A 72,089-nucleotide genomic window follows, 5' to 3' on the forward strand; every position below is an offset into this window, starting at 1 on the left:
AAAAGAAAAATTGCTTCTGTCTGCGGGATTAGATTTTCGGATTAAATATCATTGCTAATTTAACTATAATTGTGGGTGCAAAATACCGCACACTCATTAGTTACGCGAATTAATACATTTAGTATATCGCGAACACGAACACATACAACATATTCAGGATGACGAGTCTGATGAGGTCACCTGATTACACTAAAAGTGTGAAGAGCTACGCGGCAATAAAGAGCACGTGCGGAAAACATCAGTGAGAGCGTGCATCATTGACGCAGATCCGAAAATATGGGCTTTATTAGATGTCCTCCACTATGTAAACTCCTATAAAAAGGACCAATCACCATTGTAAAGGGAGAGATCTTTTTGGTGAGTTGAGATAGATATTTAGGAGAGCGAAAGTTTTTTTTTTCCAAGTTAGGGTTTACTCACATCATTTTTGTATTTGTCTAAGTTTTAGTAAAAGATTTGAAGTATTTCACTATGGTTTCTTAGTGTATCTCGTAGATTATCATAAGGGTGTGGTTGTAGGATTTCCTGCAACTACATTTTGGCGCTAGAAATAGGGATTGAACCTGTGACCTTGTGGTTAACAGCCACACGCTCTAACCAGCTGAGCTATTCCAGCTTTTAGAAAAATCATAATCCGACAGAGGAATCAGAACGCGAAGTGCATCTTTACTCAAGTTGGAAATAGTAACTACTAACTTCCTCTTAAGTCTGCGGAATTTATCATTTCTTGAAGAAAGTGCCGCCTTCAAATTTTCAATCTCTTCAGGATGCTTCCCCTTAGACTCTACAAAAGAAAACAAAAAGATTAAAGCCTCATAAACTAAGAAACCAAAAAGCAATATAAGGGTGAAGACGATGTAGAAGAATTTTAAGCATACTTGTTTTTCAGATATAATAGCCTTAATCAAATCAGCATTGTCAGATTCTAAGCTAACATTCGTAGCTAAACCAGTCCCAGCATTACCAATAACCCTAGCAGCCTATTAAAATTCATCATCTTTCTCTATGAGCAGTTGAGAACGAATAGTATTCTCTAGATCAGTGAAGGAATTCTTTTCGCGTACAACTTGATCTCTTTCCATCTGAATTCGGAGTTCAGTTTCATGAAACTTCTTTAAAGCCCCAGCACCCTCAAGGACTACATTATCCTTCTCAGAAATAACTGCGTTCTTTTTCGCTTCCAAAGTATTAATTGTTTCCTTATCTCTATGAAGACGGTGTTGAAAACCATTATTTACAGATAACAGGGACCTATGTTCACATTTAAGGATCTCATATTTTGACCTTAGTTCCTCCAGACTAAGATTCTGTAACCATCATTGGGGAATTTATTCAAAGAAGAGTTAAGGTGCTCTAGAAGAATCTCATCATCATCAGGGTGATTAGACGCTTCATCAGTCAAATTATAAATTTCTGCGAACAAAAGCATCCAAAAGAAGACGAAGACAATGTGAAGATATCAAAATGAGAAGGAGCGAAAAATTCGTACCCACTAGCTGATTATTTCTATTGCTAAGTTCAACCACTTTATTCGTATACGTGTAAATCTCATCCTTGACTTTTTGATTCTCAGTTTCAATATGGAAAACCTTCATATGCAAATCATTGGTGATTGCATAGGACATACGAGCACTATACATTAACACGGAACAAGAGAAGAAATGAGTAAAACATGAAACCTTAACGAAAGCTCACGCACAAAAAGAAAACTCACCAAAGACCCAAGCGTGAATTGGAAATTTGGAGTTAAGGGAAAGGAAACTCCTCGCAAAGACTCATGACTCAAAGAAGAAGCATCACAAATATTACAACCGCTTCGCACGTACGAGTTAGTTCTTCATCATTGACCGCTGAAAATGATTCAGAGAAGATACTTGATAATTTCTCCATAGGAGATACGGGGACAGAATTATCAGAAGGAAGCAGCGTGTCATCTAAGGAGCAAGTATTTAGAGGAGTTGGAGAAGATAATTTTCTCTTCTTAGCTGAAGATTTGGAGACAACCTTCTTGTCTTTACCCTTTCCCTTTGCCTTTGAAGAAACACCACCTTCAGGTAGAGGAGCTTCATCATTAATACCCCTAGCGTCTCCAGTATCCACTTAGGCACACAATGAAAGATAAGAAACAGAAGCAACAATATTGTTAAAATTTAAATGAGTATTTCTTACTTTATTATCGTGCGAATCTGACACCGGAGACGCATTTTTGTTAGCCTTCTTATTCTTCTTACGGAGAAGATAATAAGAGAAAGCACTAAAGATAAGAGGAAAGGTAAAGTTAAAGATAACACACCACAACATCTTCCTCGGGCCATTTAAAACTCCCAAGGTTTATAAGCGGCAAACTTCGCAGGGAGAGGAAGAATTGAACCATCAGCGCCCTTACCGATAATATAAGGACCCTCCAAAATGATAGGGTACTCCACCCAACAAACGTCTTTTAATTTACGCGCGGTATTATTGGAGGTATCATGAAAATCAACATACTGCATGATCCTCTAGTCTTCTTCGAAACCGTCCTTTCTCGACAAGCGAATGCCCCAACGAAATGACTTATTCTTCATGATAACAACCTCATAGTGGAGGAAGAAATTATCAAATGCGTACTCTGTCGGGACGATTTCCTTTTGTGCGAATTCTGGGTTCCTTACATCTTTTGAATAAGAAGATCCTAATTCGGCCGCACGACGAGCGTATTCCAACATTATCCTAATGAAATGACCACTCAATTGGAATATGCCGCGCGAAAATATCGCATAAGATAAGATCTAATAGAGTAGAGGAATTTGAGGATTGTAAAGGGGAATGGGAAAACCAGATTTCATTTGCCCGAGCGGAATAATGACTTTTTGATCATTTCATTGATCAAGCGAGAACCATTTAGGTTCAAGAGAAGAAGTAGATTCTGATCCAGGAGGAATAGATAATGTAAAACCTCTACGCCAGAATTAAGCCTTTAATCTCTGGAACTCTTTAATATTCTTCCAGCCGGGTTTAGGTGGCATTTTTAGAATGGGAATAGGAGATGCGAGAGAATTAATCAAGATAATCAGTATCAGAATGATCAAAATGAAGAACAGAGTTCACAAGCGAGAAAAAGTAAGGAGAAACAATTAAAGAAAGAAAAAAAGCGCGAAACAGAGTATGATGATCAATCAAACAGAGTATGATGATAAAAACTAAAAAAAGCTGAACGATAAGAGTTGCAGAGAATAGAAAAAAGGGGAGAAAGAATAAAAAGAGGAAGAAGAGAGCATACTGGAGTATATAAAGGATCATTGTCTGGACCATATATATTTGGAATGGGCTTAATAGGGTCATCAACTCATTAGTCTTAAACAGAAATCTTGGTTCACGGGTTAAAGCTTAAGCCCATAAAAATTTAAGAACCAAATCCGTTAGCCTTTATTAAAGGTGACTACATTCATCGTATCTTGAAAGGGGATGAATCTGTTCAACCCAATAAGTTATAATTAATCTAGATATATATTTGGTCCAAGTACATTATTAACCTGGTCACCCTGAAATGAGGGAATGGATAAAGGTTAATTAGTGGGACAAATACATTTCTAAATGTCTAGATACATAATTCTGATTTAAATAAGGATGAACCTGGACGGTATTTGGTCCAGGTGCGTCATCAAAATGAATGCAGACAGGTAATTCACTGGATGCATACCCTCTATTACCTATAAATAGAGGAGTGTTGTGATTTTGAAATGCACACAATACACTTGCAAGTATACAAGGTCAATATTTGTAATAAAAGAGTGAGTAGGGGTTTGTCCACAGGGAGAGGAGCATATGAGAAGTTTTCCTAGCTAAGGTGTGTAATGAGCTAAGGGCAGGCAAGGTTTCAGGCAGAGAAATAAGAACACAAGGTAAAGCAATAGAGAAACAGGCTAAGAACCAAAGCAGGGAAAGATAAGCAAAGAACCAAAAGTGCAGGGTAAAGCAATAAAGAAGCAGTTAAGAAAAGCAACAAACAACCAAGGCTTGGCAGCCAAGGGCAAGAGGCAGGATTGTGCACTGACTTCAGTGCACAGTAGCTACAAGATGCAGGAACATAAAAAGCAAGAAAATATAGCTGAAATGCAAACACACAGGACTTGAAAAAGGGACTGAAATTAAGATTGACTGAAAGAGAAGTGGTGGGTAAGCCAAGGCTTATGATCCACCTTGTATCCTAATCAAGTGACATGGTCTAGGTTATGTTCATTCCTAAGCATACAACTAGAAATGGAAGAACACCAACTTGCTCACTAGTCCACCCCTAGCATTGGCTGTCTTTTGACAGTACAGCCAATCACAGGCTCTATGAGCATTGGCCTCTCTCAAATACACATTCACAACACAGCAACAGGAAGTAACCAACTAGCTCATTCACACTTGACAGTGCACAAGGCTTCACTGAGCCTTGGCCTGAAGATGATTAGCTCATGCTAACCATGAAGTGACAACATGCATACACTAAATGAGATAAGTTAAACACAGATTGCATCATAACAAATAACTACAACAGAAGCAATTTGCAACTGTAAACATACAAGTGCTAAAATTTTTAGTTCATAAAATTTTTCTCCAATTCTCTACTGGCTAGTCCAGAGAGGTAAATAGTCTCTCTAATACTTCCCCCAACACCATTTATACCCATACACAATTTTGGTTTTCCCCAATTTTCCCAAAGTCAGTAAAATTAGGTTTTGAAATTAATTACCTACTGTTGATGAAATTCTCGCTCCATCTCGTCGACCCATCCTTCTATTTCTCTTCCTGAGTCATCTCCCGCTCCAATTGCTGCTCTAACATCAACTTATATCTTCAATTTCTCACCTAGGGTTTCAGTCGGCAGAGATGAGAAATTGAGGAGATTAGTTGATGTAAAACGTGATAGTGATGATGGGTATAGGTAGAGTGATTTGGGGAGAAATATGAGTGAGTGATTTGGGGTGAGGTGGTGGTGATGGAGACGGACATGGTGGTGGTACGGGGCATGGCGGTTCTGCAGAGGGGGTGATGGAGGAGATGGTTCGAGGAGAAAGGGAAGGGTGCGTTTGTTTGAGGTGTAGGTGCTCGGTCGCTAGGGTGTGAGGCGAGTGTATCGAGTTTGATGATCTGCGACGCTGAGCCGTGGGATAGGGAGATGAAAGATCAATCGGACGGTGAGATGAAGTGAAGCTTGTAGCGACCGCTGGATTATATATACAACAAATAACGGCCAGATGGGTTAGGTGTTGTAGTGTAAGGCGGAGATATCAAACGTTGATGAACAGCAAGGGAGCGACCGTTGGATTCAACTACCATCTAATCTGAAGGCTTGGAATTTCAGCGCTGTGGTGCTTGGCAGAGACTTCAGATTTTGATGCTCTATGAAGGAGCGACCATCGGATGCTTCTGGAACTGATCTGACGGCTGAGAACGGAGGCGCTTTTGTGTGTAGAAAATGAGGTTGTGCGCACCATTCTTCGCGGCTTCCTTGCGTAATTTCTCCCGGCTTTTCACTACTTTTCTGCTCTTTTCGCTCCGCGACTCATCCGAACTTTATTTATTACCTAAAAATGCAAAATTAATTAATAAAAATATTTATTCTTGAAAACAATGAAAATACAGAATATGGGATAAAATGTAGAATTAATGCACAAAAGATGAGTTAAATGCCAAAAAAAAAGGGATAAATATATACAATATTTGGCACTCATCAAATACCCCCAAACCTGAATTTTACTTGTCCTCAAGTAAAACAAAACTAAGGAAATCCTAACTATACCACTGTCGCTGGTCTCTCGAATGCATTTAGCGTATGCACTAAGCCTTTTAAACCACTAAGTGTCCCTAGTGGACGAGTTGAAGTCTCGTGAAGGTTTGCTTAGAACGTACCTACAAAGTTCTAGGTCAAAATATAAGCTCAGATTCCATCAAACGTGACATGTGCAAAACAGTTAAGCTCACAGCAAAATGGAGATGTCAATCTAGCTATCGAAGGCACAATCCTAGCACTGATAACAAAAAGGACATGTGATAAGAGTGTAAAGTGTATCTACACATGTGTAAAGAAAGATCTGAAGTCATGACTACTAATCACCAAGAGATAGTTTCTCAGGCTAAGAACTGAGGTCGAAATCTAGCTAGCTGTCCGGACTTTACGAGAATTGTGAATGAGTTGGAGGTATTTCACAATTACTCGCGTTGTACATCAATGGCATACACCCTCCTTGCTTACACACAAAACACAAAAGATGACTATTTACATGACTCTTATTTACATTGACTATCTCTTTTATTTTTGGAACAAGAGATGATGGATAACTTGATTTTTTTTTTTTTTTTTTTTTTCTGATTTTTTTTTTTTTTTTTTTTTTTTTTTTTCTGAATATAACATCGTTTTTTTTTTTTTTTTTTTTTTTTTTTTTTTTTTTTTTTAAGGAAACACTTTTGATACATAACAAAAGAAACAAAAGATTACATGACACTTTGCAAGAGGTAGCCCTTTTTGATGCACCCAGTTAAATTCGATGGTTGTCTTTCTTAATGTAACCTCCATCTTCTATCCCAACCAACCAAAGAACAAGCTAGTCAGTTTCGTTCAGTATTCTAAAGTGATTGGCAATCGTAACTTCCTATCCAACACCTTGAAGATCGAGGCCATACATGTATTGGTAGATCGTGCGCGTGCAAATTTCTTATCACTATGTGAATTGTGCTAGAATCAGGGTGCCTAAATATCTAGACTAAGACTCCTAATAAAAATACATATTTGCACAAGAGTCAACATTTCAAGGTAAATGAGCTCCATTTTTATGATTTTTTCATTTTTTTTTTTTTTTTTTTTTTTTTTTTTTTTTTTTTAAAAAGAAGAAGGAGTTGTTTTCAATTATAGCAAATTATCATGGTATCTACTCTATACCCCCAAACCTAAACTAAACATTGTCCTCAATGTTTCAAAATATGGAAAGAATTATAAAACAATATATGAAGAGGAACATGCTGAGTAGAGTAAAAGGAGAGAGAATACCCGATTGTACGGTGGTAGCTCGATTAAAACTCCGTTATTTCAAGGCAAAAATCCATCATATTAGCAGTCACAATGGATGAGCACAAAATATATACAAAAGGAAATTTAACTAACACATTATCTACAAGAAAATTTGGTTTTGATGGGAAAACGAAAAATTTTGGTTTTTAGGGAAACATTTGGAAAATTTTGGTTATTTAGGGAAAGAGTGGACCAGTTTAGTCCACATAGACTGGGTCCTCCAGGTCGGTTGTTTCAATGTCGGGTGGAAATGGCTCAAGGAATGGCTTTAATCTCTGCCCGTTGACTTTGAAAACGTTCTTGTTGGAGACATCCTCCAACTCTACAGCTCCATGAGGAAAAACTGTGCGTACTAGGTACGGACCCTTCCATCTGGAACGCAGTTTTCCTGGAAAAAGATGTAATCGGGAGTCATACAGCAAGACTTTCTGACCAGGAGTGAAGGATTTGCGCAGAATACGCTTGTCATGAAATATCTTCATCTTCTGCTTGTACAGCTTGGCACTGTCATAAGCCTCATTTCTCAATTCTTCCAACTCGTTGAGTTGAAGTTTCCTTTGAATTCCAGCTTCGTCCAGAGAAAGTTCAGCTCTTTGATTGCCCAGTAGGCACGATGTTCTAATTCCACAGGTAGATGGCACGGCTTTCCATACACTAGACGATAGGGGGACATGCCAATTGGTGTCTTATAAGCTGTTCTATAGGCCCACAAAGCATCATTCAATCTCAATGACCAATCTTTCCTGGACGGGTTGACCGTCTTCTCCAGAATGTGCTTAATTTCCCTATTAGACACTTCCACTTGTCCACTAGTCTGAGGGTGGTACGGAGTAGCAGTAGCCTTGTGAGTTATGCCATACTTGCGTACTAAAGACTCAAAGTACTTGTTACGAAAATGTGAACCGCCGTCACTGATGATAGCTCTAGGGGTACCAAAACGTGAAAATATGTTCCTTTAGAAATGAAAGTACCACCTTGTGGTCATTTGTTCTGGTTGCTATGGCTTCTACCCACTTAGAAACGTAATCAACTGCGACTAGGATGTACAACTTGCTGTCAGACATGGGAAATGGACCCATGAAGTCTATCCCCCAAACATCAAAAATCTCCACAATCAAAATGGGGTTATAACCGGAAAAGCCATCTAGAAAACAGTAGTGACTGTGTCCAGACACACGTTCTAGCATTTGGTCAATGAAAGGGAGCGGGAAGTGATCCTTCCTTGTTACTGTGTTCAACTTCCTGTAGTCGATGCATACTCGCCATCCTGTGTTGTACGAGTAGGGACTAATTCATTCTTGTCGTTCTGAACAACAGTAATGCCTGACTTCTTAGGCACAACTTGAATGGGACTAACCCATTTGCTATCGGGAATTGGGTATATGATACCGCATCAAGTAGTTTCAGGATCTCTCCTTTGACTACATCTCTCATGTTAGGATTAAGTCTCCTTTGCATTTCCCTCGATGGTTTGGCATTCTCTTCAAGGTTAATGTGGTGCATGCAAATGGTGGGACTAATTCCTTTGAGATCTGAGATGGTCCATCCTAAGGCCTCTTTGTGTTCCTTAAGTACTTCTAAAAGCTTACTTTCCTGTTCCGTGTCTAAACATGATGAAATAATGACAGGTAAAGTATCAGAAGAACCTAGGAATGCGTACTTCAACGTACTAGGCAATGGTTTCAATTCAAGCTTGGGTGGCTCAACAATGGATGGAATAAGCTTGGAATCAGAGAATAGGGGTTGTTCCACTTCATATTTCCTTTCAGTGACGTCCATTTGAGGTACAGATTCGAGCAGAGATAGGACGTCACTACAGTATGCATCATCATAGAAATCAGGGTTAAAGTTCTCCATACATGCTTGAAAGGGGTCGACGGATAGAATGTTAGTCAACGAATCTTGCATTAATCCTTCAATCATATTAACTTCATGCACACATCATCATCAAGATTCACAGGTTGTTGACTAATATCGAACACATTCAATTCTACCGTCATGTTACCAAAAGACAGTTTTAACACTCCATTCCGACAGTTGATGATCGCGTTGGACGTAGCCAAGAAAGGACGTCCTAAGATGACAGGAATGTGACAGTCTGGGTTTTGTACAGGTTGAGTGTCTAAGACAATGAAGTCTACGGGAAAATAGAATTTGTCAACCTTGATCAAAACATCTTCCACCACTCCACGAGGAATCTTGACAGATCGGTCTGCCAGTTGTAGAGTGATAGATGTTGGTTTCAACTCCCCAAGACCTAACTGCTCATAAACAGAATATGGCAGTAGGTTAACACTTGCACCTAGGTCTAATAACGCTTTATTGACCGTGTGTTCTCCTATAGTGCAAGAAATTGTTGGACATCCTGGATCCCTAAACTTGGGTGGAGTTTTGTTCAGAATGATGGAACTCACCTGCTCAGCTAAGAAAGCACGTTTTTGCACATTGAGCTTGCGCTTTTGAGTGCACAAGTCTTTGAGGAATTTGGCATAAGCAGGGATTTGCTTGATTGCTTCAAGAAAAGGAATGTTGATGTTGACTCTCTTGAACAGATCTAACATCTCATTGTAATGGGTACTTTTCTGTTGATAGATCAATCTGAGGAAATGGAGCAACAGGAAGATGAGTTGGCAAAGGGACATTCACAGCAGTAGAATTGTCAGATTTTCCAACTTGCTCAGATTCTTTGGTTTTCTGGGGTTGTGGAGACAACGTGGAATTTGTATCAGACTCATTAGGTTCGCCTACGTTGTTCTCGATGACTTTACCACTTCGGAGGGTGGTAATGGCATGGATTTGATCAGGTGAGGTTTCAGTGCAGGATGTTGTGCCTGTTTGAAATATCCTCTTTGGATTTTGTTGGGGTTGGCTCGGAAGTTTACCCTTTTCTCTCTCACATATTTGATCCATCTTTTGATCTAGATTTTTCTGACTTTGCATCAAACTCTGGAACATTTCCTCTAAGGTGGACAATCTCTTGTCGGTATTGTGTTGAGGATATGATTGTTGTTGAGAGTTTGATTGTTGTTGAGGGTTTCTCGGGTGTTGATAACCTTGATTGTTCTGATATCCCTGATTGTTTTGATAGCTCTGATTGGGTTGAGATGGTCCTCCTTGAGTGGGTCCTTTTGACCATGAAAAGTTAGGGTGGTTTCTCCATCCTGGATTGTAGGTCTGTGAATAAGGGTTATGCTCTGGTTTCTGAAACATGGCATGTGCCTGTTCAAGCCTAGACTCCTGGACTGCAAGCAAATCTGGACAATTTTGGAATTGATGGTTGGGGTCGTTACAAGCAGCACAAACAGACGAAGCGACATGTTCTCGGAGAGTAGTGGTGGAAGGTTTTGAATTTTTATGTAGTTCTAACTCTTCTAATCTCCTAACTATTGATGCCATGTTTGCTCTACCCTCAAAATCCGCTTCAATCCTAAAAGCCTTTGCTTCGGATGTAGTCTTTCTGGTTTCACGGATGGATTCCCACTGTTGCGTCTTTTCAGCTACTTCAATAAGAAGTCCCAAGACGCGTCAGCAGTTTTATCTACGAATAGACCATTACACATCGACTCAACCGTTGTTCGGGTGGACACATCTAGACCTTCATACAAAATTTGCACAAGTCTCCATTTTTCAAAACCATGATGGGGACATTGGAGCAATAATTCATTGAATCTCTCCAGGTATCTAGCTAAGGTCTCACCTTCTAATTGCACAAAGCTATTCAGACTTTGACGAATTGTCGCAGTCTTGTGGTTCGGGAAAAACTTTTTGAAAAACTCCTTTGTGAGGTCATCCCATGTCATGATGGATTGAGGCTGTAAAGCATAGAGCCAGGCCTTTGCCTTATCTTTCAGGGAAAAAGGAAAAAGCCTTAACTTCAGGGTTTCGTCGGTCATTTGAGTGAAACGCAGAGTTCCACAAATTTCCTCGAATTCTCTCACGTGGTGGTACGGGTTTTCATTCTCAACACCTCTAAAAATAGGAAGCATCTGTATTGTGCTTGATTTCAGCTCATAATGGCCATTAGCCTCGGGTAGCATACAAGAAGGTTGACTGGCTCTAGTTGGGTACATATAATCCTTGAGGGTACGTGGTTCTCCCATTGTTTCTGGTTGATCTGGACTGTCTCCCTCAGAACTTAGAATTTCGATAGGTTCGTCTGGGTTAATTCTAACAAGTCTGTTTGTCTGGTCTCTGTAGGTCACAATCATGTCCTAGTAGGTACCTTAACTAACATGTTGGTCAGACAGAGCAATCGGAAACAATTTGGCCCAAGGGTTATGAAGATTTGGTTTTGAATGGGTTTTGGTTTAAAGAAGGGATTTGTTTTTTTTTGGTTTAAATTTTGGGCTTTGAAAAAAATTTTGAACTAAACCTAGCATAAATTATCACAACTCATAAAAGAAAATAAAAACAATAATAATAATTAAACAACCCATAAAAGAAAAAAAGAAAAATAAAAGAAAAATAAAGAAAAACAAAAAAAAAATAAAATTATTACAATCCCAAATAAAAAAAAAAGAAAAAGAAAAAAAAATTATTACAATCCCAAAATAAATAATTAAATAAATTATTACAAGCCCAAATTTGAATTTAAATGAGACCCAAGTGGGTTAACTCATGGGTTAGGCTTACTTGTTTTTTGGAGGGAAGCCCAAAAATAGGCTTTTAGTCCCCTTTTAGTTGCAAGGCCCAGTTGGGCTTTATGATCGTCCTAGCAGCTCACGTCCAAGCCCAGCAGCAGCAAGTGTAGCAGAGCCCAGCAGCAGCAGCAACGGAGCCCAGCTGAAGTTGCAAGCCCAGCAGAAGTTGAGGTTACTGAGCCCAGCTCAGTTGGTTCGAGCCCAGTTCAGAGGTTGCAAGCCCAGTAGCAGAGAGTTGGCAGCAGCAGCAACAGCAGCAGCTGCACAGCAACAGCACCAGTAGCAGCACAAGCAGCAGAAACCAACACTTGCACACCAACAGCAGCAGCTGCACAGCAACAGCACCAGCAGAATCTGCAGCTTCTCAGCAGCAGCTTCACAGCAGCTTCAGCAACACTTGCAGTTGCAGCAGCAGCTAGGCAGCTTCAGTTGGCAGCAAGTTGGCAGCAGCTTGGCAGAAGCAACAGCAGCAACAGCAGCTAGGCAGCTTCAGTTGGCAGCAACAGCAGCAACAGCAGCAACTTGGCAGGGCCAACAACAGCAGCAGACTCTGAAAACTTCAAAAATATGGCAGCCAGCTCCCCGGCAGCGGCGCCAAAAACTTGTTGTGATTTTGAAATGCACACAATACACTTGCAAGTATACAAGGTCAATATTTGTAATAAAAGAGTGAGTAGGGGTTTGTCCACAGGGAGAGGAGCATATGAGAAGTTTTCCTAGCTAAGGTGTGTAATGAGCTAAGGGCAGGCAAGGTTTCAGGCAGAGAAATAAGAACACAAGGTAAAGCAATAGAGAAACAGGCTAAGAACCAAAGCAGGGAAAGATAAGCAAAGAACCAAAAGTGCAGGGTAAAGCAATAAAGAAGCAGTTAAGAAAAGCAACAAACAACCAAGGCTTGGCAGCCAAGGGCAAGAGGCAGGATTGTGCACTGACTTCAGTGCACAGTAGCTACAAGATGCAGGAACATAAAAAGCAAGAAAATATAGCTGAAATGCAAACACACAGGACTTGAAAAAGTGACTGAAATTAAGATTGACTGAAAGAGAAGTGGTGGGTAAGCCAAGGCTTATGATCCACCTTGTATCCTAATCAAGTGACATGGTCTAGGTTATGTTCATTCCTAAGCATACAACTAGAAATGGAAGAACACCAACTTGCTCACTAGTCCACCCCTAGCATTGGCTGTCTTTTGACAGTACAGCCAATCACAGGCTCTATGAGCATTGGCCTCTCTCAAATACACATTCACAACACAGCAACAGGAAGTAACCAACTAGCTCATTCACACTTGACAGTGCACAAGGCTTCACTGAGCCTTGGCCTGAAGATGATTAGCTCATGCTAACCATGAAGTGACAACATGCATACACTAAATGAGATAAGTTAAACACAGATTGCATCATAACAAATAACTACAACAGAAGCAATTTGCAACTGTAAACATACAAGTGCTAAAATTTTTAGTTCATAAAATTTTTCTCCAATTCTCTACTGGCTAGTCCAGAGAGGTAAATAGTCTCCCTCTAATACTTCCCCCAACACCCATTTATACCCCATACACATAATTTTGGTTTTCCCCAATTTTTCCCAAAGTCAGTAAAATTAGGTTTTGGTGAAAAATTAATTTACCTACTGTTGATGAAATTCTCGCTCCATCTCGTCGACCCATCCTTCTATTTCTCTTCCTGAGTCATCTCCCGCTCCAATTGCTGCTCTAACATCAACTTATATCTTCAATTTCTCACCTAGGGTTTCAGTCGGCAGAGATGAGAAATTGAGGAGATTAGTTGATGTAAAACGTGATAGTGATGATGGGTATAGGTAGAGTGATTTGGGGAGAAAATAGTGGAGTGATGTGGGGTGAGGTGGTGGTGATGGAGACGGACATGGTGGTGGTACGGGGCATGGCGGTTCTGCAGAGGGGGTGATGGAGGAGATGGTTCGAAGGAGAAAGGGAAGGGTGCGTTTGTTTGAGGTGTAGGTGCTCGGTCGCTAGGGTGTGAGGCGAGTGTATCGAGTTTGATGATCTGCGACGCTGAGCCGTGGGATAGGGAGATGAAAGATCAATCGGACGGTGAGATGAAGTGAAGCTTGTAGCGACCGCTGGATTATATAATACAACAAAATCAACGATGCCAGATGGAGTTAGGTGTTGTAGTGTAAGGCGGAGATATCAAACGTTGATGAACAGCAAGGGAGCGACCGTTGGATTCAACAACCATCTAATCTGAAGGCTTGGAATTTCAGCGCTGTGGTGCTTGGCAGAGACTTCAGATTTTGATGATCTATGAAGGAGCGACCATCGGATGCTTCTGGGAACTGATCTGACGGCTGAGAACGGAGGCGCTTTTGTGTGTAGAAAATGAGGTTGTGCGCACCATTCTTCGCGGCTTCCTTGCGTAATTTCTCCCGGCTTTTCACTACTTTTCTGCTCTTTTCGCTCCGCGACTCATCCGAACTTTATTTATTACCTAAAAATGCAAAATTAATTAATAAAAATATTTATTCTTGAAAACAATGAAAATACAGAATATGGGATAAAATGTAGAATTAATGCACAAAAGATGAGTTAAATGCCAAAGAAAAAGGGATAAATATATACAATATTTGGCACTCATCAAGGAGGGATTTCAACAATAAAGGTACACAATTCAAATCCTTTTCTCTCCACTAAAACCTGTTTAGAGCTCCTTACTCATTAAGGCATCGGAGTGTCTTTGCAGGCACCCACCTCCTTTTCTACATTCATTAAGAGTATTAGAAAGCCAAGAGAATTGAAGAGATGAGGAGGATTTTTCCTATCATCAAGGACGCATCACGAGGAAAAGTTGTGGATCATCTCAATGGTCTACAAATCATCCATCAGGTATTAATCTTCGCCATCCAACGATTAAGATTATATCATTTCTGTACAAATCTCGAGGAGTGTTGTAGGAACATTTTTGCTACAACAATCATATCTTCTTATCCCGATATATCTCTTTTACAGACGCATTAATGGTAATATAGATAGAAATACACGATTGTCAGATCCTACACGGACGTTTTGAACAATGAGTGGTAAAATCAACACGTGTAGTTTACCATACCGAAATTCCGGAAAAATATCAGTTAAAGGAGTATGAAAAGAAGAACTGGTGCGGCAAAAGGAAAATTAGAATTTCTCTCATCGCTCCCTCTTTGAAAGAACGATAAGAGAATAGGAAAAATGTGGGTGCAAAATACCGCACACTTATTAGTAACACGAATTAATACATTTAGTATTACGCGAACACGAACGCATACAACATATCCAGGATGACGATTCTGATGACGTCACCAGATCACACTAAAAGTGTGAAGAGCTACGCGGCAATAAAGAGCAGTTGCGGAAAACATCAGGGTGAGCGTGCATCGTTGACGCGCGTCAGATCCGAAAATAGGGGCTTTATTAGCTGTTCTCCACTATGTAAACCCCTATAAAAGGGACCAATCACCATTGTAAAGGGAGATATCTTTTTTGTGAGATGAGATAAGATATTTAGGAGAGAGAAAGTTATTTATTTTCCAAGTTAGGATTTACTCGCATCATCTTTGTATTTGTCTAAGTTTTAATAAAAGATTTGAAATATTTCACTATGGTTTCTTAGTTTATCTCGTAGATTATCATAAGGGTGTGGTTGTAGGATTTCCTGCAACTACAATAATTTTATAAAAAAAAAAAGAAGGAATTGTTGTACACCGATGAAAATAAATCAAATCCAAAGTAGAAAACAGATTGCTTAACTAGATCTACCATTCGGCAAATATGAAAGTTAGCTTTTTCTTCCGAAATTGTAAGGATTATACAAGTTTTGAATCAAATTAAAAGGGGGAAGAGATGAATTTTTGGTAGACGCGTGAGATAGAATTCAGAAGAAGAAAGTGATGGTCAGACCTATTAATGGTGGTTCTCCAAAATATTTAGTTTTCATCATGGGAGACGATTAGAAAGAAAAGTAGAGGGTATAAAAATAAGATAGTGATTTCCAGAAAGATAACATCGTATCGTATGGTTGAAATGTCCGACCTTATAACTGTTATTATAAGGTCATGCGTGTGATAGCACGAATCAAAATAAAATTAAATATTTTTTGGCTCTACTTAGGGATGTCCATTTGCCCCACCCAAATTCATCTCCGTGGGTACCCGTCCTGTTCGGGTAGTGTTTTACCCGTACAAATGGCGATGGGTCGGGTATGGATAATACCCGAAAACTAAGCTACGGGGATGGGGTGGGGATGGGATTCAAGGTCCCTGCCCCATACCCGCCCTGTATCTTTCACAACTTAGGGGTTTAGACTTTTATGCAACAATGTGTATAATTTTTATACTTCCACCACTTAGTCGAGCTTTCTTTCATTTATCATATTCTCGATCGTTCTTGTACATTCATCAGTTTTTTTTCTTTTTTTTTGTGATCAGACACATTCTCTAAAAGTTAAAATAGAGAAAATGAAGCAGATAATGAAATGGTTAACGTGGACGAAGATAGAACGGGACAGGAAAAAACAGAAAAACTAATAAGTGATTAACAGATTCTTTTGTTCACTTTAAGATAAATTATTGAATTTAAGATTTCAGAATGCGTTGTTCTTATGTTATTATTTTTGTTTGAATCATATCTAAGTTTTGATTATAATCAAATTTATGTATTAATTCAGTGTTACGGGTAACCCAGGAAAAACTCGCCCCATATGGATATTCCCCATACCCACCCTGCCCCAATTCATATAGGTAACGGGGCGGGGATGGGTATTTTTTTTACGAACGGGACAGTGACTGGGATTGACACTACCCGCCCCATACCCGCCCCAGACCATCCCAAGCTCCACATTTGATAGCTAGAGTTTTCACCAAACAGGAACTTTATAGGGCAGGGATTGAATCACCGGGAAAATTCACCGTAACAAACTCGACCCCTCACAGATTCTGGGCCCGCTGTCCATTGGGATTAGTAAGGGCCACTTTTATTGGTGGCGGGCCTTCAAGATATGTAGGAGGAAGGAGGTTTTCGGGATTATGTATTCGATGTGTTTATAAATTTCGGACTTTAAAAGAGGTGAAACTCGGACATTCACTATTCCTTATCAAAGTTTGAACATCAACATTTTTGACTTTTCTGCAAAGTTCTTATACCATTTTTACCCATTATATTAGAGTTTTCATAACATTTTTTAAAAACGAGCCCTCTTGGAGTCCAATTGACTAATCAAGGACCAAGAGAAAACCATCCTTGACAAGTCAAATGAGTCCAGCTGACTAGTTAAGGATGGGAATGCACTCTTGTTGGACTCATATTGCATACTCGAATATAATACTGTTAATTAAGTCAATTTTTAGAGCGCAATCTTAGTGCACTCGGAAAATTATTCATACTACATTTGTTATATAGTCATATACGTCATCATTTCATAGACATAGACGATATTTCGGTGGTTATATCTCGCCCTTTTAATCATATGTTGCTATTTTGAAATTGACAAAACTTCACCCTTTTTCAAGTCCCTTTACGGCTAAAATCTCTTGATATTATAAAGGCGCACCCAAGTCTTGCTAACCAGAAAGCAGAAACCAAGATGGTCAAATGTTGTTGACAAAGGTCAAATACGGATCTGAATATGAGATTAATGGGGATTTTAGAAGAGTCATGAAAATTATAACTTTCTGAAAGTTGTATAAAATTTGGTAAACTCTTGCAGAGTTATGAAGAGTTATATACTGTCTTACAAAGATTTATAGAGTCCTGAAGAGTTGTAAAAAAAATTTTATATAGATATCTGCATAAATCAAAAGACTTATATAGATACGAAGACACGGTTGTCAGATCCTACACGGACGTATTGAACGATGAGTGGTAAAATCAACACGTGTAGTTTACCATGCCGAAATTCCGGAAAAACGTCAGTTAAAGGAGTATGAAAAGAAGAACTGGTGCGGCAAAAGGAAAATTAGAATTTCTCTCATCGCTCCCTCTTTGAAAGAACGATAAGAGAAGAGGCAAAACGTAGATGCAAAATACCACACACTTATTAGTAACGCGAATTAATACATTTAGTATTAAGCGAACACGAACGCATACAACATATCCAGGATGACGAGTTTGATGACGTCACCAGATCACAGTAAAAGTGTGAATAGCTATGCGGCAATAAAGAGCAGTGCGGAAAACATCAGTGTGAGCGTGCGTCGTTGACGCGCGTCAGATCCGAAAATAGGGGCTTTATTAGCTGTCCTCCACTATTTAAACCCCTATAAAAGGGACCAATATTGTAAAGGGAGATATCTTTTTTGTGAGCTAGAAAGTTATTTATTTCCAAGTTAGGGTTTACTCACATCATCTTTGTATTTGTCTAAGTTTTAATAAAAGATTTGAAATATTTCACTATGGTTTCTTAGTTTATCTCGTAGATTATCATAAAGCTGTGGTTGTAGGATTTTCGGGCCCTACAGATATGTGGGAGGCATGAGGTTTTTCGGGATTATATATTCGGTGTGTTTATCAATTTCGGACTTTAAAAGGGGTGAAACTCGGACATTCACTGTTCCTTATCAAAGTTTGAACATCAACATTTTTGACTTTTCTGCAAAGTTCTTATACCATTTTTACCCCACATATTAGAGTTTTCATAACATTTTTTAAAAACGAGTCCTCTTGGAGTCCAATTGACTAATCAAGGACCAGGAGAAAACCATCCTTGACAAGTCAAATGAGTCCAACTGACCAGTTAAGGATGGGAATGCACTCTTATTGGACTCATATTGCATACTCGAATATAATACTGTTAATTAAGTCAATTTTTAGAGCGCAATCTTAGTGCACTCGAAAAATTATTCATACTACATTTGTTATATAGTCATATACGTCATCATTTCATAGACATAGACGATATTTCGGTGGTTATATCTCGCCCTTTTAATCATATGTTGCTATTTTGGAATTGACAAAACTTCACCCTTTTTCAAGTCCCTTTACGACTAAAATCTCTTGATATTATAAAGGCGCACCCAAGTCTTACTAACCAGAAAGCAGAAACCAAGATGGTCAAATGTTGTTGACAAAGGTCAAATACGGATCTGAATATGAGACTAATGGGGATTTTAGAAGAGTCATGAAAATTATAACTTTCTGAAAGTTGTATAAAATTTGGTAAACTCTTGCAGAGTTATGAAGAGTTATATATTGTCTTACAAAGATTTATAGAGTCCTGAAGAGTTGTAAAAAAATTTTTTATATAGATATCTGCATAAATCAAAAGACTTATATAGATACGAAGACACGGTTGTCAGATCCTACACGGACGTATTGAACGATGAGTGGTAAAATCAACACGTGTAGTTTACCATGCCGAAATTCCGGAAAAACGTCAGTTAAAGGAGTATGAAAAGATGAACTGGTGCGGCAAAAGGAAAATTAGAATTTCTCTCATCGCTCCCTCTTTGAAAGAACGATAAGAGAAGAGGCAAAAGGTAGATGCAAAATACCGCACACTTATTAGTAACGCGAATTAATACATTTAGTATTAAGCGAACACGAACGCATACAACATATCCAGGATGACGAGTCTGATGACGTCACCAGATCACAGTAAAAGTGTGAAGAGCTATGCGGCAATAAAGAGCAGTGCAGAAAACATCAGTGTGAGCATGCGTCGTTGACGCGCGTCAGATCCGAAAATAGGGGCTTTATTAGCTGTCCTCCACTATTTAAACCCCTATAAAAGGGACCAATATTGTAAAGGGAGATATCTTTTTTGTGAGCTGAGATAAGATATTTAGGAGAGAGAAAGTTATTTATTTCCAAGTTAGGGTTTACTCACATCATCTTTGTATTTATCTAAGTTTTAATAAAAGATTTGAAGTATTTCACTATGGTTTCTTAGTTTATCTCGTAGATTATCATAAAGCTTTGGTTGTAGGATTTTCGGGCCCTACAGATATGTGGGAGGCATGAGGTTTTTCGGGATTATATATTCGGTGTGTTTATCAATTTCGGACTTTAAAAGGGGTGAAACTCGGACATTCACTGTTCCTTATCAAAGTTTGAACATCAACATTTTTGACTTTTCTGCAAAGTTCTTATACCATTTTTACCCCACATATTAGAGTTTTCATAACATTTTTTAAAAACGAGTCCTCTTGGAGTCCAATTGACTAATCAAGGACCAGGAGAAAACCATCCTTGACAAGTCAAATGAGTCCAACTGACCAGTTAAGGATGGGAATGCACTCTTATTGGACTCATATTGCATACTCAAATATAGGACTGTTAATTAAGTCAATTTTTAGAGCACAATCTTAGTGCACTCGGAAAATTATTCATACTACATTTGTTATATAGTCATATACGTCATCATTTCAAGGACATGGATGATATTTCGGTGGTTATATCTCGCCCTTTTAATCATATGTTGCTATTTTGGAATTGACAAAATTTCACCCATTTTCAAGTCCCTTTACGGCTAAAATCTCTTGTTATTATAAAGGCGTACACAAGTCTTGCTAACCAGAAAGCAGAAACCTCAAGATGGTCAAATGTTGTTGACAAAGGTCAAATACGGATCTGAATATGAAATTAATGGAGATTTTAGAAGAGTCATGAAAATTATAACTTTCTGAAAGTTGTATAAAATTTGGTAAACTCTAGCAGAGTTATGAAGAGTTATATATTGTCTTACAAAGATTTGTAAAAAAAAATTTTATATAGATATCTGCATAAATCTAAATGCTTATATAAAAACTAATATTATAAATATAAATTTAGTCATACCTTATTTATTATACTAGCTTCAACAAAATAAAATTAAAAACTTATGTAGACACCATTTTTCTTTCGTTCGATAAAATGCAATAAATAGTAATAGTACCAATTATTATTATTACACATTTGTACCAAATAAATTGGAAACTTAAAATTTCTATTATCTTTAACAAACAAATAAAGTAAATAAATGTTTAATCATATCATATAATTTATATGCATGTATGATTTTTTTTAGGCATATATGCATTTGCGATATGGGTTTACAAATTGTATATTTTTGAGATAAAATAAAAGAGAATAAGAAATATTTTTAGTTTTAGTTTTTTGGAAGTCTTCTAAAATCTTACATATTTTGCAAGACTTTCATCAAGGAAAATTTATACACAAAAGTCACTCAAAGTCTTGAAAATATGAAAATATACAAAGTCTTTGAATTTTCAAGTTTAGAACGAGTAACACAAACTTTAGAAGACCTTTTAACAATCTATAACCAGTAACATAAACTTTGAAAGAGATTTTAGAAGTAGACAACCAATAACAGAATACTTTAAAATTCCGTTAAAGTCTTTAAAAATCACTAAAAGTATTTATTGAGTAAACCCCTATAAGTAATCTCTTAATAATCATTCTCATTTTGAAATCTAGAATATATAACAGTTCAAATATGTTCAAGAGAACATCCAGAAATTTTACGAAATATTTGGTTGTCTTTCATGGTTTTGGACCGTGAAATATCCAGCTGTCCTTGACGTATTTTCATAGGATATTTGTACCTTTTTTTTTCAAAATAAAAAATCATTCTCTTTCACAAGATCTTATAACTTTTTAACCGAGCAATTTTTGAAATAGATACTTCTGATCAAGAGAAAACAAAGATATATAATTAAATATTAGAATACTTGCATCCAACTCAAAACCAATTGGTAATGAGTGAGAGGCCCTAAGGATTATAAACCGCATGATCTTAGATTAACCCAGACAATGTGGGACTAATAATAATAATATATACACACTTCCTCACGTGTAGCCTCGTTGGATCTAACACGTGGACAATAAATTGGGTGACGCGGTGGAGTAACCTCACGTGTAGCCTCGCTGGATTTAACACCTGGATAATAAATAGGGTGATGCGGAGGAGTAAAGGTGCGGTCAAATGACTCGACACGAATAACCCACTCTGATACTATGTTAGGATGCGAGCATCCAACTCAAAACTAATTGGCAATGATTGGAGAGGCCCTAAGAGAAGTTCATATGGACTCAACAAACTTGAAGTTTGTTGATTTTGATCCCACTATGGACTCAACAAATTTGTTGGTTTGTGAAGTGAGATGGAACATGTAGCGTGCGTGGGAAAACCGGGAGTTGGAAGGAAAATCGCGGGCGTTGGAAGAAAAAACGCTGGCGTTTATTCCTCCCTCGCCCAGTACAATTTCAGATCCCCAACAATATTACTTTACTACTTTTTTATTCCCTTTATCCTTTTTTATCTCACTTTATCCCATTTTATCTCACCAAATATATTATTTTATATTTTATCTTTATCTTAAAAAACATTTTATATTAAAAAGAAATATTAGCGGTGCCCTGGAAAACCAAATCTGTTCATTTTGCTCTAGTTTTCCATAGTGGAAAACACAATTTATTCATCCACGTAGCTCAACAAAAAAAGAAAATTTTGTTCTTTGCCATAAAAATTGCGCCTAAGTATTATAAACCGCAGGATCTTCGATAATTAATCCAGACAATGTGGGATTAATAATATAATAATATCAACATTAAAAGAAAAGAAGAAAGTGAAAAATTGTAAGTAATTCTCTTTAAACTAAGGCAATTCTTTTTTAATAATGTGGATTAAAACAATCTATCATGTGATTCATGTTGTCTTGAGTTATTACCGCCAGGGCGCTTACTGCAAAAACCATAAGGTGGGTATCAAAATTGATCATGTTTTGGAGGATCACTTTTTATTTGGTCGGCTGCTAATTAGTAAAATATGATTCCCTTATTTAACAAAACCCATGTTTTGGAGCATCTCCTAAACCAATTTATTAAGCACGTTTGCAAGCACCAATGTACTAGTACATCACTATCTGTATAAGCACATCTTGAGATCATCTGGCGTTCATATTAATCGACTTGGTCGAAGTCAAGTTTAAGAGAGTTAAAAATAGCTGGTGACGACAGTTGATAAATATATTTGTGTTTGTTCAAACGTCGCTCTAATCTTGCGTACACAACCGAGCGAAAGAAAAGAAAAGAGAAGGAAATTTTAATAAAATGCCACACTTTGGTTTTTCGGTTTAATAAAGTGTCACCATTTTTTTCAGAATTTATAAAAGTTTTCTGTTAAGGCCCACTTGATTAGTCAACTGTCGTTGAAAAGTCTAAAACATGTGGCATTATTACCAAAATAGCCATCTCAATTTCCTAACAACTAGGGCTGCACAGGACTAATCGACCGACTGAGTCGACCCAAAAAACCGGGTATATTATTAACCATTTATCTAATAAAAAAATTAATCCCACTCTATTATAACCTAACCCTAAACTAAGAGACACACTTCTCTTTTCCTTTTCTTCTTCTTCTCTGCTTCACTCTCTCGCCTCTATTTCCTTTTTTTCTTCTTTTTCTTACGGTCACGACCACCAGCAGAATCACCATAAATCACTGATTACTTCAATTTCTTTGGAAAGTGGTAAAGTTATTCCTAATCAGATTGTTTTGGGAATAAATTGGGAAGATGTTGTTAGGGTTTATTACATAAGGGGTTTAATCGGAAGGTTGTAAAATCAGAAAGAGTGGTTTCATGATTTCGTGTAATGGCTAAATTATACTCAATTGTGATTTCTATTTTTTTATAAGAAAATCTATAATTGAAATACATTTGTTTGTTTGTTGGAGCTGTGTGAATTGTGAAGTTTCGGATCGAGAATTGTGAAGGATTGAGTTTATGTAGATTGAATTGCCATGGGGGGTTTTAGAATTGGAAGAAGAGAGAAGAACTGGTTGGATTTGTTTGAGCAGGAGATGAAGAATTGACGTGAGTCTATAATGAAATTTCTGTTGCCCATAGAAGAACATGGGTTTGATACATGATTTTGAATCTAAGATGAAGACATGAGAAATTTATGGTTTGAACTGATTTGTCTGTGGCAGTCGAAGGAGATGGGTACTTGAGCTGAAATTGAGAAGATGGTGGTGCTAGGCTTGTGAGTTTGTTTGGCTTGATGGGTGTTGCAGCTGCAGTATGTATCGAGGAGTTGGTATTTGAATCAGTGGTTTGAGTTGAGAACAAGATGGAGATGTAAAATGGACTAAGGTCTACAGTGCGGTGAAATAGCTGTAGTTGAGAGACATGTTGAGCTGCAGCAAACAATGAAGAGGAGATCGGATAGATGAATGCCTAGGTTTTAGGTACAAATTGCAGTTGTTGTTGTTGCAGTGATGGAGAGAAGTTGGAGCTGAAATGTTTGAGTTACTGTTGTAGAAATGATGTGCTGATGCTCATAGTGCGGAGGTGATGCTCATTGTGTTGAAGTGATGGAGACATGTGTTGTAGCTTATGTATGACAGAGAAGTGTAGGTTTGTTGTTGAGATGACAAGGAAGTGAAGTTGGTGGAAGAACAGAATTTGCAGGGTTGTAACTGATGATGTTGGTAGTGACAGTGAGCTGAGAATGGTGGCTTTACAGAGAAATAGTTTGTTGCGGGTGGTGATGCAAGGAATAGGCTGTAATGCTGAGAGGTAGCAGTTGCAGAAGCTACATGCAGAGTTGAAAAGGAGTTGAGCATCAAGAATACATATGTTGGTGAATGCAGGTGCTACACAGGCTTGATGAAGCACCACTATGGTGCACATCAAATTAGGTCGTGCAATGGAACCAACTTAGACCAGTCAGTTGGCTGACTCCGATACTCATTTCTTATCAATGTTGACTGTGGGATTTCATAGCAATGATAACAATTTGTATTGATTTAACTCAGTTGGTTTAGGGAGATGATTTGAGGGTGTACATGTCTTTTACTAAGATAGATAACTGCCACCTATGCACTAACTGATGTCAACAGTTTTTTTGGATGGAAAAGGTCAAATGTGTGGCATTAAATAAATTTTGAGAAAAACGATGACAATTTCTTAAACATGAAATTGAAAGTGTGGCACTTTATTAAAATCCCCAAAAGAGAATTTTGCTGTTAAAAATGCTCCAGCAACGCCTTTGCTTACATACTGGCCTGCACATCACAAATATTGAGAAACCTGATATCCTATCCTATGTATTTAAAAATACTTACCTTGATAGGAGTCTTTGGGTTGTACTGCACGTAGCAATTTGTTTTTAGACTCATTCGTTGTTTGGTTACCAACACCTTATCCAGAATTCAATTGTAGGTTTGTTAGATGAGAAAACATGTTTTTAAAGGAAGATGAACAAATGCAAAAGATGTTATCAAGTTTGGAAAATGTTACTAACATTTTAGGTCACTTAGCATCCACAGCCAGCCACGACTTAATCTGTGGACTATAACCAAATTTGGTCATGAATTGAAACACGGTGGGTAAGGCTAAACCCAAATATAGTACATTTTTCTAGGGTTTGGGACTAAATTTGATCACTCACACGGACTCTAATCAAAATTGGTGGGGGCGTGAGTACAGCTAGCGCTTGTGAGTAGATGCATTTGGAGCTAGGCGTGAGTTAAATCAACGCCCATCGTTGTATGCGCTCGTGTAATGTCCATCTGAATCTAGGCGCTAGTATAATGCCCGTCCAAAGAAAATGAGCCGTCCTAAATCTACACCTAACCTCCAGACGTTGATAAAGAGTCCGCTCATTATTAGACGTAGACTATACGTTCGCCAGACTAAATTTTAGTCTTCTTCCCCACTGCGCTTCACCTCCAAAAATGCGAAACTTTTTAAGCAATTGGTCTGGTTTTTGGTATTTAGTCTCGTCCCATGACTGTGGTTGCTCTTTGGGAAATGACTATAGGTCACATACATACACAATGTGATCGATTTTTGTGACTAATATGATCATAGAGGAAGGTCTTTAAACGTACAGATAAATTCAATTGTCTGGGATGAGTATACCCAGACCGTTAATTCAAAAAAGCAAGACGGTCATTTTTATTTGGCAGATCTTTAAATTAAGAGAGAGAGTTTTGTCACTCTGATTATATAAAATAAAGCGTTAAATCGAAAACGATAGTAAAGAGATTTGTTTCAAGTAAAGGTAAAATGAAAATGACAGTGAAGAGATTTGGCTACTGATGATTAAAAATCAGTAAGAAACGTCCCTGTTAGACACACCACACGATCACCCCAATGTAAGATTCATTGAGATTTTCTGGGTTATAACATGAAAAAAAAGATGACACAGTGACTAACATGACTTGCAATGGCTACCAAAGTATAACACCCTACGCCTAAGGGATCTATTAAAAACCTATGACTCTAAGTTGAGTACATGGCTAGTTTATTACTTTATGGTACATAAGTTAATCACAGAAAATATTGATTTTGGTTTTTGAATGAGAAAGGATAAGTTGAGTGACATGTAAGACTCATTCTCGATACCTCTACTTTCTGCAATTTTGGTTTGATTTTCTTCGTCCCGCTTGTGGATAGGAGAGAAATGGAAGAACGTAAGTGTGAAAAACTAGAGTTTGCATACCTGCACGGACATTGACATGTGTTATGAAGAGAATAGACGAAGTTGGAGAAACACCATAAGTAGCTAGCCAGAGAGAAAAACAAAATTATACGGATTGGGTAGGGTGCATAAGAAAAGTGATGCAGTAGTATACAAGTAGACAAAAGACTGAAAGAGTATATGTTGCTGGTCATCTGAGAAAAGGAAAGCAAAAATCTAGGACCAAATCTATGATAAATGCTACTACATTCCAAAATTAACCTAATAAAGAAAGTGAAATTTATGGTTCCTTCCAAATAAAGGGGAAAAAAGTTACTACTGTAGCTAGCTTTGTAGCTTTTGCTACCTTGGGCAGATGTTTTTCCAACTTTGGGATGACTTTATTTAAGACATACAAGGTACAACAATATAAATGGGAATCAATTGATTGGACAAATTTTTGATTCTTGGATTGCATATGCTAGTTTGAACGGACAAAGCAATAGTATAGTAGACCAAAAGTAGAATTCCACTTGCGCTATCATCCAAGATGGCATTCAATCATTAGTTATAAATGGGTTTTAAGTTCCGGAAGAGTTCATCAATCCAAAATTTAGGGTTTAGTTTATTGGTGCTTAATAGTATGTGCGTTTGAACTAACCAATTTAGCGTGTTGCGTGCTACATGTGTAAAACGTATCAGTCCGGTATAACCCAGATCACAAAGTAACCTATTTAGCGTGTTGGGATGGAATGTGCGAGCGACTCATACGTGAAGTAATGTGCCGTGTTGTGCTTTGCTAGCATAATTATTTTATGTTTTCCAAATAAATATTTTTCAGATTTTTTAGTTAGTAGATGTGATGATAAAAATAAATCAGCATTAACGAAAATGAAATTGTCAAAAACTAGTTAAAAGTAAATATGTTTTTGTGAAATACTCATGAAGTGTGATGTATTGTTTAGTAGTGTATGTATGAAATGGTGTGTTTTTTTAGCGTGTCGTGTTGCGTTGTGTCGCGTGTTTACACATGCAGTGTCGTGTTGAGATGCTTATTTGTCTAGCACAGCACACTAAATAAACGTGATGTGTCCATGTCATGCCAGTTCACTTAATATGTCGTATTGTGTTTGAATTTTAACATGCCGTGTTGCGCCATAGACTTGCTGGAAGAACATTACACCAGGGAGCTTCCTGTGGTCAAATTAAAGATATCATGAACAAATATTATACCTCCAAGAATATCACATCTATAAATACCTTGTATTTTTAGGGGTCACTCAAAAGGAATTAGGGGCCAATAATAAGATAAAATAGGGTCATCCAAACCTAAATAGAGTCCACCCGTTATCAATTTTTCGTAATGACAAAATTACCCTTGGATAATCGGAAGTTAAACAACAATTCGATAGTTTTTTTTTTTTTTTTTTTTTTTTTTTTTTTCGATTTTTGGTGCAACCATAATCGGTAGTAAATTGTGTTAATTAAACTTCCGAATATATAGTGTCCCTAAAATGAGATTTTTCATAAATCCTTCAATTTTCGAATTTTGGTACTACCATAATCGGTAGTAAATTTAACTTCCGAATGTATATCGATCCCAAAATGAGATTTTTCCAAAATCCTTTAATTTTCTAACTTTACTGCACAATCGATAGTAAATTATGTTAATTTAACCTCCGAATATATTCAATTTTCGATTTTTGGTGCGACCATAATCGGTAGTAAATTGTGTCCCTAAAATGAGATTTTTCAAAAATCCTTCAATTTTCGAATTTTGGTACTACCATAATCGGTAGTAAATTTAACTTGCGAATGTATATCGGCCCCAAAATGAGATTTTGCCAAAATCCTTTAATTTTCTAACTTTGGTACTGCCACAATCGGTAGTAAATTATGTTAATTTAACCTCCGAATATATTCAATTTTTGAATTTTGGTACTACCATAATCGGTAGTAAATTTAACTTCCGAATGTATACTGGCCTCAAAATGAGTTTTTGAAAAAAAAAAACATAATTTTTCGAATTTTGGAATTATAACAATCGGAAGTAGGGTAAGTGAACTTAACTTCCGATTACGTAATGACATTTTGAAATGAGAATTACCATATTCGGTAGTATTTTAAGTTAATAAAACTGCCGGTTATATACTGGCCCCAAAATGAGTTTTTGGATAAAAACCTTAATTTCCAAATTTTGGAATTATAACAATCGGAAGTAAGGTAAGTAAACGTAACTTCCGATTAATAGTGGCATTTTGAAATGAGAATTACCGTATTCGGTAGTATTTTAAGTTAATTAAACTTCCGATTATATACTGGCTCCAAAATGAGTTCTTGAAAAAAATTCTTCAATTTTCGATTTTGGTACTACCATAATCAGTTAATTGTGTTCTTTATCTACCGATTGTGTTTAATTTTTTGTACAGAAAAATTAAATTTTTTGAATCAAAAATAATCGGTAGATAATAATCATTTTATCTACCGATTCTGGTTGATGTTCATCGTTTCTTAAGAACATCATCCATAATCGGTAGGTAAAATAGATTATTATCTACCGATTACGTTTATGCTACTGTAAATCCAAGAACATCAACCATAATCGGTAGGTAAAATAGATTGTTACCTACCGATTATGTTTCTGCTGCTGCAGATCCAGAAAAATTTCGGATCACATTTTTTATTTCAAGTAATCAGATCCTAATTTTGTATCACAACTACCGGTTATGGTCGCACCAAATATCGAAAAAAAAAATAAAATAAAATAAAACTACCGAATTATTGTTTAACTTCCGATTATTAAAGGATAATTTTGTCATTACGAAAAAATTGATAAAGGGTGAATTCTATTTAGGTTTGGGTGACCATATTTTGTCTTATTGTTGGTCTCTAATTCCTTTTGAATGGCCCCTAAAAATGTAAGGTATAAATAAGCGGAAGATTGTTGAAGATTGTCCAATTGTAATTGATATCTATTTGGGTATCTCATCCTCTAGTGTAACGACTTTATAGTAGTTTAATAAAATTCGTGCTCAAAAAAAAAAACAGATTTAACACCCTTTGGTATACTGCAGTGACACTGGAGTTGGAAATGGCCAAATCCCTTATCCAACGGTTGGTTCAACATCACTAGGAGGAGGAGAACAACAGCACAACTTTGTTAATGGTGGTCCTCACTACCAGTGTGACTCTGCTGGTCACCCGTTTCCAGGTATATTTATTTTGTGTTTTCCTTTTATATATATTATGCATTTCATGTATAAGCTAATTATCTAGCAGTTCGTAACCGTGCAGCACTAATTTAAAATTTCTATTATGGTTGGTAGGGGCAGAGATGATGAAGTTGTGGTCTAGTTCTGTGAATGATCATGAGGCTGAAAATGGTGGAGTTCATGAAGTAAACATCGCTAACAACCAAGTGGATATGACTAGAAAGAAGACAAAGTTGACGGCTGAACAAGTAAAGGTGTTGGAGAGGAGTTTCCAGGAGGATATAGAGCTGGAGCAACAACAGCCGTCTAGTAGAACAATGGAGCTAAGAAAGAATAGAGTGAAGTTGGAACCTGAAAGGAAAATGAAGTTGTCTATGGAACTAGGACTTCATCCTCGTCAAGTTGCGACATGGTTCCAAAACCGGCGCGCTAAGCTTAAAGGAAAGCAAATTGAACGACTATACAATGTACTTAAGCAGGATTACGAGATAGTCACGAGGGAAAACAACCATCTTCATCAAGAGGTTAGTTTAGCTATAGATACAGATATGAACACGGAACTTATGTATGTGTATATATATGACTATTAACAGGTATGTATTACATGTATATGCATTAAGGTTATGGAACTGAAAGACAAGCTTGAAGGTCGCCTGTGTATCAGAGATTCTACAGCAAACGTTGAACATGGGTCGCTACTGCAAGTTGGGCGTAACGTTGTCAACGAATATGATTATGTTGCTGTTCAATGCTCAAATAATATAGAATATGGACGAACAAGTAACTCAAACACGAAGATTTTCAGAGCGCAGCAGTTATTTGTGCACTGATGAAGCTGATTATCATTCAACAGCCTCATTTCCCTATTGGGGCGTTCCGACCGAGTATCCCTAAATTATCAGAAGATAAAATGAGTATCCCTAAAGAAAATTTCTACTTTACTTGAGTTGGTTTAGTAAGAGTTCCATGAACGGGTTATGATTTTATCTTTAGGAAAGGCAAGTGGCACATCCGTACATGCACTTCGTTCTGGATATGCACTTGCCGTTCTATCGAGTTTAAAAGCAGACAATTTAATGACAAGAGTAGCTTCTTCTAGTAATCTTTGTTTTCCATGGATCATGATTCGTTCTTAAATGTTGTATAGCATACGTACTCCTTTAACCACTGTCCGTGTCCATTATTGAGACATTTGGGGTTCTAGCTAAAATATGCTTTAGTCACCTTATTTATTTTTAGATGAAAGACAATTATTTAGATAATTATTATCGGCTGGCCGGAAACCTAACTATCATTTTTGTCGACAAAGATCGAACGTCAAGAGTTTTGGGATCTCATAAAAACCTCTCTCATGCTTTAGAGGAAAAAGAAAAAAAGAAATGCAATTTTAGAAAATTACCAAACTTACCAACTAGAAAAGAACTTTATTATTAGGGCTTTGAGGGGGTGAGACTTTGGGGGCTTGAAAGGCTATGTGGAGACTAAGTGGTATAGGAGAGATCAGATTTTTGTAAAAGTTCAAAAACACCCTCAATAATTTTTACTTATGACACTTCTACCCTTTCATTAACTGATTAATCTAATTAAAAAAAAATCATTAAATTAAAAAAAAACTGAAAATCAAAATCATTAAAAGAAAAAGAAACCGTCCCACCACCACCTCTCTCTTTTCCTCCTCCTTCTTCTTCTTCCCTTACTCCCCCCTTTCTGTTTTCATTCTTCTTCATCTATCATTCTTCGTTTGAAACGATTAATCGTCGATTCAAAAAAATTACGTCGTCGATTAAACTCATTGTATAAAAGCATGAAAGCAAAGGAAAAATTAGGTCATTCTTCGTCTAATCAAACTCCTATTGAAGCAGAGAAACCAACTTCAACTAATGAAGTGGTAAGTGAAGATGAAGAGGAATTGAATGAAGGAGATGGACCAGCCTCCCAGACTCCTGAGATGACAGCAATAAGGTATGAATCGAGATACCCACTGTTTATTTAAGCTCTTTCTCGATCTTTCAGTTGGTTTCGAAGATTTTAGGTCTGAAAAACAGTTTCAGAATTTGATTACGGCTGGGAGTTCTTTGATTCCCAGCTGTAAATATGTATCACGGTTGGGATATGTTGAATACCCAACCGTTTAATTGTAACACGGTTGGGAGATATAAGAACTCCCAGCTGTTTTAATTTTCACGGATAGGAAATTGTTAAATGCCCTGCCGTAATTATGGTCGATGCGTACGAGATAAATTATTCCCATCCACAAAGACTGAATCACGGCGTATATGTCTCTGAGTTCGAATGCATGTTTCAGCGGTAGTGGTAACGTCTAGGTTTTGTTTTCCGTAATTGGTTTTCCAAACCGTAAATATTAGTTTCCTAGCTTATTTTATTAGGCGGCTAGGTCTTCGTATCCGTAATATGAGAAAACAATGATAAGAAAAAAATCCCAGCCGTTATGGTTTTTACGGCTTGGTCGATAAATCAACTTCCATCCGTTATTATATTTGCGGCTGGGATTTTCTATTTATCCTAGACGTTTTTTATTTACGTCTTGGACTTTTGATAATTATCCCATCCGTAATTCTGTTTTCGTCTGGAACTTTGTACATATCTTAGCCGTTGTGACTTATCTTCTTTTGCATTTTGGTCTGGTTTGTCTTTAAACAGAAAAGAAAAAAAGAGGAAAAGAAGATCAGTAGAAGTAACACCTTATAGTTAGACGACTCCGCAACCTTGTCACGGAAAACCATTGGGTGCAAATGCAAGTAAAACAAGTGAAGGTGTACTTTCTATTACTGGAGGAAATGATGGTGTTTCTCTTACTGGAGGAAATGAAGGTGGAGGTGAGACTGTAGGAAATGAAGGTGGAGGAAATCAAGGTGAAGTTGTTTGTGGAACAAATGAAGGTGGAGGAAATGATGGTCTTGCTGTTACTGGAGGAAATGAAGATGGAGGAAATGAAGGTGGAGGAAATGATGATGTTGCTGTTACTGGAGGAAATGAAGGTGTAGGAAATCAAGGTGTACTTGCTATTACTGAAGTTGGCACTTCTAATGGTTCTGCTATTGATAAAGGTAAAGCAGTGATTCAGGAGGACAAGAATGATGGAAAAAAGAAGTATCCACCAAAGGAAAATGTAAGAGAAATCATTGATGCCATGGAGTTTATACCTAAGAAGGGTAATGGGAGACCTTGGGGTGAGCCAAGAGATCATTCCGTCTTGATGGGTTACGAGTCTTCATGGGCTGCTAGACTCTGTGCTGCAAAGGTAATAAATCAAACCTAATATATGTTGTTTTCTAGCGACGACGACTCGGATACTCCGCCCCGTCAACAAGCTCCATCAAAGCAAGGGAGAGGCGGTAAAAAAGGAGGAACAAGTGTTAAAGGAACAAGTGCTAAAGGCATAAAAAAAGGAGGAACAAAGGGAGGTCATGCTGGAACAAGTGCTGCTCGTGGTGGAAAAGGTCGAGGTGGAACAAGTACTCGAGGTGGACGTGGTGGAGGTAAAAAGACTCCACCTCAAGGTGCCAAAGGAAAAGGAGGTAAAAAGGCGAGAGTTGTTGAACCGGTGTCGGTTGACGATTTGGATGAGTTTCTGAACAAGTCCACGGGGGAGGACTCAAGTGAATCAAGTGAATGACAATCTACTCGTTTTTTAGTATTTTATTTCATCGATATTTTTTTAGCCTTTGACATTTTAATGTTTTTAGTTGTTTGGTTAAGGATTGAGATGGATGCATTTTTATAACTTTGCATTTATGAATTAATTTTTAGTCTTTCAATGTGTTTAATCTAAGAAAAATGAGGAAAAAAACAACATCTTAGTTTTTTTCAGGCATTTTCGGATAGGTCGATACTTCAAAAAACCTAGCCGAAAATTCCTATAAATCTTGAAAAACAATCTTTCATAACCATAAAAATAACAACGGTTAGGAATTCCCAGCCGTGAAACTCAAAACAGTAAGGAAACCCATCCGTAGGAGGTTCACGGTTGGGAAACACCTAGCCGTTTTTTGGTCTGAATTCTCGGAACTACAATGACTTATGTTTACGGCTAGATATCCAAGCCGTGTTGGAATCAAGGTAGGGAATTATTAAGTCTTGGTCGACCTAGACAATTCCTTGTCGTTAAACTCCACACGGTTAGGAAACCCATCCGTGGTTGGTTACGGTTGGGACATTCCTAGCCGTTTAGTACTATGATAAACCCACCCAAAAAAGGCTCCTAGAAACGACTACATATCCAAGCCGTAATGTTGTTCACGGACAGGAATCCCATCCATTATTCTGCCTAAGTTAAAAAATCAGAATTTCGGCCGGGAATCCCAACTGTAACTCTGACAGACCACCAATTCTGCAAGGAAACAGAATTACGGCTTGGTATACCTAGCATTTCCCAGCCGTAATTCGCTATAATTTCACTTGTACCACTTCAAATCGGCTAGCTTTTTGAATTTTGAAAAATAGATCCGTATGAAGACTAATCTATAGAAGGTTCTAGTTGTTCAACCACCTATTTAAACTTGAAATAACTTGTTCTCCATATAACCGCCCATTCCAAATCAAAATCACACCTACAAGCTCTAGAAAAACTCCTAATAACTCAATGCAATATACTCAAAGGATAAACCCGACTTTAATTTGGATGAAGACTTATCTCTTTGTCAAAATTTTGTGCTATGCTATCCAAAGAAGGGAGAAGAACGAAGGAATGGTGGTGTACCAAGTCAATCTTATTGTAAGACAATTTTTGAAAATTTTTGTAGTGAAACAGGTAACTCTAACAACCGCAATGGGATTGAATTGTATCTTCGATTCTCAAACATACGCAAAAAAGTGGAAGAGTATATGGCTTTACTTCCTATGTGCAAGCAACTTCGACTTAGATGTGAGACTGATGAAGAAGTTGTTGCTCAAGCTAACAAGGAATGGAGAAAATGGAAAGGTTATAATTTCAACTTCGAAGCTCAAATGACCATCATCACAGATTTCTTGATACATCAGAAGGGATGTTACTAAAACCAACTTTGTAATGGGGATATATTAAGCATGTAATGAGTTTTATTGCGGTCTAGTTAATGAAAGTATCAGTAATTTTCAATCGTATTAATAATTCATGTTGAATCCACAAAAAATTTCAACTTTCAAATGAAAGTTTGTATACCCAGCCGTTTTGCAGACTCAGGTCATTCATGGAATAATTACGGCAAGAAGTTCGTAATGTCCCGTCCGATATTTTTAATCATAGATGGGAGTTCCTAATATCCCAGATGTTTTAGTTATTTACTTCTTGGAATTCTTAATATCCCAACCGTTATGTGGTGTTTCGGCCGAGTCGACAAGTTTACCCAGCCGTTACTGCAAAAAATTCCAGATTTTCGACGTATTTGAACTTATAAAATTGATGTCGGGAGTTGATTATAAGGTTATCTTGAGTTTTGTCATGAAGGGTTTCGTCATTTGTATTTAAAATTTGTCAATTTTTTTTCCAAAATCAACATTTATCCTTCTTCAAGACACAATAAGATCAAGTTTTGATTTTCATATGATTAGTGTTTTGACTAGTCTAATCGATTCACTAAGACTGATTAGTTAGCTTAATCAATTTAATTAGCACTAAACAAATGAAGCGTAGATTAGACACTAGAGAAAAATATAGATAAGGGGTCCTATGGGTTGTTATTTCATGACTCCAAAAAGCCTCCAAAAACCCATCTGTTTTAAGCCCCAATAATAGGATTCCTAGAAAAACCATCTAAAATATGAGCGTTTAAAACGAAAATGGTTACCTTCAGAGGAATATATCCTCCAAGATAAATCCTGAGTAAGAGAAATGATAGAACGCTCTCCACCATTCCCATTCTCAATCTCAATGGTAAGCGTAGAATTCCTGTATAAAAAATTGATATTTTTGTGAGTCTCGCACATGTGTATAGTTATAGCCGAGACCATAACAGTTTAGTCCAGTGGAAAAAAAAACGTTGTCTGAGAACCATGTGGTTAGCACAGTGGATTACTCATCCTCTCTCCATATGAGAGATCCGGGATCGATTCCCGTTGTTTGCATCTAATGAGTGCAGCTGCAATAGCAGCAGGGGTTAAGGGATGGGGCAGTGGGGCCCGCATAAAAAAAAAAACATTTTCTGTTTGGTCCATAATTGCTTGAAAATATCAAATGGAATAAAATGACCTTTTATATTGTTTCAGCATTAATTTTCGTAAATCTTCTATTCCCATAATAATTTGAGTACATGCTCTCTGATGAACTCTGAACTTCCTCCTTATTTTCGTACAGGAGTTCATTCTTTCAAATGAACACCTAATCAAATCAAAACTAGAACAGGGTTCATTCTTTAAACTGAACGCCCAACAAAACTTCATTATTATGAACAAAAAACAAAGTCCATTCTTTTAAATGAACATCTAATCAAAGTTCTTCTAAACAAAACTAGAACAGAATTCATTCTTTAAAATGAACACATATCAAAACTTCGTTATTATGAACAAAAAAATATAGTTCATTCTTTCATATGTACACCTAATGAAACCAAAACTAGAACAGAAGTCATTCTTTCAAATGAACACATAATGAAAGTTCATTATTATGAAAGAAAAACAGAGTTCATTATCTCAAATGAACAACTAATCGAAATAAATTAAATCAAAAAATAGAACATAGTTCATTCTTAAAAATGAATACATAACAAAAAACAAAGTTCATTCTTTCGAAAGCACCCCAAATCAAAACCAGAACTAAAACCAAATCTGAAAGAAGTAGACAATCTTCATCTTCTTTGAGAGCAAATCAAATCTTCGTTATCTATAAATCAATCTTCAAATCTTCTGCCCAGTAAATAAATCTTCGTTATTAATCTTCATCTTCTTTAACAGCAACAGAAAAGAACGCAGCAATATAAGAATAAGAAAAACCCTGAAAAAAAACAAGACCCAAAAAAACAAATCTTCATCTTCGTTATCAATCTCTGTAAATATTCATCTTCATAATCTTCAAATCTTCATCTTTGTTATCAATCTCTGTAAATCAAAACCTTAAAAAAGCAAATCTCGTAAATGCAGCAGAAGAAGAAAAAACAGAGAGAGAGAAAGTAGATCCGAAAAACAAATAGGAAAGAGAAAGTAAACCTGAAAATGATTTCTTCTTTAATGATTTAGTATATATGGTCCTAAAAGGGTATTTTAATAATCAAAAAAATAGATTTTGCATGGATATTGTCCACCCTAGGACCAAACAATAATATTAGGACCAAACAATAATATATATTTTAACAAAGGACCAACCAGACATTTGACCGAGTCAACAGGACCAAACTCACTCATTTATATTAGAATCCTATTAGGCAAAGCACTATGGTGCAGGGCATCCCTTCTCTATCCCTCAAATGTAGGGAAGGGATATGGGTCACAAGGAAAGCCTCACTATGGTGTCCTTTTATCCCTTCCCTACATGATACAGAAACTGAGTTTCCGTGTCAATATAGAGTTTCCGTTTTTTTTTTCCCGAAGTTTTTTTTCCGTTGGAATATATTTGTTTGGGTAAATAAAGATAATTAAGAGTAAAAAAAAGGAGATATAATACGTAAAAGATAGATGTAATAGGTACAAAAAGAGTGAAAAAGGAAAGTTTTAGGGTAAAACTAAAAAAACCAAAAACGGATACTTAGTTTCCGTGTAAAAAGTCACAGATACTGAGTATCTGTTTCAACTAAAAAACGGAAATTGAGTATCCGTAAAACAAGATTTCACACGGAAAGTCATTTCCCTTCCCTAGAAGGCGGATCAGATCTGATCCACTTTGCCAAGTAGGGAAGGGATATCCCTCTCAAGTAGGATATGGTAGACCATAGTGGTTGGCAAATCGGATTTTTCCCCTACATTTGAGGGATAGGGAAGGAAAATGGGGTACCATAGTGCTTGGCCTTATACGGGATCTAAGGATTTGGTTTTGAGAGTTCCTATGGATTTAAATGTCCTATGAACCTAATCTATAATAAAAATACCAAAATTTCCTTTGACAACTTACCTAATAACCTAACCTCGACCTAATTAAAACCAAAATCAAAAACACGATTCTCAAAAAAAAAATCCTCTTCATCTATCGCCTCTCCTTCTTCCATTATTTCTTCGTCAACGAAGATTATTTCAGCCAATAATACTTCAACTGGGTAAGAATTTATAAAAACCTTCTTTTTTTTTTGCCTTTTCATTCTGTGAACAAGTTATATTTAATTAAATTATGGATTTCGAAATTAATTACAAAACTAAATACAGTTGGGAAACGGATATTTCCTAACCGTAATTATTTTTTATGGTTGAGAAAATATGAACTCCTTACCATATGTTAAGTATTCAGATAGAAAAAATCAAAAAAATTCCCAACCATTAGTTATTCTGACATTACCTACGGATGCAAAAATATAAACTCTCACCCGTATGTTCTATTTACAGTCAGTTTCCAAACCGTACATTCGGTATTCAAAAAGAAAATCAAAATATTTTTAATTTTGTTTTCCGAACACAAATTTTAAATTTAAATATTAGTTTAATCTAATTATTAACATTACTTAGTTTAGTTAATCTAATTTTTAATACTAATTAGTTGAGGGCATTCTAGCCATTAATAAAATTAATATGATAGGAGTTTTGTTAATTACTATTTCATGATTTGATTTTATCCATTTATGTGCTCTCAAAACCAAAAAATTGGAACCCCTCTAATAGACGTCTTATATCATTAATATCAAGACTATTTGATAGTTTCTAATATAAATAAGTACGCTTTTTGTTTTTCACCAAGAAAACACGAATAATACATGTATAATATTTTTGTAAGCCTTCCTTCCTAACAATCCTAAGTTAATCCAATCCGTTGTTTGACAACTACCATTTACTTAAGAATTCTTCTTATCGGATGCTAACTATACGATGCATGTTCCGAACAAAAACATAAGGAAGCAAAGTTATTGTCCAGCAAGAACAGATACGACGATTTTTTTTTTTGTTAGGTTAAAGCCGGATCCACATCCCTGTCCAAATCCAGCCAGTTGAACTAGCCCCACTGTTAGACCAAACCCCTCTATATATATAACTAATTTAAATACAAACCTCTATTACGGTGGGGATCGAACCCCGAACTTCTTCCTCCTTATTGGAATTGATGGGATACCACTGAGCTATGCTCTTGGACTCAAATGAAAGATCTTTAAATGGTAATATATGGATTAATCCTTTCTCTGCCAGTTCCTGCTATAATACCCTAAGATTGACCGGAGAAAATTAAGATGAAGAATATTAGTTAAACACAAGATGTGTCCTATTATGATCTAGGTTACAGGCAATAAACATTTTAGACCTATTTAAAAAATAAAGAATCATTATATTTCATGATTTACTGAGAGGAAAACCAAATCTTTAAAGGAAAAACCAACTCAAAGTTCTGAAAGTAGATTGTTTTGTTTTATATATAGAATATATATCCCTCTTAATAAATCATGTTTTAGATCCCATGCTGTTACATTATTTAACCCATAAATTTTAAAGCTATAAGCCCACATGAAAATCATACACAATGAATGAGTGATTGATATATAATGTCTTAGAATCCGATGGATGCAAGGTATTTTGAAGAGGTAAAGGTCAGGGGCGGGGCTGGTACAAAATTAAAAGACCAAGAAAAAAAATCATTGAAATAGTGTGTTACAATACCTCATGATTTTTACAACAGGCACCATCAGTACAAATAGATGCAATATGTAGTCTGATACTTTTTAATTTCCTCAAAGAATCGAGGTGCTGATGAATTACCTTGTTATCGTTGATAATGGTTGCAACTATCGTGCCAATTGCTATGAGTAAATATGACATGTACATGAGTGAGAAAAGAAAGGTAAAACTGGAAATTGGGTTTGGCATCTCGAGCTTTCAATTCTAAATTTTTAGGGTGTATCTAAAGACTTAAAGGCTGTGACGCACCTGCTTAGCTAATAGGATTACAATTTAACTGAAACATCAAATCTAGATTACCTATTTTAAGAATCATAATTACATAATGTTAATCCCAAAACAAACCCATACACACTGATATTATACAAAAGAAAAATTCGCAAGTGATATGAATAAGATAATGTGTTTTACAGATTAACAAAAATAATACACAACATCTTCACGCGCACTATTTCTTCTGATTACTGAAACTGAACTAGGAACAAGTGAGCACATCAAGCCAAAGGATGTCCAATGAAAACAAAATAACTTTCAAGCTATCACTAACAAACACTAAAGAAATAAACAATTCAATACAACCATATAAGAAATCAATGAACATGAAATATAAACTCAATACAAACACGACATTGAAAATATAAACTTAAGAGAAATATGACAGAATTGAGAAATCATGTCACAAATACTACGAAACAATTAAGCATAACGTGGACCTGCATAATTTTCTCAGATACCTCGGTTTATAATACTGCACATACCGCTCTACTGAAGACATAAAATAGAGTATAAAATAAAAAGTAATAACATCATACATCTCGCACTACTAAGATAATATTGCACATCTCCCACTACTTAAATTAGAAAGGAGTTGCGGGGATACATAGACACTCCTCGTGGGGAAATTAAACAACACATACCTTATTCCAAGAAAGATATAAGAGTAACTACTAATAATTCCAAGAAAGATATAAGAGTTCCCACTTTATTTTAAGGCAACCACGCCTACCTTATTCAACTATTAATCACAGACGAACTCCAAGAACATCGAAAAATGTCTCATACAATAAACATACTGTGAGAGTAAAATATTAACTCGACACGTGGCTCAAGATCGAGACGGGGGCACCAAAAAATACTACAACTAACTATACAATAATCCCTCCTCTTATTCTTATCCTATCTGGTCATTACCTAGTCAGCCCTAAGGTCAGAAATGTAATTTGATGTACAATACCCCCATATAAGAGAATCACTAGTTGAAAAATGATGATCTATAACAGTTAAAAACTGTTACTGTATTATTTCCGTAACAGTTTTAGTTTTTTCTGCGGTGTTACTAAAGCCCCTGTTACGGAAAGTTTATAAAACCTGTTACGGAAAGGCTATTGAAAAATGACTCATAAATTCTAAAACTATTATTGTTGGTAGTTTTCAGTAACACTTTATAAAAATATATGTTACTGAATAATTTCTATTGTAACTATTTTACATAAAACCGTTACCGTTAGCAGTTTATTGTAACATGTTTGGGAACAAACTGTTGCTATTGTTTGAGTAACCGTAACAGTTTTTATTGAAACTGTCATAAAAACTGACAGTTTTTACTGACTACCATCACCTCCACCACCAGCACTGCCACAACCATCAACACTAGCATCTCCACAACCGTCACCATCATGTCCGCCGCGTCCACTACCATGAGTTGGTCTTCTTGGACATGAAATATAAATTCTATAAAAGTACACTTCACAAGATTCGACCTTGAGACCTATTGCATTAATTATAACTCTTGAACCACTCTTCCATGTTTTCCTTTTGTTTAATGTTATCAAAATAAAATATTTACTCTCATTAGACAGTAAACTATACCTCCACCACCTTCGTCGTCGCACCACGCAACTACAACACAATTTATATTTTAATATTCCTACATATTTTTACAACTTGTTTATTATTTTGTATTATATTCGATTTTTTCTCAAACCTTAGGTAACCATCAGTACGAGCCATGGCTAGCTCTCGTGCTTAGAACTAAATCAAGATGTTAAATTAATGTCAGTCCATAAGTAGTTATTTTTTTGAACCGAATACCCAAAAACTAGTTATACAAATAAATAATTTACAAAAATGTCATGATAATGTCAACTATGGTAACATATTAAACATGTTGCAGTAACATAGATATAGTAACATTTAGTTTAAAAAACGTTACGATAATGCCAACTACGGTGACATATTAAATATGTTACGGTAACATAGGTATATAACAACAGTTGGTTTAAAGAACTGTAATGGTAATGTCGACATACGAAATATGTTATAATAACATGGGTATATAGTAACACTTACTATAAAAACAGTTACAATATACAACCTGGATAACATTATGTAACACTTCTTACGAAAAGTGTTACTGTTATTTAACTATCTAACATTTAGTAACGGGCATTTTACGAACTGTTACTTTATAAAAGTTTGAACTGTTACTAAATGTCACTTTTCTACTAGTGAATGTGATATAGGTTAAAGGGAGCCCTTCTTCTTCTCTCCTGCTTCTCTTCTCCCTCTAAGCCAGCCTCTAGCTCCTCTTCCTTCAAGGATGGAGTTTCAAGTCCCTTGAGGACCTCCATTCATGGATCTTTGTGTAACACCACAAATAATAGTGAAAAAAAAGTGGATGTAAGTCTTTTAATGGCCGAACCACTATAAAATCCTTGTGTTAATCTTTACTTTTATACATTTTTATCTTTTATATTTGATTTTCAATGATTCATGTTCATTAAATCTTGTTGGATGTAGTAATCAGATTTTATGCAACTACATTTTCGCGCTAGAAACCCGGATTTGTGTAAAGATTTATTTTACCTAGTCCTTAAACTTGTTATTTTGAGAATTTTTCTTTAAGTTATTCACTTGTATGAGTAGATCTTAGAACAAAATGAGTTCCTTAAACTCGGAGTTCCAAACGATCCTCTACACCAAAAAGTTCTGAATTTTTCCACTATTTACTTATCTATTCACTGATTTGGTTGAGATTCTATAAATAATTTTTTTTTATCACTTTTAGTGATAGATCTTACTCTTTACAATAGATCCAGTTAATTTCAATGCTTAAATGGAGAAAACGTAATTATTGTTTTCCTCTCCGATGTTTCAAGACATCAGTTGATGTGAAGTCTACAAATCTAAGAGTTTTCAAGCAAAAAGCTTTTAAAAACAAAGCAAAAAACAAATCATGCTAATGAATGAAGCGTATGTCGCTACCATGATCGGAGAAGTAGTTGTATGGATTTCATCACCATATTCTATTGTCATGGTTGAAGGAGAGTGAAACCCCTATCACAGAGAGCTCCAATGGTGCTAACATGAGCTCATCTCATGCTGTCAGTAGCGAAATACCGACGGCATAAAGAGATCATCCGATCTCATGGAGACATGAACCTAATGACGAAAGAGATCACCCGATCTCGTGCAGGCATGATCCTGTAGGTTACAAAGATAATCCTATCTCGTGAAGGAAAAACTCCAATGGAGAAAGAGATCACTCGATATCCTGAAGTCATAAGCCTTGTGACAAAACTGGTGATCTCGCGATGGAAAAACTCCGACGGCGAAAAAGATCATCCGATCTCATGAAGGTGAATTCCAAAGGCGATATGTGTGATCACCCAGTCTAATGAAGGCATAACCACTATGGCGTGAGAGATCGTCCGATCTCGTGCAGGAATGATCCTGTAGGTCAAAGAGGTAACCCCATCTCGTCAAGGAAAAATTCCAATGGTGTGTAAGAGATCATCCGAAGGCATAATCCCTATGAAAATACGAGTAATCTCATTCTCCAAAAATATCATGGCGTAAGAGCTCATCCAATCTCGTAAAAGCATGATCCTGGTGATGACAAGGTCATCTGATCCCGTGAAGGAATAATTCAATTGGCGAAAGGGTTCACCCGATCTCTTGTAGGCACAAGCCTGATGGCGAAACAGGTCATCTCCTGAAGGAAAAAATCCGCAATGGCGTAAAAGAGATTATCTGATCTTGTGAAATTACATAATTCCAAAGGTGATAATCCCACCTCGTGAAGGAAAATTCCACAGACGATATCACCCAATATTGTGAAAACAAATACCCTGGTGGAAAAAGAGATTATACGATCTCGTGAAGGTGTAAACTCAATGACGAAACGAGTCATCCGAGCTCGTGAAGGTAAAATTTGAAGGTGATAAAGATGGAACCATCCGATCTCGTGAAGACGAAGTCCCTAATGGTGCCAAGATGGGTTCAGCTCGTGCTGCCAAAAATGATAAGGGGATTTTAATAAAGTGCCACACTTTTGATTTCATGTTCAATAAAGTGTCACCATTATTTTCAATATTTATAAAATGCCATACATTTGACCTTTTCCATCGCGTTGTTTTGAGAAAACGGTTCAGTGATGTTAGTGCTTATGTGGCATTAAATCATCCCAAGTAAAAGACATTTAAGTCGCTAAATTGTTTAACTAGGATCGGTTCAAATCGTCTGAACAGTGTAAGTCATTGCCGGTCTGAGTTGGCTGGTTGGATCGGTCATCACGCTAACCAGAATATGCCATCGCCGGTACCGAGTTGACTCAACATAACAAAGATTAGATCGAGTTTCAGCTGTTTTCTGCGCTTTTCTCAGGCAAATTTCAGCCATTTTCCCTACAAATTCCTAACATTCATCTATACATCCATCGCTGCTTCATTCTTTTCAGTTCTCTAACATCTAATAAACTTATTGTGTCCCTGCAATGATTCAATCTAACACAAACACATTCAATTTCTATCTTGAGCCATAAATTCTTCTCTGCAACCCATAACTCAAACTCAAACCCATTCACAGCACAATCATCTCACAACACTACTAGGACCATTCCTCTGAATCACTACCTCAACTCAAAACCCCTCTTTATCACAGAACCCATTCATTCCATGGCAGTGAGCTTAATGTCCATTCGATCAATCAACAACAACATGAGCTTCAAATTTGTCTTTCCTTCTGTTAAATCTCAATTCCACCAGGCTTCCATCTGCATAGACAACACCAACAACATATTAAAACATAATTTAAGAACCACATCAGTTGTGTGAATTAAACCTAATTTTGGTAACCCCAAAAGATTTCCCCAATTTCAGAAGTTAAGAAAGCATGATCAACCAGAAACTCTTGATTGATAATAAGAACAAAAGAAGATAAAGATGTTTACAGGTGGTGGTGATGCACGAGAAGATAAAGCAGTTGCGTTGTGCTGAGTCCATCCAAGAAGAATGATATTGCAGCGTCTAATAGCGATTATGAGGATAGTTTAGTAATTGCAGCGTCAAAAATCGACCAGGTCAACCATAAATGACCAATTATGTGTGGCTTGTCTGGGATGAGTATACCCAGACCGTTAATTCAAAAAAGAAAGATGGTCATTTTTATTTGGCAGATCTTTAAATTAAGAGAGAGAGTTTTGTCACTCTGATTATATAAAATAAAACGTTAAATCGAAAACGATAGTAAAGAGATTTGTTTCAAGTAAAGGTAAAATGAAAATGACAGTGCAGAGATTTGGCTACTGATGATTAAAAATCAGTAAGAAACGTCCCTGTTAGACACACCACACGATCACCCCAATGTAAGATTTATTGAGATTTTCTGGGTTAAAACATGAAAAAAAAGATGACACAGTGACTAACATGACTTGCAATGGCTACCAAAGTATAACACCCTACGCCTAAGGGATCTATTAAAAACCTATGACTCTAAGTTGAGTACATGGCTAGTTTATTACTTTATGGTACATAAGTTAATCACAGAAAATATTGATTTTGGTTTTTGAATGAGAAAGGATAAGTTGAGTGACATGTAAGACTCATTCTCGATACCTCTACTTTCTGCAATTTTGGTTTGATTTTCTTCGTCCCGCTTGTGGATAGGAGAGAAATGGAAGAACGTAAGTGTGAAAAACTAGAGTTTGCATACCTGCACGGACATTGACATGTGTTATGAAGAGAATAGACAAAGTTGGAGAAACACCATAAGTAGCTAGCCAGAGAGAAAAACAAAATTATACGGATTGGGTAGGGTGCATAAGAAAAGTGATGCAGTAGTATACAAGTAGACAAAAGACTGAAAGAGTATATGTTGCTGGTCATCTGAGAAAAGGAAAGCAAAAATCTAGGACCAAATCTATGATAAATGCTACTACATTCCAAAATTAACCTAATAAAGAAAGTGAAATTTATGGTTCCTTCCAAATAAAGGGGAAAAAAGTTACTACTGTAGCTAGCTTTGTAGCTTTTGCTACCTTGGGCAGATGTTTTTCCAACTTTGGGATGACTTTATTTAAGACATACAAGGTACAAGAATATAAATGGGAATCAATTGATTGGACAAATTTTTGATCCTTGGATTGCATATGCTAGTTTGAACGGACAAAGCAATAGTATAGTAGACCAAAAGTAGAATTCCACTTGGGCTATCATCCAAGATGGCATTCAATCATTAGTTATAAATGGTTTTTAAGTTCCGGAAAGGGTTCACCGCTCCAAAATTTAGGGTTTAGTTTATTGGTGCTTATTAGTACGTGCGTTTGAACTAACCAATTTAGCGTGTTGCGTGCTACATGTGTAAAACGTATCGGTCCGGTATAACCCAGATCACAAAGTAACCTATTTAGCATGCTGCGTGTTGGGAAGGAATGTGCGAGCGACTCATACGGGAAGTAATATGCCGTGTTGTGCTTTGCTAGCATACTTATTTTATGTTTTCTAAAATAAATATTTTTCAAATTTTTTAGTTAGTAGATGTGATGATAAAAATAAATCAGCAATAACAAAAATGAAATTGTCAAAAACTAGTTAAAAGTAAATATGTTTTTGTGAAATACTCATGAAGTGTGATGTATTGTTTAGTAGTGTATGTATGAAATGGTGTGTTTTTTTAGCGTGTCGTGTTGCGTTGTGTCGCGTGTTTACACATGCAGTGTCGTGTGAGATGCCTATTTGTCTAGCATAGCACACTAAATAAACGTGATGTGTCCATGTCATGCCAGGTCACGTAATATGCCGTATTGTGTTTGAATTTTAACGTGTCGTGTTGAGCCATAGACGTGCTGGAAGAATATTACACCAGGGAGCTTCCTGTGGTCAAATTAAAGATATCATGAACAAATATTATACCTCCAAGAATATCACATCTATAAATACCTTGTATTTTTTGGGGCCACTCAAAAGGAATTAGGGTCCAATAATAAGATAAAATAGGGTCATCCAAAACCTAAATAGAGTCCACCCTTTTTTTCGTAATGACAAAATTACCCTTGAATAATCGGAAGTAAAACAACAATTCGATAGTTTTTTTTTTTTTTTCGATTTTTGGTGCGACCATAATCGGTAGTAATTTGTGTTAATTAAACTTCGGAATATATAGTGTCCCTAAAATGAGATTTTTCAGAAAACCTTCAATTTTTGAATTTTGGTACTACCATAATCGGTAGTAAATTTAACTTCCGAATGTATATCGATCCCAAAATGAGATTTTTCCAAAATCCTTTAATTTTCTAACTTTGGTCACTAGTAGAAAAGTGACATTTAGTAACAGTTCAAACTTTTATAAAGTAACAGTTCGTAAAATGCCTGTTACTAAATGTTAGATATTTAAATAACAGTAACACTTTTCGTAAGAACTGTTACATAATATCATCAGGTTGTATACTGTAACTGTTTTTATAGTAAGTGTTACTATATACCCATGTTACTGTAACATATTTCGTATGTCGACATTACCATTACAGTTCTTTAAACCAACTGTTACTATATACCTATGTTACCGTAACATATTTAATATGTCACCGTAGTTGGCATTATCGTAACGTTTTTTAAACTAAATGTTACTATATATCTATGTTACTGCAACATGTTTAATATGTTACCATAGTTCACATTATCGTGACATTTCTGTAAATTATTTATTTGTATAACTAGTTTTTGGGTATCCGGTTCAAAAAAAATAACTAGTTATGGACTGACATTAATTTAACATCTTGATTTAATTCTAAGCACGGGAGCTAGCCATGGCTCGTACCTAAGGTTTGAGAAAAAATCGAATATAATACAAAATAATAAACAAGTTGTAAAAATATGTAAGAATATTAAAAATATATATTGTGTTGTAGTTGCGTGGTGTGACGACGAAGGTGGTGGATGTGTAGTTTACTGTCTAATGAGAGTAAATATTTTATTTGGATAACATTAAACAAAAGGAAAACATCGAAGAGTGGTTCAAGAGTTATAATGAATGCAATAGGTCTCAAGGTCGAATCTTGTGAAGTGTACTTTTATAGAATTTATATTTCATGTCCAAGAAGACCAAATCATGGTAGTGGACGAGGCGGATATGGTGGTGACGGTTGTGGAGATGCTAGTGTTGATGGTTGTGGCAGTGCTGGTGGTGGAGGTAGTGGTGGCGCTAGTGGTGGAGGTGATGGTAGTCAGTAAAAACTGTTAGTTTTTATGACAGTTTCAATAAAAACTGTTACGGTTACTCAAACAATAGCAACACTTTGTTCCCAAACATGTTACAATAAACTGCTAACAGTAACGGTTTTATGTAAAATAGTTACAGTAGAAATTATTCAGTAACATATATTTTATAAAGTGTTACTGAAAACTACCAACAGTAATAGTTTTAGAATTTATGAGTCATTTTTCAATAGCCTTTCCGTAACAGGTTTTATAAACTTTCCGTAACAGGGGCTTTAGTAACACCGCAGAAAAAATTAAAACTGTTACGGAAATAATACAGTAACAGTTAAAAACTGTTACGGATCATCATTTTTCTACTAGTGGGTACTGCACAATCGATAGTAAATTATGCTAATTTAACCTCCGAATATATTCAATTTTCGATTTTTGGTGCGACCATAATCGGTAGTAAATTGTGTCCCTAAAATGAGATTTTTCAAAAATCCTTCAATTTTCGAATTTTGGTACTACCATAATCGGTAGTAAATTTAACTTACGAATGTATATCGGCCCCAAAATGAGATTTTTCCAAAATTCTTTAATTTTCTAACTTTGGTACTGCCACAATCGGTAGTAAATTATGTTAATTAACCTCCGAATATATTCAATTTTTGAATTTTGGTACTACCATAATCGGTAGTAAATTTAACTTCCGAATGTATACTGGCCTCAAAATGAGTTTTTGAAAAAAAAAACATAATTTTTCGAATTTTGGAATTATAACAATCGGAAGTAGGGTAAGTGAACTTAACTTCCGATTACATAGTGACATTTTGAAATGAGAATTACCATATTCGGTAGTATTTTAAGTTAATAAAACTACCGGTTATATACTGGCCCCAAAATGAGTTTTTGGATAAAAATCTTAATTTCCAAATTTTGGAATTATAACAATCGGAAGTAAGGTAAGTAAACGTAACTTCCGATTAATAGTGGCATTTTGAAATGAGAATTACCATATTCGGTAGTATTTTAAGTTAATTAAACTTCCGATTATATACTGGCTCCAAAATGAGTTCTTGAAATAAATCCTTCAATTTTTGATTTTGGTACTACAATAATCGGTAGTTAATTGTGTTCTTTATCTACCGATTGTGTTTAACTTTTTGTACAGAAAAATTAAATTTTTTGAATCAAAAATAATCGGTAGATAATAATCATGTTATCTACTGATTCTGGTTGATGTTCATCGTTTCTTAAGAACATCATCCATAATCGGTAGGTAAAATAGATTATTATCTACCGATTACGTTTATGCTACTGTAAATCCAAGAACATCAACCATAATCGGTAGGTAAAATAGATTGTTACCTACCGATTATGTTTCTGCTGCTGCAAATCCAGAAAATTTCGGATCACATTTTTTATTTCAAGTAATCAGATCCTAATTTTGTATCACAACTACCGGTTATGGTCGCACCAAAAATCGAAAAAAAATAAAAATAAATAAAACTACCGAATTATTGTTTAACTTCCGATTATTAAAGGGTAATTTTGTCATTACGAAAAAATTGATAAAGGGTGAATTCTATTTAGGTTTGGGTGACCATATTTTATCTTATTATTGGTCTCTAATTTCTTTTGAATGGCCCCTAAAAATGTAAGGTATAAATAAGCCGAAGATTGTTGAAGATTGTCCAATTGTAATTGATATCTATTTGGGTATCTCATCTCCTAGTGTAACGACTTTATAGTAGTTTAATAAAATTCGTGCTCAAAAAAAAAAAAAACAGATTTAACACCCTTTGGTGTCCAGTGTTCACATAGCATTGTTGATTCATAATATTTCTTGATAGCATGTACTTCTAAGATATAATAATCAAGGATCTTGAATGTGGGAGCTTTTCTTTTGTGCCTTGGCTTTGTAATATCAGTAATATCAGCACAGTGTGCAGTCTCTTTCATTTTTCATCTGCTTGTTCTCGTTTCTGGCCTGTTCATTTTTCATATCATTGGAGACTCCAACATACGTGCAGTCTCCTTATCGTACTGTCACTTTCTTTGCGAATCCTTTCTTTTTCTTTGTGGAATAGATGTCTTTTAATACCCGCAGTACACACACATTCATTTCAATATAAAGTAGTAGAAGCATAGCATGCATTGGGCAAGCAAACTAGAGCATATAAGACTATATTTCTCTCTCAAGGACTAAATAGAAGGATAGATTAGCTAGTTTTGGTTAAAAAATAGTTACTTAACTAGCTAGGTTTGAATTAGGCAGTACGCCGATCCATTCCTTATGTTCAATCAGTTTTGATATAGAATGTCTAATCTGAACTATGTATACTGCAGTGACACTGGAGTTGGAAATGGCCAAATCCCTTATCCAACGGTTGGTTCAACATCACTAGGAGGAGGAGAACAACAGCACAACTTTGTTAATGGTGGTCCTCACTACCAGTGTGACTTTGCTGGTCACCCGTTTCCAGGTATTTTTATTTTGTGTTTTCTTTTTATATATATTATGCATTTCATGTATAAGCTCATTATCTAGCAGTTCGTAACCGTGCAGCACTAATTTAAAATTTCTATTAGGGTTGGTAGGGGCAGAGATGATGAAGTTGTGGTCTAGTTCTGTGAATGATCATGAGGCTGAAAATGGTGGAGTTCATGAAGTAAACATCGCTAACAACCAAGTGGATATGACTAGAAAGAAGACAAAGTTGACGGCTGAACAAGTAAAGGTGTTGGAGAGGAGTTTCCAGGAGGATATAGAGCTGGAGCAACAACAGCCGTCTAGTAGAACAATGGAGCTAAGAAAGAATAGAGTGAAGTTGGAACCTGAAAGGAAAATGAAGTTGTCTATGGAACTAGGACTTCATCCTCGTCAAGTTGCGACATGGTTTCAAAACCGGCGCGCTAAGCTTAAAGGAAAGCAGGATTACGAGATAGTCACGAGGGAAAACCAACATCTTCATCAAGAGGTTAGTTTAGCTATAGATACAGATATGAACACGGAACTTATGTATGTGTATATATATGACTATTAACAGGTATGTATTACATGTATATGCATTAAGGTTATGGAACTGAAGGACAAGCTTGAAGGTCGCCTGTGTATCAGAGATTCTACAGCAAACGTTGAACATGGGTCGCTACTGCAAGTTGGGCGTAACGTTGTCAACGAATATGATTATGTTGCTGTTCAATGCTCAAATAATGTAGAGTATGGACGAACAAGTAACTCAAACACGAAGATTTCAGAGCGCAGCAGTTATTTGTGCACTGATGAAGCTGATTATCATTCAACAGCCTCATTTCCCTATTGGGGCGTTCCGACCGAGTATCCCTAAATTATCAGAAGATAAAATGAGTATCCCTAAAGAAAATTTCTACTTTACTTGAGTTGGTTAAGTAAGAGTTCCATGAACGGGTTATGATTTTATCTTTAGGAAAGGCAAGTGGCACATCCGTACATGCACTTCGTTCTGGATATGCACTTGCCGTTCTATCGAGTTTAAAAGCAGACAATTTAATGACAAGAGTAGCTTCTTCTAGTAATCTTTGTTTTCCATGGATCATGATTCGTTCTTAAATGTTGTATAGCATACGTACTCCTTTAACCACTGTCCGTGTCCATTATTGAGACATTTGGGGTTCTAGCTAAAATATGCTTTAGTCACCTTATTTATTTTTAGATGAAAGACAATTATTTAGATAATTATTATCGGCTGGCCGGAAACCTAACTATCATTTTTGTCGACAAAGATCGAATGTCAAGAGTTTTGGGATCTCATAAAAACCTCTCTCATGCTTTAGAGGAAAAAGAAAAAAAGAAATGCAATTTTAGAAAATTACCAAACTTACCAACTAGAAAAGAACTTTATTATTAGGGCTTTGAGGGGGTGAGACTTTGGGGGCTTGAAAGGGTATGTGGAGACTAAGTGGTATAGGAGAGATCAGATTTTTGTAAAAGTTCAAAAACACCCTCAATAATTTTTACTTATGACACTTCTACCCTTTCATTAACTGATTAATCTAATTAAAAAAAAATCATTAAATTAAAAAAAAACTGAAAATCAAAATCATTAAAAGAAAAAGAAACCGTCCCACCACCACCTCTCTCTTTTCCTCCTCCTTCTTCTTCTTCCCTTACTCCCCCCTTTCTGTTTTCATTCTTCTTCATCTATCATTCTTCGTTTGAAACGATTAATCGTCGATTCAAAAAAATTACGTCGTCGATTAAACTCATTGTATAAAAGCATGAAAGCAAAGGAAAAATTAGGTCATTCTTCGTCTAATCAAACTCCTATTGAAGCAGAGAAACCAACTTCAACTAATGAAGTGGTAAGTGAAGATGAAGAGGAATTGAATGAAGGAGATGGACCAGCCTCCCAGACTCCTGAGATGACAGCAATAAGGTATGAATCGAGATACCCACTGTTTATTTAAGCTCTTTCTCGATCTTTCAGTTGGTTTCGAAGATTTTAGGTCTGAAAAACAGTTTCAGAATTTGATTACGGCTGGGAGTTCTTTGATTCCTAGCTGTAAATATGTATCACGGTTGGGATATGTTGAATACCCAACCGTTTAATTGTAACATGGTTGGGAGATATAAGAACTCCCAGCTGTTTTAATTTTCACGGATAGGAAATTGTTAAATACCCTACCGTAATTATGGTCGATGCGTGCGAGATAAATTATTCCCATCCACAAAGACTGAATCACGGCTGAGACTTTCCTAGCCGTATATGTCTCTGAGTTCGAATGCATGTTTCAGCGGTAGTGGTAACGTCTAGGTTTTGTTGTCCGTAATTGGTTTTCCAAACCGTAAATAATAGTTTCCTAGCTTATTTTATTAGGCGGCTAGGTCTTCGTATCCGTAATATGAGAAAACAATGAAAAGAAAAAAATCCCAGCCGTTATTATATTTGCAGCTGGGATTTTCTATTTATCCTAGACGTTTTTTATTTACGTCTTGGAATTTTGATAATTATCCCATCCGTAATTCTGTTTTCGTCTGGAACTTTGTACACATCTTAGCCGTTGTGACTTATCTTCTTTTGCATTTTGGTATGGTTTGTCTTTAAACAGAAAAGAAGAAAAGAGGAAAAGAAGATCAGTAGAAGTAACACCTTATAGTTAGCCGACTCCGCAACTCTGTCACAGAAAACCATTGGATGCAAATGCAAGGAATACAAGTGAAGGTGTACTTGCTATTACTGGAGGAAATGATGGTGTTTTTTTACTGGAGGAAATGAAGGTGGAGGTGAGACTGTAGGAAATGAAGGTCGAGGAAATCAAGGTGAAGTTGTTTCTGGAACAAATGAAGGTGGAGGAAATGATGGTCCTGTTGTTACTGGAGGAAATGAAGGTGGAGGAAATGATGATGTTGTTGTTACTGGAGGAAATCAAGGTGGAGGAAATCAAGGTGTACTTGGTATTACTGAAGATGGCACTTCTAATGGTTCTGCTATTGATAAAGGTAAAGCAGTGATTGAGGAGGACAAGAAGGATGGAAAAAAGAAGTATCCACCAAAGGAAACTGCAAGAGAAATCAATGATGCCATGGAGTTTATACCTAAGAAGGGTAATGGGAGACCTTGGGGTGAGCCAAGAGATCATTCCTTCTTGATGGGTTACGAGTCTTCATGGGCTGCTAGACTCTGTGCCGCAAAGGTAATAAATCAAACCTAATATATGTTGTTTTCTAGCGACGACGACTCGGATACTCCGCCCCGTCAACAAGCTCCATCAAAGCAAGGGAGAGGCGGTAAAAAAGGAGGAACAAGTGTTAAAGGAGGAACAAGTGCTAAAGGCGGAAAAAAAAGGAGGAACAAAGGGAGGTCATGCTGGAACAAGTGCTGCTCGTGGTGGAAAAGGTCGAGGTGAAACAAGTGCTCGAGGTGGACGTGGTGGAGGAAACCCGTCCGTAAGAGGTTCACGGTTGGGAAACACCTAGCCGTTTTTTGGTCTGAATTTCCTGAACTACAATGACTTATGTTTACGTCTAGATATCCAACCCGTGTTGGAATCACGGTAGGGAATTATATCCGTAAATATATTTAAGTCTTGGTCGACCTAGACAATTTCTTGCCGTTAAACTCCACATGGTTAGGAAACCCATCCGTGGTTGGTTACGGTTGGGACATTCCTAGCCGTTTAGTACTCTGATAAACCCACCAAAAAAAGGCTCCTAGAAACGACTACATATCCAAGCCGTAATGTTGTTCACGGACAGGAATCCCATCCATTATTCTGCCTAAGTTAAAAAATCAGAATTTCGGCCGGGAATCCCAACTGTAACTCTGACAGACCACCAACTCTGCAGGGAAACAGAATTACGGCTTGGTATACCTAGCATTTGCCAGCCGTAATTCGCTATAATTTCACTTGTACCACTTCAAATCGGCTAGCTTTTTGAATTTTGAAAAATAGATCCGTATGAAGACTAATCTATAGAAGGTTCTAGTTGTTCAACCACCTAGTTAAACTTGAAATAACTTGTTCTCCATATAACCGCCCATTCCAAATCAAAATCACACCTACAAGCTCTAGAAAAACTCCTAATAACTCAATGCAATGTAATCAAAGGATAAACCCGACTTTAATTTGGATGAAGACTTATCTCTTTGTCAAAATTTTGTGCGATGCTATCCAAAGAAGGGAGAAGAACGAAGTAGTGGTGGTGTACCAAGTCAATCTTATTGGAAGACAATTTTTGAAAATTTTTGTAGTGAAACAGGTAACTCTAACAACCGCTATGGGATTGATTTGTATCTTCTATTCTCAAACATACGCAAAAAAGTGGAAGAGTATATGGCTTTACTTCCTATGTGCAAGCAACTTCGACTTAGATGTGAGACTGATGAAGAAGTCGTTGCTCAAGCTAACAAGGAATGGAAAAAATGGAAAGGTTATAATTTCAACTTCGAAGCTCAAATGACCATCATCAAAGATTTCTTGATACATCGGAAGGGATGTTACTAAAACCAACTTTGTAATGGGGATATATTAAGCATGTAATGAGTTTTATTTTGGTCTAGTTAATGAAAGTATCAGTAATTTTCAATCGTATTAATAATTCATGTTGAATCCACAAAAAATTTCAACTTTCAAATGAAAGTTTGTATACCCAGCCGTTTTGCAGACTCAGGTAATTCATGGAAGAATTACGGCCAGAAGTTCGTAATGTCCCTTCCGATATTTTTAATCATGGATGGGAGTTCCTAATATCCCAGACGTTTTAGTTATTTACTTCTTGGAATTCTTAATATCCCAACCGTTATGTGGTGTTTCAGTCGGGTCGACAAGTTTACCCAGCCGTTACTGCAAAAAATTCCAGATTTTCGACGTATTTGAACTGATAAAATTGATGTCGGGAGTTGATTATAAGGTTATCTTGAGTTTTGTCATGAAGGGTTTCGTCATTTGTCTTCAAAATTTGTCAATTTTTTTTTCCAAAATCAACATTTATCCTTCTTCAAGACACAATAAAATCAAGTTTTGATTTTCATATGATTAGTGTTTTGACTAGTATAATCGATTCACTAAGACTGATTAGTTAGCTTAATCAATTTAATTAGCACTAAACAAATGAAGCGTAGATTAGACACTAGAGAAAAATATAGATAAGGGGTCCTATGGGTTGTTATTTCATGACTCCAAAAAGCCTCCAAAAACCCATCTGTTTTAAGCCCCAATAATAGGATTCCTAGAAAAACCATCTAAAATATGAGCGTTTAAAACGAAAATGGTTACCTTCAGAAGAATATATCCTCCGGGATAAATCCTGAGTGAGAGAAATGATAGAACGCTCTCCACCATTCCCATTCTCAATCTTATGGTAAGCGTACAATTCCTGTATAAAAAATTGATATTTTTGTGAGTCTCGCACATGTGTATAGTTATAGCCGGGACCATAACAGTTTAGTCCAGTGGCAAAAAAAGTTGTCTGAGAACCATGTGGTTAGCACAGTTGATTACTCATCCTCTCTCCATATGAGAGATCCCGGATCGATTCCCGTTGTTTGCATCTAATGAGTGCAGCTGCAATAGCAGCAGGGGTTAAGGGATGGGGCAGTGGGGCCCGCATAAAAAAAAAACGTTTTCTGTTTGGTCCATAATTGCTTGAAAATATCAAATGGACTAAAATATTTTATATTGTTTCAGCATTAATTTTATTAAATCTTCTATTCCCATAATAATTTGAGTACATGCTCTCTGATGAACTCTGAACTTCCTCCTTATTTTCGTACAGGAGTTCATTCTTTCAAATGAACACCTAATCAAATCAAAACTAGAACATGGTTCATTCTTTAAACTGAACGCCCAACAAAACTTCATTATTATGAACAAAAAACAAAGTCCATTCTTTTAAATGAACATCTAATCAAAGTTCTTCTAAACAAAACTAGAACAGAATTCATTCTTTAAAATGAACACATAACAAAACTTCGTTATTATTAACAAAAAAATAGAGTTCATTCTTTCATATGTGCACCTAATGAAACCAAAACTAGAACAGAAGTCATTCTTTCAAATGAACACATAATGAAAGTTTATTATTATGAAAGAAAAACAGAGTTCATTATCTCAAATGAACAGCTAATCGAAATAAATTAAATCAAAAAATAGAACATAGTTCATTCTTAAAAATGAATACATAACAAAAAACAAAGTTCATTCTTTCGAAAGCACCCCAAATCAAAACCAGAACTAAAACCAAATCTGAAAGAAGTAGACAATCTTCATCTTCTTTGAGAGCAAATCAAATCTTCGTTATCTATAAATCAATATTTAAATCTTCTGCCCAGTAAATAAATCTTCGTTATTAATCTTCATCTTCTTTGACAGCAACAGAAAAGAACGCAGCAAAAGAAGAATAAGAAAAACCCTAAAAAAAAACAAGACAAAAACAAATCTTCATCTTCTTTATCAATCTCTGTAAATATTCATCTTCATAATCTTCAAATCTTCATCTTTGTTATCAATCTCTGTAAATCAAAACCTTAAAAAAGAAAATCTCGTAAATGCAGCAGAAGAAGAAAAAACAGAGAGAGAGAAAGTAGATCCGAAAAACAAATAGGAAAGAGAAAGTAAACCTGAAAATGATTTCTTCTTTAATGATTTAGTATATATGGTCCTAAAAGAGTATTTTAATAATCAAAAAAATAGATTTTGCGTGGATATTGTCCACCCTATGACCAAACAATAATATTAGGACCAAACAATAATATATATTTTAACAAAGGACCAACCAGACATTTGACCGAGTCAACAGGACCACACTCACTCATTTATATTAGAATCCTATTAGGCAAAGCACTATGGTGCAGGGCATCCCTTCTCTATGGATTTAAATGTCCTATGAACCTAATCTATAATAAAAATACCAAAATTTCCTTTGACAACTTACCTAATAACCTAACCTCGACCTAATTAAAACCAAAATCAAAAACACGATTCTCAAAAAAAAAAAAATCATCTTCATCTATCGCCTCTTCTTCTTCCATTATTTCTTCGTCAACGAAGATTATTTCAGCCAATAATACTTCAACTGGGTAAGAATTTATAAAAACCTTCTTTTTTTTTGCCTTTTCATTCTGTGAACAAGTTATATTTAATTAAATTATGGATTTCGAAATTAATTACAAAACTAAATACAGTTGGGAAACAGATATTTCCTAACCGTAGTTATTTTTTACGGTTGGAAAAATATGAACTCCTTACCATATGTTAAGTATTCAGATAGAAAAAATCAAAAAAATTCCCAACCATTAGTTATTTTGACATTACCTACGGATGGAAAAATATAAACTCTCAACCGTATGTTCTATTTACGGTCAGTTTCCAAACCGTACATTCGGTTTTCAAAAAGAAAATCAAAATATTTTTAATTTTTTTTCCGAACACAAATTTTAAATTTAATTATTAGTTTAATATAATTATTAACATTACTTAGTTTAGTTAATCTAATTTTTAATACTAATTAGTTGAGGGCATTCTAGCCATTAATAAAACTAATATGATAAGGAGTTTTGTTAATTACTATTTCATGATTTGATTTTATCCATTTATGTGCTCTCAAAGCCAAAAAATTGGAGCCCCTCTAATAGGCGTCTTATATTATTAATATCAAGACTATTTGATAGTTTCTAATATAAATAAGTACGCTTTTTGTTTTTCACCAAGAAAACACGAATAATACATGTATAATATCTTTGTAAGCCTTCCTTCCTAACAATCCTAAGTTATTCCAATCCGTTGTTTTACAACTACCATTTACTTAAGAATTCTTCTTATCGGATGCTAACTATACGATGCATGTTCCGAACAAAAACATAAGGAAGTAAAGTTATTGCCCAGCAAGAACAGATACGACGATTTTTTGTTTGTTAGGTTAAAGTCGGACCCACATCCCTGTCCAAATCCAGCCAGTTGAACTAGCCCCACTGTTAGACCAAACCCCTCTATATATATAACTAATTTAAATACAAACCTCTATTACGGTGGGGATCGAACTCCGAACTTCTTCCTCCTTACTGGAATTGATGGGATACCACTGAGCTATGCTCTTGGACCCAAATGAAAGATCTTTAAATGGTAATATATGGATTAATCCTTTCTCTGCCAGTTCCTTCTATAATACCCTAAGATTGACCGGAGAAAATTAAGATGAAGAATATTAGTTAAACACAAGATGTGTCCTATTATGATCTAGGTTACAGGCAATAAACATTTTAGACCTATTTAAAAAATAAAGAATCATTATATTTCATGATTTACAGAGAGGAAAACCAAACCTTTAAAGGAAAAACCAACTCAAAATTCTGAAAGTAGATTGTTTTGTTTTATATATAGAGTATATATATCCCTCTTAATAAATCATGTTTTAGATCCCATGCTGGTACATTATTTAACACATAAATTTTAAAGCTATAGGCCCACATGAAAATCATACACAATGAATGAGTGATTGTTATATAATGTCTTAGAATCTGATGGATGCAAGGTATTTTGAAGAGGTAAAGGTCAGGGGCGGAGCTGGTACAAAATTAAAAGACCAAGAAAAAAAATCATTGAAATAGTGTGTTACAATACCTCATGATTTTTACAACAGGCACCATCAGTACAAATAGATGCAATATGTAGTCTGATTCTTTTTACTTTCCTCAAAGAATCGAGGTGCTGATGAATTACCTTGTTATCGTTGATAATGGTTGCAACTATCATGCCAATTTCTATGAGTAAATATGACATGTACATGAGTGAGAAAAGAAAGGTAAAACTGGAAATTGGGTTTGGCATCTCGAGCTTTCAATTCTAAATTTTTAGGGTGTATCTAAAGACTTAAAGGCTGTGACGCACCTGCTTAGCTAATAGGATTACAATTTAACTGAAACATCAAATCTAGATTACCTATTTTAAGAATCATAATTACATAATGTTAATCCCAAAACAAACCCATACAAACTGATATTATACAAAATAAAAATTCGCAAGTGATATGAATAAGATAATGTGTTTTACAGATTAACAAAAATAATACACAACATCTTCACGCGCACTATTTCTTCTGATTACTGAAACTGAACTAGGAACAAGTGAGCACATCATCCCAAAGGATGTCCAATGAAAAAAAATAACTTTCAAGCAATCGCTAAAGAGATAAACAATTCAATACAACCATATAAGAAATCAATGAACATGAAATATAAACTCAATACAAACACGGCATTGAAAATATAAACTTAAGATAAATATGACAGAATTGAGAAATCATGTCACAAATACTATGAAACAATTAAGCATAACGTGGACCTGCATAATTTTCTCAGATACCTCGGTTTATAATATTGCACATACTGCTCTAGTGAAGACATAAAATAGAGTATAAAATAAAAAGTAATAACATCATACATCTCGCACTACTAAGATAATATTGCACATCTCCCACTACTTAAATTAGAAAGGAGTTGCGAGGATACATAGACACTCCTCGTGGGGAAATTAAACAACACATACCATAGGATATACCCATCTAAATACACAATGTTCCCGTTAGATAGAATGTAACTACTAATAATTCCAAGAAAGATATAAGAGTTCCCACTTGATTTTAAGACAACCACGCCTACCTTATTCAACTATTAATCACACACGAACTCCAAGAACATCGAAAAATGTCTCATACAATAAACATACTGTGAGAGTAAAATATTAACTCGACATGTGGCGCAAGATCGAGATGGGGGCACCATAAAATACTACAACTAACTATACAATAATCCCTCCTCTTATTCTTATCCTATCTGGTCATTACCTAGTCATCCCTAAGGGCAGAAATGTAATTTGATGTACAATACCCCCTATATAAGAGAATGTGATATAGGTTAAAGGGGGACCTTCTTCTTCTCTCCTTCTTCTCTTCTCCCTCTAAGCCATCCTCTAGCTCCTCTTCCTTCAAGGATGGAGTTTCAAGTCCCTTGAGGACCTGCATTCATGGATCTTTGTGTAACACCACAAATAATAGTGAAAAAAAGTGGATGTAGGTCTTTTAATGGCCGAACCACTATAAAATCCTTGTGTTAATCTTTAATTTTATGCATTTTTATCTTTTATATTTGATTTTCAATGATTCATGTTCATTAAATCTTGTTGGATGTAGTTATCAAATTTTATGCAACTACATTTTCGCGCTAGAAACCCGGATTTGTGTAAAGATTTATTCTACCTAGTCCTTAAACTTGTTATTTTGAGAATTTTTCTTTAAGTTCTCCACTTGTATGAGTAGATCTTAGAACAAAATGAGTTCCTTGAACTCGGAGTTCCAAATGATCCTCTACACCAAAAAGTTCTGAATCTTTCCTCTATTTACTTATCTATTCACTGATTTGGTTGAGATTCTATAAATAATTTTTCTTTTCATCACTTTTAGTGATAGATCTTACTCTTTACAATAGATCCAGTTAATTTCAATGCTTAAATGGAGAAAACGTAATTATTGTTTTCCTCTCCGATGTTTCAAGACATCAGTTGATGTGAAGTCTACAGATCTAAGAGTTTTCAAGCAAAAAGCTTTTAAAAACAAAGCAAAAAACAAATCATGCTAATGAATGAAGCGTATGTCGTTACCATGATCGGAGAAGTAGTTGTATGGATTTCATCACCATATTCTATTGTCATGGTTGAAGGAGAGTGAAACCCCTATCACAGAGAGCTCCAATGGTGCTAACATGAGCTCATCTCATGCTGTCAGTAGCGAAATACCGACGGCATAAAGAGATCATCCGATCTCATGGAGACATGAACCTAATGACGAAAGAGATCACCCGATCTCGTGCAGGCATGATCCTGTAGGTTACAAAGATAATCCTATCTCGTGAAGGAAAAACTCCAATGCAGAAAGATATCACTCGATATCCTGAAGTCATAAGCCTTGTGACAAAACTGGTGATCTCGCGATGGAAGAACTCCGACGGCGAAAAAGATCATCCGATCTCATGAAGGTGAATTCCAAAGGCGATATGTGTGATCACCCAGTCTAATGAAGGCATAACCACTATGGCGTGAGAGATCGTCCGATCTCGTGCAGGCATGATCCTGTAGGTCAAAGAGATAACCCCATCTCGTCAAGGAAAAATTCCAATGGTGTGTAAGAGATCATCCGATCTCATGAAGACGCGATCCTACTGACGAAAGAAATCATCTGATTTCATGAAGTACCATAATTCTGATGAAAAAAGAGATCAGTCAATCTCGTGAAGGTAAGCTACCAAAGGTGATAGAAGAAATCATATGATTCCAGTGAAGAAACAAGTCTTCTCCTGAAGTTCAAATATTAATGGCGGAAGAGATCATCCGATCTCGGGAAGGCATGATAATGGAGAAAGAGTCTCCTGAAGGCATAATCCCTATGAAAATACGAGTAATCTCATTCTCCAAAAATATCATGGCGTAAGAGCTCATCCAATCTCGTAAAAGCATGATCCTGGTGATGACAAGGTCATCTGACCCCGTGAAGGAATAATTCAATTGGCGAAAGAGATCACCCGATCTCTTGTAGGCACAAGCCTGATGGCGAAACAGGTCATCTCCTGAAGGAAAAAATCCGCAATGGCGTAAAAGAGATTATCTGATCTTGTGAAATTACATAATTCCAAAGGTGATAATCCCACCTCGTGAAGGAAAATTCCACAGACGATATCACCCAATATCGTGAAAACAAATACCCTGGTGGAAAAAGAGATTATACGATCTCGTGAAGGTGTAAACTCAATGACGAAACGAGTCATCCGAGCTCGTGAAGGTAAAATTTGAAGGTGATAAAGATGGAACCATCCGATCTCGTGAAGACGAAGTCCCTAATGGTGCCAAGATGGGTTCAGCTCGTGCTGCCAAAAATGATAAGGGGATTTTAATAAAGTGCCACACTTTTGATTTCATGTTCAATAAAGTGTCACCATTATTTTCAATATTTATAAAATGCCATACATTTGACCTTTTCCATCGCGTTGTTTTGAGAAAACGGTTCAGTGCTGTTAGTGCTTATGTGGCATTAAATCAGCCCAAGTAAAAGACATTTAAGTCCCTAAATTGTTTAACTAGGATCGATTCAAATCGTCTGAACAGTGTAAGTCATTGCCGGTCTGAGTTGGCTGGTTGGATCGGTCATCGTGCTAACCAGAATATGCCATCGCCGGTACCGAGTTGACTCAACATAACAAAGATTAGATCGAGTTTCAGCTGTTTTCTGCGCTTTTCTCAGGCAAATTTCAGCCATTTTCCCTACAAATTCCTAACATTCATCTATACATCCATCGCTGCTTCATTCTTTTCAGTTCTCTAACATCTAATAAACTTATTGTGTCCCTGCAATGATTCAATCTAACACAAACACATTCAATTTCTATCTTGAGCCATAAATTCTTCTCTGCAACCCATAACTCAAACTCAAACCCATTCACAGCACAATCATCTCACAACACTACTAGGACCATTCCTCTGAATCACTACCTCAACTCAAAACCCCTCTTTTATCACAGAACCCATTCATTCCATGGCAGTGAGCTTAATGTCCATTCGATCAATCAACAACAACATGAGCTTCAAATTTGTCTTTCCTTCTGTTAAATCTCAATTCCACCAGGCTTCCATCTGCATAGACAACACCAACAACATATTAAAACATAATTTAAGAACCACATCAGTTGTGTGAATTAAACCTAATTTTGGTAACCCCAAAAAATTTCCCCAATTTCAGAAGTTAAGAAAGCATGATTAACCAGAAACTCTTGATTGATAAGAAGAACAGAAGAAGATAAAGATGTTTACAGGTGGTGGTGATGCACGAGAAGATAAAGCAGTTACGTTGTGCTGAGTCCATCCAAGAAGAATGATATTGCAACGTCTAATAGGGATTGTGAGGATAGTTTAGTAATTGCAGCGTCAAAAATCGACCAGGTCAACCATAAATGACCAATTATGTGTGGCTTGACGGATCTTGACGGAATTAATAACAAATGTGGCAGTTTATAAATTCTGAAAAAATCGGTGGCACTTTATTAAACCGGAAAACCAAAGTGTGGCACTTTGTTAAAATTCCCAAATGATAAACGAAATAATCATCTGATGGAATAGTTGATTGGAATTCATCACCAATCACTGTTGTTGCGAATCTGAGATCGTCAACCATGGCGCTCTGTAGAAAATGAGATTAAGCTTCCTAATAGAGTCCAGAAAAAAGAATCACCATTGCTGCCATTCCGATGTAACAAACAGATGCCAATGGTGGAAGAAGAAGTTGTCCGATAAGATAGTTGATCGGAATTAATCACCAATCAATGTTGCTGCAAGTCAAAACTTTTCGATCAGGGAGGTAAACCGACTCAGTAAATAACGAAACTAAATTTCCTAATGGAGTCTCGCAAAAACAATCAGCATTGAAGCCATCATGATGTGACGAACAGGGAAATAAAACCAAAAAACACAGAGGTCTAAACGATGAATGATGCCGATGATGGAGAAAAAAAAGTCTGATGAGATGATTATATATCTACGGAAAAGACAAGTCCAATCTCATGTAAACAAAATCTCAGATAAAATAGATGAGCTATTAATGGCAACTGCAAGATGAAACTTAGCTTATATAAAGACAACTCTCTTTATTGATGTTTAGAAAATCTCTCAAAACTAAACACAAGCTCTAATCTTGCTCATATGATCAACCACAACTTTGGTGATCATATATATATAGAACTATGAATTCCTTTTCCTAGTCCTATTACCTTATTACATGTCTTTCCTTTTCTTAGAACTAGATGACTTCTAATTCCCTTAGGATTACATCAATTTCCTAATCTTATCTTAACCAGTTAGTGACTTCTATGTTGAAGTTAATCCAACAGCTATATCTTGAGAAATATCAACCCCAGAGGAACAAGCTTTCCGGCAGTTGTGATCCATGACGATCAATGGTGAAAACACAACTCACCCACCCACATGATAACGATACCAAGTCTCGCTACAACGACGAAATAAATGGTTGGTATAATACCAACCCCATTGGAGAAGTACCAACTCGTGCTGTGAATGGAGGAGCGAGAGATGCCAATTGTGCATGCACTTACGAAGTGACTATAATGATATATGACGAAGTAAAACTTCACCGCCAAGACGAGATATATAGTCGACTGGAGTTAATCACCAATCTCTATCACTGTAGTTCCAAGAAGAACGCAGCTGCATGAATCCTAGATGACGAAGCCATCCAAAGTAGTATTATCATAAATAACTCAGACGAATAAACTCGTGATTACCCATCTGAAACGATGAAACAATAATGACAATCCCATGGTCGAATCCACATGATGACTGAGTACTATGAATCATTTTAAGTACAAAGACAAAGGGTACATACTAGAGGTCATGAAACCAGGCGAGTCCCAAAGTCGAAATTAAGGAGAAATGAAGGTGCAAGGCTTCGCTGCCATTACGAAATAGTTAATAGTCGATTGGATTTAAACACCAATCACTTTGAATTTATAACAATAGTGATAACGAGAAGCGTGAGCACTCGATCTCGCAGAAAAGGAGAAACAATTGATTGGATTTCATTACCATTCAGTATTATAATAACATGTGAAGTAGAAGGAGTCTGAGCCCGGTCACATGAGATTTGAATGACGAAATACAAAGATCGTCTAGTAACACCAGACCGATCCCTGGAGATATGAGGAGCCCAACAAAGAGGCGCTAATTGAACTGAAAACTTAAGCAGATCAATGGAGCCACCCTATATAACTAAGGAGGCACGAAGGACTTTGACATCGTGACACAAATGAATGTCAGGAGAATAATAATAAAATAGCTTATTTTGAATTTAAGCAAGAAATAACAGAAAATGAAGTAGTCGAGCCATGATGCAAGAACCACTTTTAAGCTCTTACTCAGTAAGCTCACAGTAAGAAGAACCAAAGTTCACAAGGCTGAACTAAGAAATTAAGCCAAAGACATGATACCCGGATGTGGGAAGAAGAGCCAGCCAGTCGGGCTAATAAAACCAGTGGCGGAATGGAGTCCGTTACAGCCAGGAAGGAATGGTTGATTGGATTTAATCACCAATCTCCACCATAGCTGAGAGACGAACTCTCATATTAAGTGCAGGCATACAAATGCACACCAAATTAGCCAGTGAAGAATGGCTTCTACCTCACTATTGATGACGAGGAAACATCAAGGATTTTTGAATCCAAGGCATAAATAAATAGCAAATGGATAATGACTACGGTTTATCCTAAGGAGATAATAAAGGCATCATAAAAAGAAGTTGCATGGTAAGACTGAAGTGATAAGTCACTGGGCGATAGCTTGATCAACCACGACGATTCTAAACTCCCATCATTGACGAACAGTGGTGAGCACTTCAGGAGCGGAGCAACCTTGAAGTAAGACGATACCAAAAACTTGCTAATACGCAGAACTGTAGACGAGAAAAGTTAATGCCAAGGTGTACTCTCTATAACAAGTTGTCTCCCTGACAGCAGGACGGCGAACGTAAATTTTTTAGCAAAGCAGTCAACAATCTGCCTCGTATCAACTAAAATCTCAACTATCTAGAGCGCGAAGCTAACCAGCTACAACCATAACAATCCTTGAAGAACTATAAACACTCTGGCACAACCATACGTGGCCCACACTAAGACGAAATCAGAAGCTCATGAAGGACGCCAGTTCCCCTCCGATGACGAAATCAAAGGAACCATTACTCGTATATGATAAATGGTGACCGCAGTCTACGCTGCTCGCTGCATAATAGCAGTCCACCCATGGGGCATCCACGAAATGCTACTCTCAGAAATATTACACTCAGAACTTGAAGTAAAAAATTCTGTAGAAACTAAAAATAGCGAAGATCCCTGTGCACTGATTAATTTAACAAGACGAAGTAATTGCTAACATAGAGATTCAGCTCCACGGTCCCATGATGCACAATCCTGCTGCCAGAGGCGAAGTCCATGCTTGAAGTTACAACCAAAGTAACCATAGCCCATTCTTACCAATAAATTAAATTAAGGTGAAACTCACCCATGAAATCACGCCTAGAGCTACATCGCTCAGTAATCCAAGGCGTCCCCACGAGAAGGCCAAACTATGAAGTAACTACTACCACCATCAGCGAAAAGCTGGCACTGACGATCATAAGTCAGTATACACAGTGACGTGACAATAAGACAACACATTTTAGGTCCGAGATAATGAGTCTCACAGGAGCCAGACGAGCCCGACACTTGCAATTTAAGACACGATGACGTGCAAAATAGGGGAGCCAGATAAGATCTCCATATAATCCTCAGTGAAATGAAAATATTTCTAAGAAGGTCATTTATCCAAGCAACAACGGACATCTCCAATAAGAGACTTGAGAGTCCCTTACCATTCTAACGAGAATGACAAAACTTGGAGGATACATTCCTTCAAGATCATTAGATATGGTATAGCTCGGAGGATATATTCCTCCAATACCATTAAATATGGAGTATACAAATCGCTAAAAGAGGCCACGAAGTCAAACTAGCAAAGGCTACATGCCTTGAATGGGAATCCATTTGGAACAATAATATAAACATTTCTTTGGAACTTTTTCTTTTTGTTTGTTTTAATTATTTTTTTTGAATTTTTTAGTATTTACGATTTATTTTTTGTTTATATATTTGCTTTTTTGCATTGCATATAATTAGAAAATTTGGATTCCAAACAATATTCTTCTAAAAGCCCACCAAGATTATGGCACGGTGCTAGCCACATCTTCCATTCTACAAGGAATGATGCAGGAACAATACCCAAACTGCCCAAGACGGAAACAGACCTAAGGCAATGCCATCTAGCCCAACGAAGCAAGATGAAACGGGGGACACCCTAAGCTACCTAACACGGAAACAGATCTAAGAAAATTCTATCACGATCATGAAATCGGATGATGTCCTGCCATAACAGGAAAATCCAGAATTGGGGTACTTGTCTCTGGCTAAGGGAAGATTCACCTAACCGAGGTATTGCCCTCCAAAAAATGGTTAAAAAACAAGTGACCCAAACATCTGATCACTCGACCAAGGGGCAAGTGTAACCTAAACAGGACACTATTAAAATAACAAAGGCGAGCAAGGAAATTCGTTATACTCCAAATCCAACCCCGTAAGAGATGACCTGTCCAGTTAAGGAATTAATCACTCCTTGACCTTGTCACCCATGGTTGGATTAATGGCACGAACCAAAAACATCCTCAGAACCACAAAAGCAAACATATGTTAAATACAAAATCAGAGAATTTGTCAACAGCAAAGCCGTCCTATGTACCAAAATAAAGGTATCAGTTGCCTATCACATACGAGGACTCACAAAAACTTACTTATAGATCACATCGACTCAGACGTTAAACGATGTCCTATCAGAGAGAACCAACACCTCTAGACATTGCCTCAGACAGTGCACGAGGGCTTTCTAGAGTAGAAAGACATCCGACTACAACATCACTAGTCGCACGATAAAAAAGACGAAAACGATTAAAATGGAACGTCATTCCATCGCTTTCAACATATTCATTATGTGAACACGTAAATCACGAAGGCATCTATATGTTCACAAACAATGTTCGCACTCTAGGTACATACTCGCACTGGTGATACAATTGCATTGATTCCTTGGCTCAAAACCTTCGGGTTTATCATAGCCTCATCTAATAATACCGCGAGAGGCGATTACGAAGAGGAAGATAAAGAAAACGAAGTATAAAAGTAAAACTCATGAAGCGTTAGACGAATATAAAGTGCTGAAATGTAAATAAGACTGGGATTTACATGGTTCAACACTAAGGCCTACATCCACGGGGTTGTTGTTTCACTATGTACTTGATGATTACAGAGATACTCGAATGACTTTGGAGTTTACATAGGCCTACATCCACGGGGTTGTTCTGCCCTTAGATTTGTTCGGGCAAAGATCCGACGTCGACGGGACGGGCTTCTTGGCTGTGGGCGTGTGTCATCATGTTTTGATGACTTTGTACGCATGCTCTCCACGTGTCTTCCTGTATACACGTGTTTGATGATGAAATATGTACACACAATTTTCCCCTTTTTTTCGGGCTTGAGTGTTTAGTGGGAGCATTGAAGAAAACAGACGTTACATATTCTTCCTCTCTCCTAATAACTTTTCCTAGATACTTGGGCATGTTTCTTGTGCATTAACTGCTCATTTAATGGACACGTTTACCATTCCTCCTTTAACTTCCTTCTCTTTGTTTCGAGTATATTAAGGAGAGGAGAAAAATTAATTTCACTCAACGTTCCACAAAATTAATTTCATTCTCCCTGTCAGTCTTCATTCTTTGTTCTTCAACCATTAAATTCTCTCTGCCCTAGCATTAATCACGCTCGTTACTTCTTTGTTTCTGGTTTGTTGTCTTCTTTCGGGATTTTGTTTGTGGTGGTAAGGTTTCTTTTCTTCGTTTATGTTGTTTTAAGTTGTGTTGATTGTAATTTTTCTGCTGCTGTCGTCCCTTTTTTGTGATGAAGAACATCTTTTGATACATGTATGCTAGTTTGCCCCTGTTCTTCTTCTCAAGTCGAGGAGGCCATTGCTTTGTTTTGATTGGATTGTTAAGTTTAAGGTTTTAGGGTTTTGGGGAATTCAAGCATGTATGCTAGTTTTAAGGTTTCTGGGTTATATTGAGATGAACTGCTAATTTTGTGGTTTTTTGATCTTTGGTGATGTCCTCGTGTTTGGTTCTAACTTGTTTATGTTGTACGTCTTCGCAGCCATGTCTGACCGTCCGCGGCTTCCTTATCCAACTCCGGCATCCATTCTACCGAGATCCCCTACTCGTAGAAAGTCTGATACATATCCTCCTGGGGGAGATCTCTCTAGATTGTCTCAAATGGATCCCCGCGGAAGTAAAGTTTCGTCTTCTTATGGGACGAAGGCCTCTCCTCCTAGGAAAGGGGATCCATCGAAGAGTCCTTCCGGGTATCGATACGCTGCTGGTCGTGTTGCTTCTCGTCCTCTTGATGACTCTAGGTGTACGCATACACCTCCTCCTGGTGGCGCCTTCGATATTCCTCTTCTTCGTTCTGTAGCGCCCGTGCAGCACCCTCTGCCACCGCCTCCAGTACTCTCTTTCAAAGGGAAGAACTCCAAAGGTGGTGTGCCGAGAACTGAATCGTCTAAGAATCCTCCTTTGAAAAGAAGAGATTTCTAAGCTTTTGTTGGTTCGTCCGATCCCGCGGAAGAGGATGATGCTGCCCCGGTGATACGCAGCGTTTCGGTCAGCAAGAAGAAAGTCACGTTCAAGCACATTGACCTTGAAGTTTGCAAGGAAAAGCATGAGCTTCAAGCCTTCGAGGTTCGTTTCTATGCCCCTGAGGATGATATTACTTACGAGCTCATCTCGAAGTATCAGTTTGATGAGTTTCACCTGTTGACTACGGTTGGAGCCTTCGAGGCGGGTCTTATGCTGCCGTTGTACAAGTCTGGTGATTCCTTTTATTACGATGTGTTGTCCGGTCGTGAAGGCTCTTCCACCAATACTCACAGTCGTTCCGTGTCGAAGTTATCGGGGAATTATCTCCGTGCACTGAGGGAATGTTATCTGCGTAGTAAGGGGGAGACGACGATGACATGTTACGTTCCAAATCCCGCTGAGAGGGAATGGTATACTCCTGAAACTTCAACAACTCCTTTGGGGATTATGTCAATAGTAGGAACCGTAAACCGTGGCGTGTTAGCCTTCGGAACCTCGCTGCTCCTCAGGGCGAAATTCGTCTGTTAAGTGAGGTGAGTGATGCCAAACTGAAATATGTTCCAGGCACCGAGGGGTCGAGTCAGCGGAAACCTTTTCCCGCGCGCGAAAGGATCAAGCGTGACCATGATTATGAGTGGCACGCCACTGTTATTGAAATTGTTGGTCCTTGGGCGTATGGTTGGATTCCCGATCCGCGCAGTTGGCGTCCTTCTGAGAGCAGCAGGCCTCGTGAATCTCCTCCTTCTCGTTATGGAGATTTATTTCCTTGGCGTTTAAATTTCGAAGGCATGAACTTTCCTTATGCTCTCGACGTCGTTGAAGGAGACGAGGAGGAAGGTTCTGGTGCTATACTTCCACGAAGAGTGCCTACTACTGCCAAGGTATGGTTATTGTAGATTCTGGCCGCGCCCCTCCTTTTTTGAAAATCAAACTTTATGAAGAAATAACTCTTTTTGTGGAACGTGTGTTGGTTTGCAGGTGTCGAAGAAGAAAAAGATTGGGCCCAAGCAGTCTTCTACCATTGTACGGGTGAGGCTGAGGTTCATGAAGAAGTTACCAGTCCGGTGAACGAAGAGTTTGCCGAGGATGAGAAATGTCTGATGGGGAAGAACGCACTGATACTTCCCCTCCTGATGTCGAGGAAGAGGTTGGTGCGGGTGTGATGGTGTTGTAGGGAGAAACCGCGGTGGCTGACGATGTTATCGCGGACATGTCTGCTCCTGCTGGTGAGGCTGCGGAAACTCTCCCCACCATTTCTCAAGAGTTCTTTTGACAGGATATTCCGCAGGGGAACTCTTTGACGATGCCCTCGATTTTCCCGAAGACTTTTCTTTGCTTTCCCCCAATGATGATTGGGATGTGCTCGGGGGTTCTGGTAAGGAAGATGCTGTTCAGAATGAGGGCGCGGATGATCATAATGCGCGTGGTGATGCCGAAACTTGTGCCGATGGGGCAATGTCAGCAAAGGGGAAGTCTGTGGTTGACTCGCCTCCGAGGATTTCCCTCATTCGCTGATGTTTGAGGGTGAGGATGCCATAATGGATTGGCTCAAGAAAAAGAGTCTGTTGTTTGTCCCACCTGCCCCGGTGGTTGCTGGTGAGAAAGATTCCGATGCTTATACCCGTCGGATGATGGAACTATCTCCAGGCGCGTGTTGCTGAGATGTGGGGGAAAAGCTTGAGTGTTCCAGAGGCTACCCTCGTATCGGACCCTCCCTCTTCTGTTGCTGACATGATGGCCATAGCCGATGGGTACCAATATGGTTTTCCCCAGCAGCGTGTCTTGGAGGTAAGTCCTCGTACATATCTCTTCGTGACAATTGAATCCTTCGGTGTAATAATGTTTGCCGTTTGATGTGTAGATGATGAGGAGTGAGCATTGTAACCATGTGTGTATCAATTCTTTAAAGCGAAATCTTTGAAGCTGGAGGCTAAGCTTCGTCACAGAGAAAAGGCATTATCTGCGGCTGAGGTGGATAGAAGAACTGAAGAAAAGCCTTAAAGAAAAGAAAGGTGGGTGAAGCGGAGGCTGGTCTTCGTTCAGAGCTTGCCGCGTCTGCTGAGTTAGAGCAAACTCGCGGCCAAGTTTCAGCTTTCACAGGTTTGGTTCTTCATCTTTTATCCCTCGTAATTCCTCTCTACTACTTAGTTGTTTCTGTCTGAGCTCCCCACCCTATCTCAGTGGGTGGGTCCCCGAGCTGATATGGCTTCGAAACGAAAGGGCCGGCAAAAATCTCGTATCAAAGAGCTGGTCGAAAAATTAAGAGCGAAGCCAAAAAGTGGGACGCTCGAGCTGAGGGATGGCGCGCAAGGCATGTTCAGATGGTTGATATGCAGAATCTGTATAATCATGACCGTACTTTGTTCAATGGTACGCTGCTGTGGACACGTGAGAATCTGCGGGAATCCCGTGAGCGTACTTCGTTGTTGGAGTCTAGAATACATCTTCTGGAAGAGGAATTACAAAAGGCTCGCTCCCTTCCTTTTCCGGGAATTAAGGAGAGTATGTTGTGTCTTACTAGAGAAAGGGACGATGCCAGAGCCGAAGTTGGGGCTCTCAGCAAAGCCCTTGCTGCGTCTCGCGCTGAAATAGCCCGCCAGGCTGAGTCTGAGAGGAATCTCGAAGTATGTATGTACAGACTTAGCAAAGGGGTAACAGAGATAAACAACGAAGTCAACCACCTTCGTCACATGGATTCAATGAAGCAGGTAGAATTAGATGCCAGTCAATTTACTCTCACCAACCTTCAACTAGATTATAAGAAATTATCCGAG

General features: G+C 37.0%; 2 protein-coding genes and 1 non-coding gene across 3 annotated transcripts; 2 read left to right on the plus strand and 1 right to left on the minus strand.

Moving 5' to 3' along the window:
• Positions 1-542: 542 nt before the first annotated feature.
• TRNAN-GUU lies at positions 543-616 on the minus strand. Its single transcript has one exon. It is a non-coding gene; the product is annotated as a tRNA-Asn (tRNA).
• A 31,971-nt stretch (positions 617-32,587) lies between these two features.
• On the plus strand, positions 32,588-32,941 carry LOC113326390 (rRNA 2'-O-methyltransferase fibrillarin-like). The gene has a single exon (XM_026574128.1). It carries the CDS (start codon positions 32,588-32,590, stop codon positions 32,939-32,941), a length of 354 nt encoding a protein of 117 aa, XP_026429913.1.
• An 18,838-nt stretch (positions 32,942-51,779) lies between these two features.
• On the plus strand, positions 51,780-53,478 carry LOC113326391 (uncharacterized transmembrane protein DDB_G0289901-like). The gene is made up of 4 exons (XM_026574129.1): positions 51,780-51,937; positions 52,611-52,657; positions 52,771-53,124; positions 53,231-53,478. The coding sequence occupies exons 1-4, from the start codon at positions 51,780-51,782 to the stop codon at positions 53,476-53,478; spliced, it is 807 nt and encodes a 268-aa protein (XP_026429914.1).
• Positions 53,479-72,089: the final 18,611 nt, after the last annotated feature.

The sequence above is a fragment of the Papaver somniferum genome, unplaced genomic scaffold (assembly GCF_003573695.1).
Source record: "Papaver somniferum cultivar HN1 unplaced genomic scaffold, ASM357369v1 unplaced-scaffold_10, whole genome shotgun sequence".
In the NCBI taxonomy this organism is placed as follows: Eukaryota; Viridiplantae; Streptophyta; class Magnoliopsida; order Ranunculales; family Papaveraceae; genus Papaver; species Papaver somniferum.

Coding starts and splice junctions, on each gene's coding strand:
- LOC113326391 (XM_026574129.1), top strand. CDS start 51,780: ATGAAAGCAAAGGAAAAATTAGGTCATTCTTCGTCTAATCAAACTCCT. Junction 51,938..52,610: donor CCTGAGATGACAGCAATAAG/GTATGAATCGAG, acceptor GTCTTTAAACAG/AAAAGAAGAAAAGAGGAAAA. Junction 52,658..52,770: donor AGTAGAAGTAACACCTTATA/GTTAGCCGACTC, acceptor TTTTTACTGGAG/GAAATGAAGGTGGAGGTGAG.
- LOC113326390 (XM_026574128.1), top strand. CDS start 32,588: ATGTTGTTTTCTAGCGACGACGACTCGGATACTCCGCCCCGTCAACAA.